Source organism: Nicotiana tomentosiformis, chromosome 4, assembly GCF_000390325.3.
Source record: "Nicotiana tomentosiformis chromosome 4, ASM39032v3, whole genome shotgun sequence".
Lineage (NCBI taxonomy): Eukaryota > Viridiplantae > Streptophyta > Magnoliopsida > Solanales > Solanaceae > Nicotiana > Nicotiana tomentosiformis.
Genome location: NC_090815.1, coordinates 56,546,150 through 56,618,238, shown reverse-complemented (window position 1 = coordinate 56,618,238; position 72,089 = coordinate 56,546,150). Strand labels below are relative to the sequence as shown.

Genomic DNA, 72,089 nt, shown 5'->3' with positions numbered 1-72,089 from the left:
TTCAAACCTAACGATTCTGGTTCGACAATCAATCTTTACAAAGCATGAATAAAGCCAGTCCATCCCCATTATTACATCAAAATCAACCATCCCCAACTCAATGAGATCGGCCATGGTATCCCAATCACGCACCGTGACAACACAATACCTATAAACTCGCACAACCACAATAGACTCACCTACTAGAGTAGATACAGAGAACGACTCATGAAGTTGTTCTGGTTCTATCCCAAATTCCATGGCAACATATGACAGTGGAACCGGTATCAATAAGAGCATATACATCATGAGATTGGACAGTCAGTATACCTGTGACAACATCTGGAGAAGCAATTGAATCCTGACACCTCCTCATAGCATAAAACCTTTTGGGCCCTCCCGAGCTCTGGGTACCACCCCTAGCTGCACCACGCTATGTGGGCACTAAAGTGCCTCAAGCTGCGGGTGGTGTTGTAGATGTAGTAGCTGCAGAACTAACTGGTTATGCCGTATCCCTGGCCACACTCTGGCGGGACAAACGGCAATCCCTCTGAATGTGACCTCTGACACCGCACCCGTAGCATATGGGCTGATCCACGAAGCAAACCCCAAAGTGTATCGTCCCACACCTAGGGCATGAGGTCCTCTGCTGCTGCTAGAATCTCACTCCCTGCCGACCCTGCTGGTGGGGTCCCCTGTTGCCCTGATAGTGGTGCACTGACTAGAGACTTAGCAAAGGACTAGGCTAGCCATGATGACCCTTCCCTAAATGCTGACCTGCCACCACCACCACCACCAGAAGTACCACTAAAGTTTCCCGTTGACCAGGCCTTGTTGCTACCCTCTCGCTCCATTGTATTTTTCAGTTTGTGGTTCTCTGTGGCTTGAGAAAATGGCACCATCTTACCATAGTTCATATCACAATTTAAGGCAATTGTAGCGGCCTCATTAATAACCAAGGGTCTAAGGCCCTGCATAAACCGGTGCACTCTAGCCTCCATAGTGGGCAACATGTAGATGGCATACTTGGACAGGCACGCGAACCTCATATGATACTCCCACACACTCATGCTACCTTGTTTTAGACTCTCAAACTTGGCGGCACAGGATGCCTTGGTCTCAGCATGCAAGAAATGGTCGATGAAGGCGTCAGAAAACTCACTTCACCTCGCCGGAGGGCTCCCCTCCTCACAAGACTCCTCCTATATCTCGAACTAAGAATAGGCCACCTCTTTCAGGCGGTAGGAGCCCAACTCCACTCCCTCCGACTCAGTAGCACACATAACTTGGAGAGTCTTGTGCATCTCATCAATGAAGTCCTAGGGGGTCCTCTTCAGGATCTGTACTTGTGAACACTGGAGGATCTAACTGAAGAAACCTGTTCACCCTGGAACTAGTAGAATCCCCCGGCTGGCTGGAAGAAGCAGGTGCAGCATTCGACCTCTGGGCTTGTGTAGTATCAGCTCTATCGCACGATCTAAAACATCAAAGAAAGATATTATTCCTAAATGCCCAAGTAGCCTCCTAATTATAGATATGGTTGACAACACATCGATAAGAAAGACTTTACTATACACGGCTTCGAGAAATCCTAGGACACTTTAAAACCTTAGGCTCTGATACCAAGCTTGTCATGCCCCGACCTCGGGGAGCGCGACCGGCGCTAAACCGAGATAACCCGACCAAGCAAGCCTAAACAATGCCTTCTATCTGAACACACCCATGAATAAAGAGAAGATACATTTAATTAGTTAGACAATGAGGAGGATCATGTAAACAACATCAATTCATTTTCATCACTCACATCATTTTTAAGTCTCAAAATACAAACATTTTCATGGTTTGAAGTGGAACATTTGGTACAAATACAACATCACTAGTTTGACCTTCCCAATACCAACATACTACCCATACTATATCTACAGAGCCTCTAATACATACAAAGGAGTACAATGATAGTGCCGGTAACAAAGTCCCGGCTATACATCAAAACTAAATGCATAAGGAGCAAAAGATAAAAGACCCTGAAATGAAGTGGGGCTCACCAAATCAGCTAGGAAGATGATGCACCGCTATCACTAATCAAAGCCACCTACTGTGGAACTACCTGCATCTATTAAAGACGCAGCGCCCCCGGAAAAAGGGGATTTAATACATGTCAAATAGTTCTAGTATGAAAACCAAACACCCCCTTCAAGAATTAGAAGTGCAACGTGAATGTGACGAATTATGGAAACAATAAAAGAGCTTAAACAGCCATTAAAATCCATAGAAAATTAATTTAAATCTTTCAATAACATTTATAAATTTCAAGTTGGGAATCCTCTATATGACCTCTACCACAATGCCATAATCTCTATACAAAGCGGCCCTTCCGCCTCACCCCAATACGTACGGGTGGAGGTGTAATCACATTACCACAATCTCAACACAAAGCGACCCTGCCGCCTCACCCCAATGTGTGCGGGTGGAAGTGTATTCACAATCATAATCTCTACACAAAGCGGTACCGCCGCCTCACACCAATGTATGCGGGTGGAGGTGTATTCACAATGCCACACTTCGGATTAAAATGATAATAGTTTGCACAAAAGATTTCTTTTCAAATCAACCATTTGGCACCTTTGGCCTTAACAATTATAAGTTCATAAGATTTCATCATATGAGAAATAAGAATTTGATCACATTGATTTTGTACAAACTTTTTTTCCCAAAAGGGGTATAACATAATTAAGTCAAAATAGAAAATCATTAACACACGAGGGTTTGGACACATTATTCAATTTGAGAACCAATTTACTAGCTTGAATATCGCATCTCAATAGTGTTTCAAGTTCGAACTACACACGATGGAGTCTTGTAAGAATACGGGAATCCCGATACTAGAAGAAGAGTTTAGCCTTCATACCTCGAAAGAGCCTTCTGTGATGTAACAATAACGTCCCGATACTCCTATCGATGCCAATCTATAGAAGAGGGGAGAATTACAAGAACGATTAGAGGTATTCGTATGGCAAGAGTTGCTACAATGACAACCCAACCTTTTCTCAACCAATTCAACAACAAAACTACCCAAGATTGTCCAACAACTTCCCCACAATCCCTATTAGCTCATGCTTGTGATATGTCTACTCTCATCACCCATAATCAACGAAAAATTCGAAATTAGAGAATTGGGGGAAGAAATTCTTACCTTTTAAAACCCCTAGCAAGTTCCTTTTGATGAAATTCCAAGGCTTAATCCAAGTTGAGTAGTGAAATCCTTGAGTCCTCCCTTTTCTCTCTCTAAAATAACTCTCTCCTCTCTCTAAAATACTAGATAACCCCTCAAAAATGACCCATATGGCTAAATAAAAGGAAATGGGGTCGGTTATAAAATTAAAAAAATGAAGCCTCGATGCAGATCTACGGTCGCATATGCAACCGCATAACACTTCTGCGGTCAGCAAAATGGACCGCATAATGGTCCTCCGGAATTGGACACTTCTGTGCAAGTATGCGACAGGTCTGCATTCCGCAGATCAATTTTGCAGTCACATAATGGACCGCAGAATCTCCTTCCGAAATTTCTCATGCTGGTTCTGTGACAGATGTGCGGCCCGCGAAACAATTATACGGTCGCATAATTGACCGCAAAATAACTTCCAAAATTTTGCCCATTTCTCTGCTTCGCTCTGTGGCAGATATGCGGTCCGCAGATCAGTTCTACGGTCGCATAATAGACCGCAGAAATGCCCTGTTCTGAAATAATTTTTCTTCAACCCAAAAGTCCATACAGCGGCGAGCAAGCTCGCCGTGAAGAATTTCTACAACTCTCAAATACATTAGCCTACCTCGGCACCACGAAATCCCGAATTTTAGGTGAAATTCTTACGGGGCCTTACATCCTCCCCCGCTTACGATCATTCGTCCTCGAATGAGGGTCAAAATCCACCATTAGCATCTAATGTGAGTCAATTGTTATTTCACACACCGGCAGTTCCAAATTTTTGACTAACTTCCTGAATTTCCAATAATTTTGCCAGAGTCTCTCCTGTAATTAGGCTTATCCACCTGCCAGAGAATCCCAAAACCAGTCCTACAGCATAACCATAGCGTAATGATGTAACACAATCATGGAAACAACAATGACCACAACGTCATAATCATTATATTACCAAAAGAAACATCCTTAATAGTAACTGTACAAGTGAAACATAATTCATAGATGGTAAACTCTTAACATTTTCATAGAACACCTCTACCTAAATACATAATTATTCAAACAAATAAGGGTGCTTCTTCTTCATCTCTTCCTCAGCCTCACAGGTGGCCACCTAAACCTGTTGGTTTTGCCATAGCACTTTCACGAAGGCAATCTCTTTGTTTCTCAGCTTTCAGACTTGCCTGTCAATAATTGCAACTGGATTCTCTTCATAAGTCAATTCCTCATTAACCTCAATAGTCTCAACCGGAATAATAAGCGATAGATCTCCAACCACCTTTTTCAACATGGATACATGAAAAACCGGGTGCACTAAAGACATCTCTGGAAGTAGTTTTAGCCTGTAAGCCACCCGACCAATCCTCTGAATTTAAACAACTCTCAAATACATTAACTTACCTTGGCACCATGAAATCTTGGGTTTTAGGTGAAATTCTTACAGGGCTTTACACAATCAATCATGCCAAGATATCCCTTCACAAATATTGGACACTCAAGAAAATACTGTTAATCTAATGGATAGTGGGAAGGATGTGTCAAAGGGAATTGCTGGTAGTGTGACTAATAAACAAGGAGGAGCATATGTGTAACAAATTAATAGGGCCAATCAATTGAACAAAGAAAAGAATATTACTAGTAGAAGTCCACTTATGGGAAGATTATGGAGTCAGTAGGTAGAAGATGAATCTGAAAAGGATGGAGAATTACAGTTAGATGATGAGCTACAGAAGGAAGTTGAGGATAGTCAGTTTGATGGCCATGAATCTGAGGACGGAGTTCACTTTATAGAGCAAGAAGATGAAGATCAAGAAATGGTGCAATCAAATGCTAATGGAAATAAGCATGATGAAGTTACAAAGATAAAAGAGCTGACCTGAACTTATGCCTAAACCCCCTGATATCCAAAACATATGTCATAAACCAGTTGCTACTGATGTAAACCTTAAGCCTAATGATCAAACCCTAACTCTAATCCTAACCCTAATCCTATATCTAGCACACAATGCATAAAATTAGAGGGAAGTAAGCAGTCAGCTTCCAAGACTCAGAATGTGGCTAAGGATTCTACTAGTAGGGTTGTAGTACCTAATCCAGTGAAAACTCAACTGGCCAAACAGTCACCTGCAGCAGATGATGTAGAGAATGCAGAAGGAAAGGGAAGGGACATGGATGAGGAGTCTACTCATAACTTTAGGAATGTTGCTCGACAGGGTGACTTATCTCCTAGGCATATGGATAAAGCAAAATCTATAGGTAGAAGTAGAAAGAAGCAGCAGAAAGAAACATCTATTGTTCCTGGTACAGGAGTACAAACAAGAAGGACACTCTCTAAATCTAACAATTAGAGATGAATGCTTTGATTGGAACATTAGATCAGTGAACACAAAGAAAGCCTTTGAAAGGCTAATTACAATGCATAGACAACACCACTTTAGATTTGTGGGATTAATAGAGCCGATGCAGCAATCTAGAAAGCTGGAGAGATACAGAAGAAGGATAGGATTTTCTCAGGCTTTTGTAAATATTTCTAACAAGGTTTGGGCTTTTGTGGATGAAGATTATGAAGTCACAGTACTACTTGATATGGAGCATCAAATGACCTTAAGGTTGGTGGATTCTAATACTCAGCATGAGTTAATTCTTACTCTAGTTTATGCCAAATGTGATGCTATTGAAAGGATAGAATTGTGGGACACTTTATATACTTTGGCTTCTGATATGTCAACTCCATGGATAGTTGGGGGTGATTTCAATGTAATATGGGATGAGGAGGAAAAATTTGGAGGCTTACCAGTACCTCTGAATGAATTGATGATTTTAGGTACTATGTAACTACTTGTAAGTTGCATGATCTTGGCTTTAAGGGTAGTATCTTCACTTGGTGGAATGGAAGGGCTAAAGAAGATTGCATTTTTAAGAGACTTGATAGAGTTTTGGCAAACATGGAATTTCAACAATTGTTTCCAGGTGTGGAGATCACTCACTTGTCAAAAATTGGATCAGATCATAGTCCTTCTTTAATCACTTTTGATCCAAATTTTGTTCTTGGTAAGAAGCAGTTCAGATTCCTCAACTTTTGGACAGACCATGCTACATTTTAAGAGGTTGTAAAGGAAAACCGGAAGGTGGATTTCAGTGCTAATCCAATTATTCTCTTCAATCACAAATTGAAGAAGTTGAAGAGAGCATTATGATTGTGGAGTAAAGCTACATATGGGGATATTTTTTAAAAGATTTGTAGCTTAGAAGAGGTGGTACTGGTACCTGAAGTTAGTTTTGAAATTAATCCAACAAAGCTCAATAGGGAGAGGCTTCACAAGGTACAGGCTGAGCTGATCAGGTACAAATCTCTCAAGGAGGAATTCTAGAAACAAAAGTCTAGCATGCTGTGGTTTAAGGATGGTGATCGCAATACAAAACTTTTTCATGCTCAAGTAAATGGAAGGAGGAGAAGATTGCAACTGAAGAGAATTTAGAACAGTGAAGGTAGCTGGATCAAGGGTAATGAACAACTGGCAGCAGAAGCAGTAAACTTTTACCAAGCTCAATTCCACGAGGATGCTATCCCTACTGCTTTTGGAATCATTGACCATGTACCTAACATGGTAACTGTTGAGCAGAATCAAGATTTTATGAAGCAACCTACACAATATGAAGTCAAGAAGGCTATGTTTAGATTAAATGGTGTTAGTGCTAGAGGGACAGATGGATTTACAGGGAAATGTTTCCATTGCTGCTGGGATATAATAGGGTATGATGTTTATAATATGGTGAGACAGTACTTCAATGGTGATGACTTACCAAATTTGTTACTCACATAAATCTTGTGTTATTGCCTAAGAAGAAGGAAGTTGCTACATTCTCAGATATGAGGCCTATAAGCCTTTGTAATTTTATCAACAAGGTATTCTCAAGGGTGATTGATGAAAGACTTGCTCCTCTTCTACTTAATCTAATCTCGGATGAACAAGCAGGTTTTATTAAGGGAAGGAGTATAGTCAAAAATATATTGTTGACTCAAGAAACATTACAGACATTAGGTTGAGAACAAGGGCATGATCTAATGTAGTGATGAAATTGGACATGACAAAAGCTTATAATAGGCTTTCATGGTGATTTATGACTAAAGTGTTGAGAAAGATGGGTTTTTGTGAGAGGTTTATTGGTGTAGCGTTTGGCATTATGTCAAACAATTGGTACTCTATGTTGATTAATGGCCAGCCTTATGGATTTTTTAAATCCATTAGAGGAGTCAAGCAAGGGGATCCATTGTCACCTACATTATTCATATTAGATGCTGAAGCTTTGTCCAGAGGTTTGAATGCTCTACATCTAAACTTATACTTTTGTGGATTTGGTTTGCCAAAATGGAGTCCAAAGATTAATCATCTAGCTTATACTGATGATACTATTATTTTCTCATCATCCGATGCCACTTCATTACAACTAATTATGGAGGTTTTGAGTGCGAATGAGGTGGCCTCACGGCAGTTAATTAGTAAGGAAAAATCAGCAATCTACATGCATCACTCTACAAGCTTTGAAGTAGTGAACAAGGTGCAAAGGATTACTGGAATAGGCAAGCAGGAGTTTCCTTTCACTTATCTAGGATGTCCAATATTCTATGCAAGGAGGAGGATGGATTTCTATCAGGGGCTTATTAATAAGATACTGGACAAACTTCAATCATGGAAAGGTAACCTTCTATCCATTGGTGGCCGGGTAGTTTTGATCTCTCATGTGCTTCAAAGTATGCCAATTCATCTACTGTCAGATGTGAATCCCCCCTATTTTGTTATTGAGAAACTTCATAAAAATTTTGGTCGATTTTTCTAGAGTAATTCTGTGGGAGGAAAAGCTAAGCATTGGGCATCTTGGGACATATTATGTCTACCACAAGAGGAAGGAGGATTAGGATTTAGATCCCTACATGATGTCTCAAAGGCTTTATTTTGTAAACTATGGTAGAACTTTAGGACAAAGCCTACTTTGTGGAGTTCATTCATGAGTCAAAAATATTGTTAAAAGTTGAATGCAATGGTGGTTCCTTGGAGATATGGATGTCATGTTTGGAGGAAAATGCTTGAATGTAGAGATGAGATTGAACATAAGGTAGTTTGGCAACCAAGAATGGGTTCTTCACTATTTTGGTTAGATAACTGGACATGATTGGGAGCTTTGTACTTTGTTACTCCCCCAGATTTGTATTGTGATGAATTTGTGCACAATGTATATGATGTTATCTTAGATGGCTCGTGGGATGAGGAAAGGCTATTGGAGATTCTTCCAGAAGAACTGTCACAATATGTTATTGAAAACATCAATCCTCCTTTGTTACATCATGACCTTGATAGACCATACTGGACCTTGGAGCCTAAGGGCAGCTTCTCTCTTAAGTCTGCCTGCGAGTATACTCGAAGAAGAAAGGATCCTAGTGTTGTATATAAACATATATGGGTGAGAGGACTACCTTTCAAGATTGCATTCTTCATGTGGAAGGTTTGGAAAGGCAAGCTGCCTTTTAATGATTATTTTAGAAGGCGGGGTTACTTTATGCCATCTAAATGTTGGTGTTGTGTTAATCCATTAGAGGAAACAATGTCACACGTACTATTCAAACCATACGCAGCTCAGAAAGTGTGGCATTATTTTCTTTCAAATGTAGGCATCAACATGGAGGGGTTGTCTTTGCATCAGGCGGTGCTAAAATGTTGGTCATTCCAAGTGGTTCCCAAGCTAAAACCTATTTTCCATGCTTTACCTTTCATCATTGTATGGGAATTCTGGAAACGAGGGAACAGTTATAAGCATGGGGATGCAGTAATTGTTAGTAGGGTGATATACCAAATTTCATCTACACTTCAAGAGCTGGTGAGGCTAAGGAAACAAAACTTGTTGAATGTCCCTCATAAGTGGCCAGACTTAGTAAACTTAAAGGAGAATTACACACCAATGTTGAAGGTGACCAAGGTCCTTTGGGAATTACCTGACCATGGCTGGGTGAAAATCAACGCAGATGGGGCATCTAGGGAAAATCTAGGTAGGAGCTTGATTGGTTTTGTATTGCGAGATGAGGAAGGTGATGTCAAGTATGCAAGGGGAAAGGAAATACAGGAGACTACTAATTCTGAAGCTGAAGCAGCTGCTATACTTGAGGCTTTGAGATACTGTGTGTATCATTGATACACAAATATACTAGTGCAAAACAGATTCGATGTTGATGAAGAATATGATAGAGGTATCGTGGGATGCACCTTGGGCAGTGAATACATATTTGGAGGAAATAAAGGAGCTTATAGTAAGAAGCAATAATAGATTTTCACACATAATGAGAGAGGGCAATAAACTAGCTGATTATCTAGCTAACTATGCTCTTGATAATGGATACTTTGAAGCACAATCCTTTGATCAACTGGAACCACAAGGAAGAACGATAGTTAATAATGACAAGTGGTTATGTCTATATTTGCGAGTAAGGGTCAGGAGTTAGATGCGATGGAAGTAACCACTGGGCAATTTTCTGCACTGCCCAATGTTGTTATGCACTTGATCAATGGTAAGGGTAGCAGTTGCTGGATACAAATAGGGTGTAACCAATACATCCTTGGTTTGTTTTGTAAATCTGAAGCATGTATGGATAACACCAGGCAGCTCACATGAAGAGGAATCACCCGCATGAAGCACATAATGAACATTTGTGTCAAACTTTGACACTGCCTATTGTTGCTAAATGCGAGCAATTTGAACTTACAAGAAAAGAAATTCCAGCTACTTTTGCACTCATAGACATTGAATTATAGTGTATTTGCTGGGATATTGTTTACCCAAAAAACGGATAGAATTGAATTTATGCGTAGTTATAAGAATACGTGGTATAACTTGATACGAATTGAAAAGATAAGTAAAAATATATCGAATATTAACTGTAAAAAGGAATAAATACCAAACTAATTTGAGTAAAGAATGGTTGATAAATGAACAATATGAATCAATGTCCAGAGCCCAAAAAGGGATAATATTTGCTATATGTATGTAAATCTCAATAATCTCTGGATGTGAGGGTGTCTCCATGTGTCCCCTCTTACAAATGATAAACACTCTTAATATAGTGGAAGAATCCCATTTTCGGTATAATTAAAAACATATAGTGGGAATCCCATGATGGGCTTAATTAATTAACTTTTTTTGATTTCTGCCGAGATTTTCTCCCCAAATATAACGACTTTTTTGTCCCTTGGCTCGATCTCGGTATGGCTCGGTCTTTAGGTCTCGAGCACGATATTAATCGGTTTCTGGGTCTGTGGCTCAATATTGACTCGAGCTCAGTATTGATCGGTGTGTGGGTCTCGAGCTCGATATTATGATGACAAACCTCGGTCCATCATGCTTTAATTTTGATTAATCACACGAAGGAAAAACTCGGTTTTGACCGTATACAGATAGTCCCCTCGTTTCTCGGAAAGAAGGTGGCGAGAAACGATATGATTTTTCAACCTCCGACTAGACGAATGCTGATGTCTGCGACAAGCCCAATTGTGACGTATGTGACAGATGTCCCATCGGTCCAGTTACCAAGGTATTAAATGTGCCTCAGTCGATGGTCGACCACTGCATCAGAGACCGTCATTGTGAAATCTATAAATAGCCCCTTTCTTCACTATTTTAATTTTTTACCTTTAAACGTTCTTCATTCCAATCTTCATAGTCCATCGCCTTCTCCAAAGTTTCCTATTTCCAGGATTTGGAATTTTTTTGCTTGTTCTTCTCAAAACACCAATTACTTCAATCTCCCTTTTTCCTTGTTCACGAAAATTTAGATGACCAAAACATCTAAAATTGTTCCGCAAAAAGAGGTCGCTTCTTCATCACGACCTGCCGGCGGTGAGGATGCGGTGGAGCCTCGCCCTAAGGAATTCGTTCCAGTAAGGTGTTCAACTGTCAGTGATTTTAAGGTTGAAAAACCTTCATCGGTACCGGGCTGATGTGAGCAGATGTCGAGGTACCAGTGTACAATCACCGATAAAATTCTCGAGAAAGTCAAACAAGAATGCAATTGGGTTGATAAGCACATGGTAGTCTCATCGCCTGATGATTCAATTACTACCCACATGGAAGGGTTCTTAAGTGTTTATACTTATCCTTTCACATTGGGTCAGTTAGACCCCTTCATCGTCACCCTTTTGCAAGAGATACGACGTGACCCTCGGCCAAATCCATCCTTCTTTTTGGAGAATAGTTATTCTTCTACGATTTTTCTCGAGCAAAATTGAGGGGTGTCTTTTCACCCTCGACCACCTTATGCGCCTTTATAGCCCCCAACTTTATCGAGGAGGGTTAATCAAGCTTGCTTGCCGAGCCACCAAAGCACCGTTCTTGAGTATAAACGAGACCCGTGACCGAGGTTGGATGGACCGATTTGTTCGTGTCAACAACTCGAATTTGATCCTTGTCAATGACATGCCATTTCCTGAGAAATGGAATATGAACTATGAGCACTTATTTCCCTTGGTTCGTTTCAATTTTGGAACTGCCTTCCATTTTCTTGATCCATTTATTCTTTCTTGTCACAGCTATGGCTCGGATGCCTTAGCTGATTTCGGACCTTAAACAATGGGTTGGAGGTCTAGTGATGCAGAGACCGCACCCCGAGCGTGCTTGGGTGGAATTATCAAAGGTTCGATGGGAGGCCCGTAGTCATAGTAAGTCTCTTTCTTAATTTGTTCGTCATTTGCTCTTCTTTACTTGCTTAACCCCCCTTTTTCCCTTTGTAGGACTTGGGAAGGATGTTGCCATGAGGCACTCACCTGGTGATGATGAGGTTCCTATCCCAAAGCAGGTTAAAGAAAAGAAGAGAAAAGATGTACTGAGTTCCTCGGTCTCGGAAAAGAAAAAAATGGCGAAGAAATCTCGCAAGCAAAAGGGGGGCCCCGGTGTTATGCTTTCGGAATCGATCTGCCGATTAAGGGACGAGCCCAAATAAGGAGAAGAGGAATTAGCCAGTGTACGGGCTAATGTTGTGATACAACAATATTCTAAATAGTGAAAGTGAATAAGGGAACCCTGGCAATAATCCCGGAACAAGAAAAAGCCGAGACTATTCCATCTCGAGCTGAGATGGTTGAAGGGAAGACTGAGGCTAGGACATCTCACGCAGCAGAAGATATCTCGAGGGACGAGCTCGGGATAGTTGAAATTAGCGGATCCCCTCAGATTTCGGATGCTATGATCCGTGAGGCCAGCATGATGGAAGGTCGATCCTTCGAGGGCATTCAGGAGCCAACTGATATCCACGGTTTTTTGGATGGGCTCAAGTCAGCTACCTCAGAGGAGGTTATCGGGTTCGGTGGATTACCGATACCAAAGAAAACATCATGGTCGGGCTCTACCGGGTTTTCATCGGCTCCAAAACTGGTTGACCGATTCCCGGCCCCGAGTATTGATCCTGATCGTAGGTGGAAGGTGGTGCTCTCCATCCCGGAGGATACCGAATTTTCTCTCCCCCCGTGGGGATTGCTAGTTACTTCAGTCCCTAGTTACCAAAGAGGATCAAGCTGTGATGAATGCGGTAGAACCTGCCTGCCTTTTCAACGAGGCCCAGCATGCTCTGAATCGGGTAACTTTGACGGCATCTATGCTATTTCTTTTATACTTGTTATAGATAATTCTAACATTTTTTTCCATGTTTGTAGGCTTCGGTGTTGCATCACAAGGCTTTCCTCCGAATCCGAGAGGAGCATGAGGCCGAGGTTTGGCACCTTATTGAGAAGAGTGACTTCTATAAACTTCATAGCGAGAAACTTCGAGCAGATTTGGTCGCGGCTCGGGATGAGCACGAGGAGATGGCCGAGCAGGTATTCCGAATTCTTCACGACAGTGAAGATGAATTGGAGATAACCACTAACAACTCGATTCTGTAGGTTTGGCAGAGGCTTGAACAGATCAGACGGCTCAATTCATAGGTAGATGAGCTAATGGCCGAAGGGGAAAAATTCAAACAACATATGGATATCCTTCCCTCCAGAAAGGAGTCCGTTCAAGTGCAATTAGAGTCGGCTGAGGCCGAGCTTCGGGCTTCAATAGAAAATGCCTCGATGCTGATCGAGAGGTTAAAGAGCTTCAGAGTCAATTAGATTTGACCACTTCCGATAAGGCAAGCTTGGCTAATGAACTCGAAGTTGTCAGATCTGAGGTAACCGAAGCTAATAAAAGAGTTGATGCTAAAGTGGCCTAGTTAAGGATCTATGTTGAAGTTAATCAGGACAAGGCCAAGAGAATGTTCGAACATGCTAGATGGCAAGCTCGGAGAGAATCTCTCGAGGAGGTCAGTGCTCAGGGCTTTGATGTTGAGGCATGATTGAAAATGCTAAGGCGGAGGAAAATAGGGCTAGAAGGCTGGCCTTTCCTGAGGAAGACTCTGATAGCTCGAATGAATCTGAAGGTGAGGAAGGTCCCGAGGATGCGGACTCCAATGAAGACCAAGCCATTTAGGATCTTAACTAGTTTTTTTTATTTCTATCGACGCTGCTTTGGCCTTTGTAAAGAACTTCCTTCGGGTTGTGTTTCCTTCGCAAAATATTTTGATGTATATAATTGTTTTTTTCCTTCCATGGATTCTGAATCTGTTGTCTTTTTTGTTGATTTATACGAAGGTCAAAGCGCTTTAGACGACTCCAACGCCACCAAGTCGACGATCGAAGAACTGGAGCAGGTTATATTAAACGAACGTCTGCCCGAGAGAAAGGTATACCTGGGAACGGGGTTGACCCATGAACTCAGGAAAAAACTTATTCAATTTCTTATTGGTAACATAGATTGTTTTGCTTGGTCCCATTTAGACATGACAGGGATCCCACTGCCGAAAACAACGCACCAGTTGAGCTTGGACCCTAGGTTCAAACCGGTGAAGTAAAAAAGAAGACCTCAATCCGAGGTAAAACACACATTTGTAAGAGATGAGGTAACTAAACTTCTCAAAATAGGGTCAATTCGAGAAGTAAAATATCTCGAATGGTTAGCCAATATGGTTGTAGTCCCCAAAAAAGGGAACAAACTTAGAATGTATGTAGATTATAAAGATCTAAACAAAGCATGCCCCAAAGATTCTTTTCCACTGCCTAGCATCGATCGCTTGATCGATACCACAGCCGGCCACGAGATCCTCACTTTTCTCGACGCCTATTCCGGGTACAATCAAATTAGCATGAACCTGGAGGACCAAGAAAAAACTTCATTTGTCAATAAGTATGGAACCTATTGCTATAATGTAATGCCATTCGGGCTAAAAAACGCAAGGGCTACGTACCAACGCCTAGTGAATAAAATGTTCGAAGAATAAATAGGTAAATCAATGGAAGTTTACATTGATGACATGCTAGTTAAGTCCCTGTGCGCAGAGGACCATTTGACTCATTTGCAGGAAACGTTCAAGGTTTTAAGGAAATACAACATGAAGCTCAACCCCGAGAAATGTGCTTTCGGGGTTGGATCGGGCAAGTTCCTCGAGTTCATGATGTCGGATCGGGGGATCGAGATCAACCCCAACAAAATCAAAGCCATCGAAGATATCATCGTCGTGGATAGTGTGAAAGTAGTACAAAGGCTAATCGTACGGATAGCTGCCTTAGGCCGATTCATTTCAAGGTCATCAGATCAAAGCCACAAATTCTTCTCTCTACTCAAAAAGAAAAATGATTTCATCTGGACCCCAGAATGCCAACAGGCACTTGAACAACTGAAGTGGTACCTATCGAGCCCACCATTACTTCACACTCTGAAGACAGATGAGAAGTTTTACTTGTACTTAGCGGTATCGGAAATCGCGGTAAGTGGTGTCCTAGTTCGAGAAGAGAATGGCACGCAGTTTCCTGTCTATTATGTAAGTCGGACCTTAGGAGAGGCAGAGACTAGATACCCACACTTAGAAAAATTGGCGCTTGCATTGATAAGAGCCTCTAGAAAGTTAATACCATACTTTCAATGTCACCCCGTATGCGTTTTAACAACTTGCCCAATTCGAAACATTTTGCACAAACCCGAACTATCGGGCCGACTGGCCAAATGGGCCGTCGAACTCAGTGGGTATGATATTGAATATCTGCCTCGAACGGCCATCAAGTCCCAAATTTTAGCAGACTTCGTGGCCGATTTCACACCAACCTTCGCACCCGAAGTTGAAAAGAAACTCTTGTTAAAATCAGGTACGTTGTTGGGGGTTTGGACCCTCTACGCAGATGGTGCTTCAAATGTGAAGGGATCCGGGCTTGGCATCGTGTTAACACCTCCCACAAGTGGAATTATTAGGCAATCCATCAAAACTACTAGATTAACTAACAATGAGGTTGAGTACGAGGCCATGATTGCAGGTCTCGAGCTAGCTAAGAGCTTGGGAGCAGAAGTCATTGAAGCCAAATATGACACTTTGCTAGTGGTGAACCAAGTGAACAAAACCTTCGAAGTTCGAGAAGATAGGATGCAGAGGTATTTGGACAAACTACAGGTAACTCTACACCGTTTCAAAGAATGGACCCTACAACATGTGCCTCAAGAACAAAACAGTGAGGCCGACGCACTCGCAAATCTGGGGTCATCGGTCGAAGAAGATAAGATCGACTCGGGGACTATCGTTCAACTTTTGAGATCTGTAATCGAGGGAGGGAATGCCGAGATAAATTCCACAAGCTTAACGTGGGATTGGAGGTATAAGTATATTGAATACTTAAAAAATGGAAAACTCCCATCGAACTCTAAAGAATCGAGGATTCTACGAACCAAGGCCGCTCGATTCACGTTGGTTGAAGATGGAACATTATACATAAGGACGTTCGACGGACCACTGGCAGTATGTTTGGGGCCAAGGGACACCGATTATATTTTACGGGAGGTCCATGAAGGCACCTGTGGAAACCACTCCGGTGCCAAACCACTAATTCGCAAAATCATCAGAGCAGGATACTACTGGGATAGCATGGAAAAGGACACTAAGGAGTTCGTTCGAAAATGCGATAAATGTCAAAGGTTTGCACCAATGATCCGCCAACCCGGAGAGCAGCTTCATTCAGTCATTTCTCCATGGCCATTCATGAAATGAGGAATGGATATCGTCGGCCCTCTACCATCGGCCCCAGGTAAAGCTAAATTCATTTTGTTTATGACTGACTATTTCTCTAAATGGGTTGAAGAACAGGCGTTCGAAAAAGTAAGAGAGAAAGAGGTTATAGATTTCATCTGGGATCACATCGTGTGTAGATTTGGTATACCAGCAGAAATAACATGTGATAATGGTAAGCAATTTATCGGCAGTAAAGTGACAAAATTTCTTGAATATCATAAAATAAAAAGGATACTGTCAACACCATATCATCCTAGCGGGAACGGACAAGCCGAATCAACGAACAAGATTATCATCCAAAACATAAAGAAAAGATTGAATAAAGCTAAAGGAAAGTTGAGAGAAATTTTGCCCAAAGTCCTTTGGGCATATCGGACAACATCTAAATCCAGTACAGGAGCGACTCCATTTTCCTTAGTGTATGGCTCCGAAGCTTTAATTCCGGTCGAAGTCGGGGAACCGAGCGCCAGGTTCCAACAAACATCGGAAGAATCGAACTACAAGGCAATGAATACTAGCCTCGAATTATTAGATGAAAAATGAGAATCGGCACTGGTTCGAATGGCTGCACAAAAACAACGAATCGAAAGGTACTACAACAGAAGAACCAACCTCCGCCATTTTAAGACCGGGGACTTGGTCCTAAGGAAGGTCACCGTCAACACTCGAGATCCTAATGAAGGGAAGCTCGGCCTAAATTGGGAAGGACCCTATCAAGTCCTCGATATAGTCGGGAAATGGTCTTATAAACTTGGAGCAATGGATGGAAAACCATTACCAAACAATTGGAACATATCGCTTCTGAAACGATATTACTGTTAAGGTATGATTTTCTCTTCTCTATCATCTATGTACGTATATTCGACACTAACTCATTGCAGGAATTCGACAAAAAATACCAAGACCTCTGGTTTCAAAGCACGCTTTGTACTCTTTTTCCCTTAAGTTCGGCTTTATCCCAAATGGGTTTTTTCGGCAAGGTTTTTAATTAGACAACAACTATGTGCTACTCGGGGACAAATCAATAGTATCCGAGCCTCCTTCGTAATCAACCTTGAATACTGGGGGCCTACCAATCGAATAAATCAAGTTTGGCACGAGAAAGTTATTTCATATCAAACTCATGTCGAACTGGGTCTCGATAGAGAAAAGTGTAAGGGCCAAATGGTCAAAATGAACCATGCCCACGTAGTTTTGCTCGAACTCTGGCACAATATACAAACACATGTATAATGACTTATAAAGGAGAACTTCTTTTTTCAGATATCTCACACTTTGAAAAGATCTTCCTGCTTCATGATTCAAACAGGCTTAAAGGCCAACCACCATCAAAAGGATTTTTGATACAAGCGATCATAAAAAGCCTACGGGCTAAGATATTTTGAGTTCAAGTTTGAAACAATCACTCACTCAATTATTAAAGCCTATGGGCTATCTTACTTCGAGTTCGAGCAATCACTCACTCGATCATAAAAGGCCTACGGGCTTAGATATTTTGAGTTCGAGTTCGAAACAATCACTCACTCAATTATTAAAGGCTAACGGCTATCTTACTTCGAGTTCGAGAAATCACTCACTCGATCATAAAAGGCCAACGGGCTTAGATACTCTGAGTTCGAGTTCAAAACAATCACTCACTCAATTATTAAAGCCTATGGGCTATCTTACTTCGAGTTCGAGAAATCACTCACTCGATCATAAAAGCCTACGGGCTAAGATATTTTGAGTTCGAGTTCGAAACAATCACTCACTTAATTATTAAAGCCTAAGGGCTATCTTACTTCAAGTTCGAGCAATCACTCACTCGATCATAAAAGGCCTACAGGCTTAGATATTTTGAGTTCGAGTTCGAAAAAATCACTCAATCAATTATTAAATCCTAAGGGCTATCTTACTTCGAGTTCGAGCAATCACTCACTCGATCATAAACGCCTACGGGCTAAGATATTTTGAGTTCGAGTTCGAAACAATCACTCACTCAATTATTAAATCCTAAGGGATATCTTATTTCGAGTTCGAGCAATCACTCACCCGATCATAAAAGGGCCTATGGGCTAAGATATTTTGAGTTCGAGTTCAAAACAATCACTCACTCAATTATTAAAGCCTAAGGGCTATCTTACTTCGAGTTCGAGCAATCACTCACTCGATCATAAAAGGTCTACGGGCTATGATACGTCGCGTTCAAGTTCAAAGCAATCACTCACTCAATTATTAAAGCCTAAGGGCTATCTTACTTCGAGTTCGAGCAATCACTCACTCGATCATAAAAGGCCTACGGGCTACGATACATCGAGTTCGAGTTCAAAGCAATCACTCACTCAATTATTAAAGCCTAAGGGCTATCTTATTTTGAGTTCGAGCAATCACTCACTCGATCATAAAAAGCCTACGGGTTACGATACTTTAAGTTTGAGTTCAAATCATTCACTCGACTGCTAAGCCTACGGGCCACTTTTATTTCGAGTTCGAGCAAGCACCCACTCGACCATTATGCCTACGGGCTACTTTACTTCGAGTTCGAAATATTCACTCGACTACTAAGCCTGTGGGCTACTTTTATTTTGAGCTCGAGCAAATACTCACTCGGCTATAAAGGCTACAAAGGCTGAATTCAATGAAATCGCCTAAATCCTTATGAAAACATTCGCAAGGCATGAATAAAATCTTCACAAGGCAAGAAAGCAGAAGCAAGTCAGTAAAAGAAAAAGATATTAGTATAAATATACAAAGATTGTTTACATGAATAAATGCAACATATAAGCTAAGGGCTAAGCTTCTGGGTTATCATTGAGAGCGGTCTCTTCTCCACCGGGCTCCCCCCGTTATCGGACCCGCTCTTGCTACCATTATCATCATCATCATCATCACCATCAGAAGCTAAGGCTTCAGCATCAGCTTCGAGTTCTTTGGCCCTTTTTATCTCTTCAGCAAGATCGAAACCTCGAGCATGTATCTCCTCAAGGGTCTCCCTCCGAGATCGACACTTAGCAAGTTTGGCAACCCAATGTGCTCGAGTGTCAGCAGTATCCGCTGCCTCTCTTGCCTCCATTTGAGCAGCCTCGGCATCGGCTCGATACACAGCAATAGACTTGTCCGCCATGACTTTCGATGACTCAATCTCCGCCTTGGCCTCAGCAAGCCTTGTTTCAAGCTCCTCGATCCTCTTGGCATGAGTCGAACCTTTTTTCTTAACGCTTCGAAGCTGAACATCGGCCGATGATAATTTGGCCAAGATTATTTCGTTTTCTGCAGCTAGGCGGTCGATAGTCTCCTTCCACCGATCACATTCGGCCTTGATTTGATCGACTTCTTCCCGAAGCAACCCAAACTTTTCAACCTTTTGCTGCAGCTGAGATAACAAAGGGTTAGCTTCCTGCTTATCTAACAGAATGAGGCTCACCTGCTTATCTAGTTCGGCCTCTTCTTCACGAGCCTTAACCAAATCTGCTTGGAGGTCCCTTATAACCTCGTCCTTTTAGCCGTAAAGAAGCCGCAGAGCATCTCTCTCCCCCGAGACCTTCTGAAGTTCGACCTCACACTGGCTGAGGTCCGCTCGAAACTTGCTAATGGCCTACACATAAGGGAAAAAACACAAATCAGGTTTAGAAAAGAACGAAGAAACTAAGCGCAGTAAAATCATTACCCGAGAAATGAAACATTGGGCCTCTTCTAGGAGAAGAGAAGCATCACTAATATCGTAGGCATCACTAACTCCAGTAAAGCAATCCCGAAAAGGATCCCCTACACTAGAGCCTATGCCCATATCGGGGGTCTTCAATTCTCGAGCTTCCTCTAACGCCTCCTCAAAAAAGGTCGGAAGAGAAGGCGAATGACCCACTATCATGGTCCCGAGAGAATCGCTCGGGACGCTCTGATTGACACTCGGGGTATCAGAACCGACCCCGACCGGTGTAGCCGTCATCGGCTTAGAAGGTCTGACGACCTTGATAGCTTTCACGGATCGGACCACCAAAGCCAAAGCATCTTCTTCTTCTTCTTCTTCTCTCAGTCATTGGACCGAGTCCATCGGAAGAGCGATTGCCTTCCTCCTCACTGTTCAAGTTTTGGGCTTGAGGTCCTCTGACCGAGAGACAGCTTTTCACTTTTTATCTTTCCCCAGTTTCAGGACCGGAGACTTGGTTCCTTCCTCACCACTCGAAGGCCTCAAAACAGCATCATTGGTTACGCCTGCATGAAAGGAAGTCAGTAACGAATGGAGCATAAAAATGTTTCAAAAAACATGAGAAGTGACCCTTACCATGATTCTTGGCCTCCCACCTACCTTTCGCCAAATCACGCCAAGCGCGTTCGGCATAAGAGGAAGTCGAGGCTAACTTCCGAACCCAATCCTCGAGGTTGGGTACCGCTTGTGGCATCCAAGGGGCAGCTTTATATCGGAGGGAGATATTAGATAGAATCAGAGAAAGATACGAAAAGCAACGCCTTATGAAAATCACTTACTGTCGAAATTCCATTCATCGGGGAACGACATCTTCTCTTCTGGGATAAGGTCACGGGTCCTCACCCGAATATAACGGCCCATCCAACCTCGATCCATGTCTTCGTCGATGCTCGACATTAAAGCTTTCGATGCCCGACGATGGAGCCTGATTCGTCTTCAAAAGATTTGAGGCCGATACAATCGTATGAGGTGATTTAGGGTAAAATCCAGCCCCCCGGCCTTGTTGGAGAAGAAGCGAAGTAAGGTTACTATGCACCATAGAGAAGGATGAATTTGATCGAGGGTGACCTGATATCTTTTGCAAAAATCAATGATCACTGGGTCGACGGGACCCAACGTGAAGGGGTAAGTGTAAACACTTAAAAACCCCTCCACATGAGTGATGACGCTCTCTTCGGGAGAGGGAATTTGCAACACAACCTCGGGACCCCAGTTGTAGTCTTTCCTCATACCCTCGAGATGGCCCTCTGTTATTGATCACATGTACATCGACACATGCTCACATCGACCCGGAACCGACGAAGGATTTTCAACCTTAAAATTGATCTTTAGAGTACACGGGCCAGGAACATACTCGTGGGGAGGCGGGTCCACCGGCGCCTTGTTGCTGGACGGCCGTGAAGAGGAAGCTTTCTCCTTCTGAGGTACGGTTTTTGAAGTTTTTGCCATTGATGTAAGAGAAAGAAAAGCAAAGAAAGATGAAAGGTTGATGGTGCCAAACACTAATGAAGGGGGCTCTACAAGCGGCGAAATAGAGGCAGAAAGAGTAAGAAAATTTGGGAGATTGAAGATGTAAAAGAGGTAAATGATAAATGGAAGGGTTATTTATAGGTTTATACCATGGCGGTTCAGTATCAGCGGTGGTCGACCACTGTCTAACGTGCATTAAATACCTTGAAAGACTAAATTGACGGGACAGTTATCACGTACGTCATGATTGAGCCCAGTGAAAATGTCAGCTTATAATCCGATCGAGCCGTTGAAAATCATATCGCTTCTCACCATATTCTTCCTGATAAACAAGGGGACTATCTGTATAGGGTCGAAATAGATTTCGGCCTTCGTACGTTTGATCAAGTTCGAATGGTAAGCGATCGAAGTGAGACTTTGAGATGAGTTCCGAAGATAGTACAAACAAGCTTTGAGCTCCAAGACCGATCGAGGAATCGGCTCGGTATCATTACTGAGCCCATGATCAAATCAAACAGCAAGGCAACGTGAAGGTTGTCGGAGATGCACAGACCGATTGACACTCACCCCGAATGTTGAACTCGAACCAAGGCCGAGGGCTCGACCCTATACCGAGCTCGAGCCAGTATCGAGCTCGCAGACAAGAGCCGTTACAACAGCACTAGGGGAGAGAATCTTGGCAGGAATCAAGGAGGAGACAATTCATCATGGGTTCTCCACTATATATTTTTTATTATAAATAAAGTAAGATCCCTCTACTATAAAGGGGGGAATCCTTGTAAGCACAGGGCAGTGGACACATTGTAAGAAAAGACTACTTCTCTTATTGAAGAATAAATCTCTGGAGCTTGTTTTACTCAGCATACTCACTTTTCTTGTTCAATAATTTATATCCCGTTTCTATAGCCAAGAATCTAAACATTTCCACTTCTATGTACGATTTATGTCAAGCTATATCACATATCCTTAGAGCTACTTATAAATTTAACTATATCCTACTTTCCGGGTAAACAATATGCCCCCCGCAAGTTGGAGGAGTGGTCAGCGAAGCCAATCTTGGAACACATTAAGGAAAAAGCTTTGCGAGACAAAGGTTTTGTGAGCAAGTCAGCCAACTGGTCCTTTGAGTTAAGAAATGCGTAGTTGCCACTGCTGAATAAGAAATCGGACAAAGTGGTAATCAATTTCAATTTGCTTCATGTGTGAGTGAAAGACTGGGTTAGCGCCAAGTTAAGTGGCACCAAGCTCGTCATAGTAAAAAAACTGGAACTTCAGAAAGTGTAATGTACACTTCCTGTAAAAGATTCTTGATCCAAGAGAGTTCAGCTTCAAAGGAGGCGACAGAGCGGTATTCCGCTTCAGTTGAGGAGCGAGCAATTGCATGCTGCTTCTTAGAAATCCAAGATACAGGGGTGCGGCAAAGATAAATAATGTGAGCACCAGTAGATGTGCGACTTCCCTTGTTGCTTGCCCAATCGGCATTAGAGAAAGCATGAAGTGTAAGTGGATCGATAAATGAAAACACCAAGATCATATAACAATCCGGTTGGTGTTCAAAGTTTGGTTGAATGGAACTTGTGTTCAAACTTTGGTTGCAATCGAAATGTCTAAGTGTGATTCGCATTCGGCAAAGCTAGAATGTTTCAAAGTTAAGAGATAGATTTGATCTTTGATTCATAGTTTTGTTGTTGTTTTTGATGTTTTGAGCATTGGAATAAGTTGGATAAGGTATTCGGATTTCTTGGTATGATTGGACGGGGTCCTAAGGGCTCGGGTGAGTTTCAGACCACCTGGAGCATGTTTGAGATGGTTGATTGTTGCTGGTATGCATCGCGAACTCGGGGGTGGGATCGCGATCGCAAAGAAGGAATTTGGCCTAGAGGTTTTGGCCTTCGCGTTAGCGAAGGAGGAGCCGCGCTTTGTGAAGGGTGCTAGATTACTTGCCTTCGTGTTCGCGAAGGAGCTGGTCACGTATGCGAAGAGGCGATGTGGATGGCCTTCGTGTTTGAGATGCTCCTGTCGCATTTGCGAAGAAGGTTTGAGGCAGAGGCAGATTAATGCTTTACGAACGTGGGGCTTGGGCTGCATTCACAAAGGGTAGTGTTGGACGAACTATTTAAGCTGTAAATTTCGGGATTTTGCTCATTCTTTCATATTTTGAACCCTAGACTTGGAGAGGGACAATCTTTCAAGGAGGTTTTCATACAAGGCAAAAGGGTAAGGTGATTTTTACTCATTTGTGATTATATTTCAAGAATCTATATGGATTTATAACCCCTAGAATAAGGATTTAAAGGGTAAAATTTGGGATTTTGGTTTGAATTTAAGAGAGTGATTTTGGGATTTTTGAATATGAAATTGGAACCCCATTTTTAATCTACTTATATATTTGGACTCGTGGGGTTTTGAAAATTCGAGATCTACCCCTAGATTCGATTTTTACTGTGTGCGCCCGTATTGAATTTCGTTGACTTTTTGGGAATTGATTAAAGATTAAAGATTTATTGTTTGGGATTGATTTCTATAGCATTATGACTAGATTCGAGTTGTTTGGAGGAAGATTTGAAAGGAAAAGTCATTTTGGAAGGTTGAAGGCATTACCATGTGGAGTTAAGTCTTTTGTCTATCCTTGTAAGATGAAATTCTCCCCATAGGTGATCTATTTGCTACTTGATACTTGATTTAGGAGCCAAGTTAATGCGAGGTGATGGGCATATATTCATAGCTAGGTTATGACCATATCCGATAGAGTTTGGATTATGATTATGCCTACTTTAGATTATGTGAATTTTTTTTTTTTTTGGGTATATGGTATTTTTTTTTTTTTTGTGGCTAATATATAAATAAAATCCCAAAATGGGTCCAATGCTTACAAGATGTCCAAACCAAAATAGAAGTTGCATGAAGCTACTAGCTATTAAAAAAGATAGAAAAGCTAAAATCTAATGAACTAACTATTACAACATGATAAGTTGAATGCTTCCTTCTCCGATTAGTGTATGTGAATCCAAGTGTCATTGGCAAATACCAAGCAGCACCTATCAAGCTCTCACCAGACGCCAGGATATATTGTCCATAGGCTAAAATGAATTCCAAACATCTCCACCGCAGAGTTGAAGTCCGCATCGTCCTCCAAGTGTCGCTACTATATGATCTCCATATGCAGTGGACTGATTTTGTTCAAGTAGTAATCATGTGCTCACTCATCAAGATTAATGTGTAGAAGAGGAGCCTGGCTTTAGGCAGGCTTTGCAAGACAAAAGCCAGGCATGAGCTGGCTTTAGGCAGGCTTTACAAGGAAAAGGCCAGGCATACGCTGGCTTTAGGCAGGCTTTGCAGGCCAAAAGCCAGGCGTGAGCTGGCTTTAGGCAGGCTTTACAAGGCAAAAGCCAGGCGTGAGCTGGCTTTAGCCAGGCTTTACAAGGCAAAAGCCAGGTATGAGCTGGCTTTAGCAAGGCTTTACAAGGCAAAAGCCATGCATGAGCTGGCTTTAGGCTGGCTTTACAAGGCAAAAGCCATGAATGATCTGGCTTTAAGCAGACTTTGCAAGGCAAAGGCCAGCCTTTGAGCCTTTGAGAATGTGCCTTTTTGTGATCTTGTAAGCTCAGATCCTTCCCTGCTAGAACCTTTAATGTAGACATCATTCAAAACATTGCTAAACCATCCTCATATTGAGCTTGAAAGCATGCTAATACCACTGAGAAATGATTCAACAATCTCCAAAAATTTCATATGATGGGTTTAGCATTTTCCTTAGCATTTGGACATATCAGTTTGTGCAGAGTCCAATCTTGTGAAGCAGTATGGGGTTCTTCTCTTTGCTATCCTAATCCTAAGGTTAGGTGATTGAGATTTGCCTAGATTGATCAACCTCCTCCCTGCACTAGGCAGTTTAGAGAATGAATGAAACTCAGATGTACCTGCAAAATAGAACACAATGTTAGCTATAAAATCCGCCACTGAGTTGCCTTCTCTGAACACATGTTGAAAGATCACATTGAAGTTTTCCTTCATCTCTATATTTTTTTTCACATCCTATGCAATTACCCAAGGAGGATCCCATTCCCCTTCTATCGCCTTCTTCATCACCAATGAATCAGTCTCGAGTATGAGAGGGTGAAAATCATGCTCCACACAATATTCCAACCCTTGAAGAATAGCCTTAGCTTCAGCCACCACATTAGTTGTCACTCCCAGGTCTACTGCCCTAGCATACACCACATCACCTTCATCATCCCTCACACAAAAGCCTAGGGAGCTAGGCCCAGGATTGCCCTTTGAAGCTCCATCAGTATTATATTTGTACCAACCATGACAAGGAAGCTGCCATGTTACTCTTGTAGTGATCAATATAGGTTTATATCCTTCAAAGTATTGAATCATGTCTCGCCATAACAATGGAATATTAGGGATCCAAGCATACCTCACCCTTGCCAGTTGATGCAATGTCCTATTTATCTCATGAATCACCCTATTTGTGGACATTGAACCACCATGATTACCTACATTTCTTCTCTTCCACAGCTCCCAAGTGAAGATAGCTGGTACTGCTTGAAATAGTGGCTTTAATTTCGGACAACACTGAGCATACCACTAATGCCTTATAATCTGCTTCAATTGAATCAATTGCACAGAAATTCCAGCAGCCCCCATGAACAAGTTCCATACCTTAGAGGCAGTAGGACTTGTGACAAATATATGCTCAATGGATTCCTCTTGGGGATGCTGACAACACCAATACCTAGACATCACCATTTACTCTTGCCTCCTCCACATGTCATCGGTGGCTATTTTCTGCCTCCACAATCTCCACAAGAAGAAGGATATCTTGAATGGCAAACCTTTAATCCATATTAACTTGAATTCCTTATTAGGATCTGCCCTATGCCTTAATATTTGCCAAGCACTACTAACACTGAACTTGCCTGAAGGAGTTGGCATCCAGTATGGCTTATCCCAATAACCCTCACTGCCTTCATAGTGCACATTTAGCCTTATATGTTCTGCAATTTCCTCATTGAAAGTTTGATCTAGCAGCTGATCATCCCATGTTTCCCCTTGCCGCAGTTCTTCCACCTCCTGAAGACCTTCATTGATTGGAAAGTCTTCAAGTAATACATGATAAAGTGCACCCAATCCAGTCCAATTATCATGCCAAATATTAGTTGTTTCACTCTTCAATTCCCATACGATCTCATGTTCTACTTCTTCCCTAGCATCCAGCATTTGTCTCCAAACATGAGACCCTCCCCTAAAATGCACCACAGTTGGTGGCTCCTTCTTGCAATACTTATTCCACATGAAATTAGACCACAAAGATTTTGTGGTCCTAAACCTCCACCATAGTTTAGCAAACAGTGCCCTTGAGACATCATTTAAGGACCTAAAACCAAGCCCCCCTTCCTCTTTAGGAAGGCAAAGATTTTGCCATGAAGCCCAGTGTCTGCTTCTCCCTTCTTCCTTTGTGCTCCAAAAGAACCTAGCAAAAGTCTTATGTAGATGCCCTAGGATGCTTTTTGGTGGATCAAGGACTGATAACATGTAAATTGGCATACTTTGCAACACACTAGAGATGAGTGTTGCCTTTCCTCCAAATAATAGCAGTTTTCCTTTCCATGAAAGCAATTTAGCCTTCACCTTCTTGATAAGATCCTCATAATAGTCCTTCCTCCTTCTAGTGTAAAAAATAGGACACCCTAGATATGTGAAGGGGAATTTACCTCTTGCAAATCCTGTAATAGCTCCAACTGCCTGAAACAATCCATTAGCAACCTTTTAATACATGTAGTATGAACTCTTATCTTTGTTGATCATCTGACCTGATATCTTCTCATAGTTCCCCAACACTACCATAATCTTGCTCAAAGAGGGAGGATGAGTAGACACAAAGATTATCGTATCATCAGCATACGCCAAGTGGTTTAAAGAATCAGACCACTTAGGCATTCCAAATCCCACAAATGACTTGTCTTCAAAAAGCTTATTCAAAGACCTGGAAAGTACCTCAGCTGACAGAATGAACAATGCTGGAGATAGGGGATCTCCTTGTTTCACACCCCTTGTCGACTTAAAGAACCCTGAGGACTACCCATTCACCAATACTGAATACCAGTTATTTGACATCAAGTTCCACACCATGTTGATGAAGTGTTCAGAAAATCCCATCTTCCTTAGCACATGCAATAAGTACTTCCATGAGACCCTATCATAGGCCTTAGCCATATCAAGCTTGATTACCACATTAGCTGGCTTTCCCCTTAACCTTATGTCAATGACAATTTCTTGAGTCAATAAGATGTTCTCAAATGTACTCCTACCCTTTACAAATCCGGATTGATTAGGAGCTATTAGAGATGGCAAAAAAATCTCCAATCTGTCATGTAACACCCTAGACAAAACGTTGTTAATGAAGTTGCTCAAACTAATAGGTCTTAAGTCAGAGAAGGTCTCAACTCTAGGTTTCTTGGGCAGTAACACTAGATTGGTATGAGTGATGGATTTAGGCAATGCAGCTCCTCCATAGAAGTGTAGCACCATGTTGTGTATATCAGAACCAATAACATCCCAGCATGTTTGATAAAACAAGCCAGTGAATCCATCAGGGCCACTAGCACTCTCCCCACTAAGCTCAAAAACTACTGCCCTTACTTCTTCAATTGTTGGCAATCTGCTAAGTTCCAAACTCTGATCCATAGTGACCATTGAAGGTACATTATTGAGCAAGGTAAATTCAGAAGCATCACCTTCATTTGTGAACTGTTTTTGATAGAAGTCCACTGCAGCTGTAGCCAGTTGCTCCTGGTCTTCAATCCATACCCCACTACCACTTTTGATCCTCTTCAGATGCTATTTCTTTCTTTTGCCATTGACATGGTTGTGAAAGAAACTTGTATTCCTATCTCCTTCAGCAAACCAAGTCATCCCAGCGTTTTGCTTCCAATACTGCTCCTCAATATTCAAGTATTTCTTCAATTCAAATTGAGCCTTTTGAAGTACAATCCTATTCTCAGTTGTAGGCTCTTCTTCAAACAACATCTCCTTCACCCTAACAATGTCCTCCAAAATAGCCAATTGCTTGAAGATATCACCAAATGTTTCCTTATTCCATTTTGAGAGTGCTGCCTTCACCCTCTTGATATTCTGCTTGAACATCAAAAACTGATCCCCTATGAAATCAGTTTCCCAATTATGCCTCACCACATCCATAAATGTAGCATGCTTTGTCCAAAAGTTCAAGAATCTGAAAGGCTTGACAAAATTGGTTGTCTGCACCCCACATGTCATTAGCAATGGTGCATGATCTGATCCAGTTCTGATTAGATGCTCAACTTCAATAGTTGGCAACATGTTCTGAAATGGAAAATTCACAAAAATCCTATCCAATCTCTTGAATATACACTCATCATTGGATCTCCCATTCCACCATGTGAATGGACTTCCTTTATACCCTTGCTCAAATAAACCGCAAGAGTTTACACAAAATGCAAAATCCTCATATTCAGGAGGGTGTACTGGAAGTCCCCCTATTTTCTCATATTCATGCAATATCACATTGAAATCCCCTCCTACCAACCATGGTAATTCCATATCACTTGCTAAATAATACAAGTGATCCCACAAACCCAACCTCTCCATTGCTGAACATTTTGCATAAACAAATGTCATCATCATGTGATGCCCCAGGTCATGGTGAAACACTCTCACAGTCACCTGTTGCTCAGTATCCTCCACTAATTCCCATTCCACCACTGCATCGAAGAACAACCATATTTGCCCATTAATATTTGTATAAGCAGTCTCCATATTCAACCTCTTTTTATATCTATCAATGAGTCCCTTCTTTTGAAAAGGCTTCATCAATGAAACTACACAAAAATTATGCTCCCTATTCATATTGATCACCCTAGGAAAGGCCTGTTGTGTATTCACGGACCTTATGTTCCATATTAATATTTTGATCATCATCTAGATAGAGAAGCTGCCCTCCTAAGCATTATTCTTGAAGGTTGTGGTGGATCTTTACTCTGATTCTTCTTAGTTTTTTTACCTCCTTAGCATTAGTTGTGGGTGATAAATCCCCTTCCCTAGCCACTTGTTTGAAGTTTTTGGCAGTTGATTCATCATCTCCTTCATCCTCCATTGGATTTTGTCTCAGTAAGTCTTCATCAATTGGTGTCACATGGTGTGTAACTAAATCATGTAAATATTGTAGAGGAGTCTTAGTTAGAACATTAAGATGTAGTTGCATGGTTTGATCAGTGCCAGATTCCATAGGCACTTCCTCTATTTCCCCGAATGCTCTTGGAACAATTGCCCGCTCATCAGCCTATTCATACTCCTTGAATTGTAGCTCATGGACATACGCCGGAACACCATCTACATAGGCCAAAATCTCTCCAGTGGCTCTAAGATTGGGGTTTACTGTAGCTGCCTCATCAGGTGAACCTGGTTTTAGGCTTGGCATCGCCCGCCTAACGTCTGGGGAGCCTGGCTTTAGGCCTGGCGTCGCCAGCCTATCGCCAGGTGAGCCTGGCTTTAGGCCTAGCATCGCCAGCCTATCGCCCGGTGAGCCTGGCTTTAGGTCTGGCATCGCCAGCCTATCGCCAGGTGAACTTGGATTGTTGTCCTTCTTCACCTTGTCTACTATTATCTTTGTTTTGCCCAGATGATTATTCTTAACCTCAACTGCATCGCTCCATAAGACCTTTGTAGAGTTTACCTCATCAAGATCCACCATCTGCCCAGAATCTTTAAAGGTTTGAGATGGAATCGCATGACAAGATTGGTTTGTGGTCACATTGAGTTATTTTAGCTCCTCTTTGCTAGTCCCAAACCTTCTATGAACCCAGTCAATTGTGGACTGAATCCTAGAAGGAGTAGGACCATCTTTAGAACTGAATACTGGTTTTTTCCCCCCACCAAAACCAGGTGGTTGTTCTCGTTTATATCACTTTGTTCCTCCTCTAATACTGTAAATTTATTCCTTGTTTGAACCTTGTTTGTCTGATCTTCTTCGACCTCCATCAGTGCAAAGTTATTGTGCACCTGTTGTACACCTGCATTCACTGGCACGATTGCATTGCCAGTTTTCCCTTGTACCTAGGTTTTGTTATTTTTGTTGGTTCCCCGATTATCCCGAACTTCCTTCCACTGTGCACCTACGTTCCCGACTACTTTTCCACTCGTGAGAATCATCAAAGGGGTAATGTGATTTTTGGTTTTTCCTTGTTCATCAGCAGCAGAATTTCAGTTGTTCAACTCAGCAAGATCATTCATTTTCTTGCTGCTTCGATTCTCAATAAGCTCGGGGTGCAAATGCCAACATTCAATTTCATCATGTCCTTGTAGTTTACACTCCTTACAATATTTTGGTAGCATGTCATACTGAATTTTCACCCATTCTGTTCGAACACCACCAGAAGCTTCATCATCAATATCCAATCGCACCCTTTTAGGTAGTTCGGCCAACAAATCGACAAGAACTTTTACTCTTGCGCAACTCGGCCTAGTTTTGTTTGTAGTTGCCGCGTCAAGACACACTGGCCTTCCCACAGCTGTAGCCAAAGAAAACAGAGTTTCCTTTACAAAAAAGGTAGGCAGCAGTCCAGGAAAAGAAATCCACGCCATCGCCATCGGAGTTTCTTCACCCGCCTTAAATTTTGCATCGTAGATAAGAGTACGCAAATCTTTGGCTTTGATGTAGTATGTACTCTTCGATCTGAAATCGAGAAAATCTTTCCATGGAGTTAATCTAATTAACACATGACGATCTCTAAGGAATCCGATATTACACTCACCTTTGATACCACATTGAGTTAGAATTATTCGGCGAAACTCGTGAATCTCCGGAGAACCATATGAAAGCTTGCCAATGACAGCATATTGGAGGCCTTCAGTCACATTCATTCTATCTACTCCTGCCTCTGTGAATTTAACTACTGGTTGGCCATTCAAATACACTACTCATCGTAGTGGAATGGATTGAATTGAAGCTGCAGCAGTAGCCATCGCTGGAGGATTTAAAGAATTTGGTTTCAAAATCTTAGAGTAATCTAGAGGGGCTGGGTTGGCGTTAGTTGTTTTATGTTATTGTGCAACGCTGGGGATTGAAGCCTAAAGCTCCAGCTTGTCCGCGATGAACAGTGACGAAGTCACTGTTCACGGTACTGTTTGGCACTGTTCACACTGCTACAGTGACGGCGGAAATTTTAGAGAGAGAATTTTTCAGAAAAGGGATAGATTATGTGAATTTATTATCCATGTTTCATTGATTTTATGACTGCGTGATGACTCATTATGATTTAGAAGCATGCTTATGGTTATGACTTGCTAAATTAGTAATAAAGGATTATTTTACCATGTTGAGCTTTCTTATTAAGCCATAATCATACACTTTTCTTATTTGACTCATGATTTGGTGATTAAATAGCTTAATTTACTCATGTTAAATGTTATGACTAGACTTGAATGTTGAAATAGCTTGTTGAACTGTTGTGATAAATTAAATTACATGAATAGCCATAGCCATGTATGCTATTATCCGCACTTTTATTATGTATTTTGGTGTCTCTTAATTATATTACTTAATATATACATGCATGAGTTGGAGAGTTGGATATTGAGTAAAGTGGAGGATTTTGGCACTAAGGACACTATGAACATATATTAATTATTAGTAATTGATCATTAATTATGAATTAATAAATGAGCGGAGGCAATCAAATTTTCTGCTTGGTATTGAGAAGGGATCCTGAGCATGCATATTTATGTAATTTTTTTACTCATGCAGTATTTTATAGGTAAATGTTGATCGATATACACCATGTCTTTATGCAAGGATTGAGGTATTTGATATTTGATTCAATCTCTTCCATCTGCAAAGCATGCCTGAATTCCATAGATTATGTGTCACTAGACTATGTATCTATTTAATGATACCATGTTTTGCTTCGTATCTTATTTATGTTTTTTACCTGATTATTGGGATGTTAGTAAGTGTCGATGTCTACTCCTCGTTACTGCTTCTTCGAGGCTAGACTTGATACTTACTTAGTATCGTGGCTTTATACTCATACTACACTTTTGCACATTTTGTGCAGGTTCTGAGGCAGGCATTAGTGGTACCTATCCAGCTGAGTAAGTATTCGTTAGAGACTTCGTAGTGAGCTGCTTTACTTGATCCTATCCACAGTACATGGAGTCTCCCTTCCCTACTTAGCCATCTCTGTCTATTTATTTTCTTTTCCGAGAGATGTTATTGTCAGTTGAGAATATATACTTCAATTAGATGCTTGTGACATTGTGACACAGGATTTTGGGTATTTATTGACAGCTGTGGTCGTGTTTAGACCCTGTATGAGATTTATGTATATCATGATGCTATTTTGAGATTTACTCTGCTTTTATATCAATATCATAACTATGTCAATGACTTAATAATTGGATTATGTTATTGTTGTTAAGTGTTGACTTGCCTAGTAAGCGAGTTAGGCGTCATCACGACTTTCGTGAAATTTTGGGCTGTAAATGATTAATAGTGCCACGAAGATAACGCATGACTTGTTTGAGAGAAACTATATGGTTTGCAGTAGGATGACTTGAAAACTGGGAGAGCTTTATTGTTTGCAAGGGCAATATCTGGTCGATTGAGGGAAAGATAATGAAAACTTCCAACAGTTTGCTGGTAGAACTTAACATTATCTAGATGGGAAGTCTTCTGAGTGAATGGATGTTCTAGTAAACATGGGGGTGTCAAAATAGAATAAGATTCTGCCATACCAGCACGATCAAGAACTCTAGAATTTATTGGCATTGTGAGAGAAATAAACCATCCTATATGTTCACCCCATTTGAACTTTAAGGAAAAACCCAACATCACCTAGATCCTTGATGGAAAAGAGTGACCCAAGACGATGCACCAGCTGCTCAATAAATGCTGAATCACTATCTGTGAGAACGAGGTCATCAACATAGACCACAAGGTAAGCACGAACACCATTGCTAGAGTATGTCAATAATCAATGATCAGATTGAGCAGCTTTAAATCCAAGTGAAAGAAGACCGCTGTGAACTCTTGGTACCAAGCTCGCGGGGCTTTCTTGAGCTCGTAGAGTGCTTTATTGAGTTTACACACATGGGAAGGATACGGGGTGCTTAAAAATCCAGGCGGTTGTTCAGTGAAAACTTCCCCAGAGAGTCTGTCGTGGATAAAGGCTTTATTAACGACCATTTGGCGAAGTGGCCAACCATGAGAGACTGCAATAGTTAGTATTACCCTTACAGTTGTGTGTTTGGCCACTGGGAGAATGTCCCTGGGAAGTCAAGTCCAGGATGCTGCTCATAGCGTTTAGCTACCAATCGAGCTTTGTGCTAACTAACATTGCCATCAGAATCATATTTGAGATGATACACCCACTTCGTGCCAATGATATTTTAGTGAGGCTCTCTAGGAACTAGCTGCCAAGTATTTTGCTTGGCATGGGCATTAATCATATCTTCCATGGTAGCTCTCCGTTTAGGATGTCTGAGTGCCTGCTTGGTGATGCAAGGTTCACGATGACATAGAGTCGACTTGTTGGTGGTTGGAGCAGAAGCAATGGCAGTAAGACTGAGCTTATTAATGGGTTTAAAAGCATTATTCTTGGATGTTGTAACCATGTGATGAGTTTTTTATGGTTGCTTTGGGTGATTGGTAGATGATTGGGGAAGAGATGAGAGAGTCAACCAGCCGAGTTAAGGGGATATGACTAGTGAGTTTTGTGTGAAAGTTGAGGATGAAGATCCATAAGTGGACTTAGTTATTGGAGGCATCAACTAAGGAGATTTCTGCACGTGTTTCAGTTGGAGGAGGTGGAGAAGGAGTTGGTGAGATATATGGATCAATATGCTGCTTGGTTGAGGGCACTGTTTGTTGAGTTGTGGGAACCGTCGAGGAGTTGGATAGAGAGTTATATAGGACTAAGTAATGGGTTGGAGCCCATTCTTCCGAGGAAAGTAAGGTGAGACGTTGGGCTTGAGATTCTAAGTGTGAAAATGGGAACATAGTCTCCACAAACTCAACATGACGGGACAAAAGTATTTTATTCGAGAGAGGATCATAACATTTATAAATACTTTGATTGATAGAGTAGCCAAGAAAGACACATGGACGAGATTTTGGATCTATTTTATGATGGGCATAGAGACAAAGCCATGAATAACACAAGCACCCAAATGTGCGAAGTTTAAGATAGTTGGGATTGTAGCCAAAGAGACAAAAGAAAGGAGTGTCTTTGCCAAGTATTGGGGTACGCAGGCGGTTGATGAGATAAGTGGATGTAACAAAAGCATGTGACCAAAATTTAAGAGGGAGATTGGCAAAGTAGAGGAGAGTAAGACCAGTTTGGACAACATGACGGTGGCGTCTTTCAGATGTAGCATTATGTTGAGGGGTATGTAGCGGAGTTAAAAGATGAGAGATTCCACTACTCTCAAAGAAATATTTGAGTGCGACAAACTCATCGCCATTATCTGAGTCAAAGGGTATATAGAGCACTTAAAGAATTTCTCAACTAATTTAAATTTAAGAAGTATCACTGAGGGCTGGATTTTGACTTCATGTAAAAGATCTATATATACTTGGTATAACGGTCCACAGAAATTAAATAATATCGAAAATCATCAATAGAGGTTATGGGACAGGACCCCATACATATGAGCAAACATATTCAAGGGGATTGAAACTTTTTATTGATGATAAATAAAAAGGTAATTTGTGCATCTTGTTGCACTTACAAGAGTTGCAAACAACCTGATCTTTGGATAAAGATAAAGGTAAATTTTGTGAGGTAACTAAATGACAAGGATGTGGGAGGGATGCCCTAAATGATTGTGCTACGTAGACTTGGAATTGAGCCGAGTAGAGCAGGCATGTTTGGAAGAGAGCTTGAGAGAGGATGATTGAGTGCGTCACACATAGACGTCGTCCTTAGATTTCCCTGCTAGCAGATATGCCCCCGTGGTGAAGCCCTTGACATAAAAAAGAGGAAGGAATAAATTCAACATATACGTTATTAGTTGAACAAATCTTATGGACAGATGTTGAATATTGCTCCACAGTTGGAACATAAAGAACATTAGACAAGTGGAAGGGGCGAGAAGAGGAGGGGAGATTGGTAGATCCCATGTGGGTAATTTGCAAACCTTTACCATCACCAAGAACAACATCGTCAGATCCATCATATTCACGGTGAATGGATAAGTTCTGGAGATCCGTTGTGACACGATGGGACACACCAAAGTCAACGAGCCAGTTGGAAGGAGAATGTTCAGACTGTGTTGCAAAGTTGGCCCGTGGTAGGCGATTTGGAAGTGGGAACCTGATGGTTTGCCTGCGGCACAAGAGAAAGAAAGGCCACAAGGAATTTCTGGCATTTCTTAACATGTCCAGGCTTGTCATAATATTGACATGCCACACTTGGCCGATTGTTATTTGAGCCACCTGCGGTTAAATGATTCGGACCAGTGTTGTTGAATCGGTTATTGGGCTAGCGCTGCTGTTGGTTTTTGTTTACCCTTAAAACGGATAACAATTGAATTTATACGCAGTTTTAAGGATATGTGGATTGATTCAATACAAGTAATCAAAAATGTGAGATAAACTAATTAAGGATGAGATAAATAATCAAACCAGTTGTGATGTTGAGTCCGGACAATAGTTTTTCCCTCGACCGGACCCTCGAAAATAGGCCAAATACTTATGAAGAACTATGATTAAAATAAGAACCTTTCAATAGCTAAAAAGCAGAAAAATAATTTTGTATTGTCTTGATATGCATGTTACAATGTGTATTGAATGAAAAAGCTTCCTCTTTATATAGTAGGAGAGTTTCATCCCTAGTACAACTCTAAAAAAAGTAAAAAATCCTCTTTTTTCGTCAATTACTGATATGCTACCGACGTCAGGCGAGATTCATGCTGTGATATCCGGTTGAGTGTAGATATCACGGCTTTCTGTTAGTCGTGTGCAACCGTTTGTAGTGCTTTCCGAGGTTTAGGAGCTCGCTCTGGGTTTGGGGAGTGTTGTCTTGCCAGGCCCGATGGCGAACACTCCATTCGGCCCCTGGTACGAGAAGTCCCTAGCTTCGATTGTGATCCCATGCAGTCATGTCTTCGCTTCGCTTGACCCACCATAAAATCGGGGTATATGTTACCCCCGGTTTTACCCATATACATATAGTTCCCTCATTTCCCAAAGAGTAGGTTTGCCGAAACGATGGGAGACGATAGATGAACCCTGGTTTCTTACTTCGCACGTTTCATCCGAGATGGAGGATAAGCCGAAACGTCCTATGAGTCGCATCACTCTGACTTAGGACATGTATCGCTCAACGGCCAGTCACCTTCGAATGTGAAAAGTCGCGAATTTCCCTTTAAAAGCTTCGCCCCCCTTTACTTTCTTCACTTTCTGATCCTAGTCTTTATATTTGAACTCTACAAAGGCTTTCATCTTTCTCAAATCTTCATACCTTGTCTCTTGAACCTTCATATCTTCATCTTCAACCTCTAACCTTCATACATTTTCTTGGATTTTCAACCGAGAACCTCATATCTTCACTTTCAAACTTCAAATCTTCATATATTTTCCAGATCATGGCCAAGACTTCTAAACCAGTTCCTCAGATGGCTGCCTTCTTATCCGGCCATAGGTACCGAGGCAGTCGTCCCCGATGTGGTTGTTCTCGAGACGGCTGTTGTAACACCCCGAAAATTTTGAAGTACTTAAGTGTAAAGCCCGGTAAAATTTGCAAAAAAAGAAAATAATATTTTGTGGTGCCGAAGTGGGATTACGTCTGCCGTAGCTCGGACTTATTGGGTTGAACAATGCACCGGATAGTAAAGGAAAACTTTTGACAAAATTTATGTGTTTTTGCGGTCCATTATGCGACCGCAGAATCACTCTGCGGGCCGCATAATGGCTGCAGAAGTGAGGCAGGAGAGGGTCAGTCTAGAAGCAATTATGTGGTCGACTATGAGACCGCATAACTCTTCTGCGGTGCATTATGCGACCGCATAACAGTTATGCGGACCGCATAGGGACCGCAGACACAGGCAGATTTTTGGTCATTTTGGTCAGCAATTATGCGACCGATATATGGTCCGCATATTGATTATGTGATCGCAGAACCAATTTCGGAGCTTCATTTTTAGGTTTTTAAAACCCGACCCTACTTCGTTAAATACACGCAGAGGATCATTTTTTAGTAGAAACTCTGATGTTTTAGAGAGAATGGAGAGTGTTTTAGAGAGAGAGGAAACCCTAGGCTAATTGTTCATCAAGTCTTGCACAAATCTTGGAAGATTAACAATAAAAACCCACAAGTTATTCATCTAAGAGGTAAGCTTCCATACCTTAGTTTTCAATTTTGAATTTGGGTAGAAGATGGTTGATTAGGAGTATGATTCATGAGTATGAGAGTATTATCTATACATGCATGTACCAATAAGAATTGTGGGAAGATTGTTGAGCTTAAATAAGTAAGTATTGGGTTATGGAATGAAGAAAATCTTGTAGAAGAACCTTGTAGTTAAATTTGCACACCTATTGTTTGATAAAATGCTCAAATGAGCTGAGACCATGAATATCTTCCTAATTATGGTTCAATTTTGTTATGTCTCAAAATAGATTGGGATTTCTAGAATTTCCGGAACGTTGTAGTAATTTAAGGAAAGCTCAATTGAGGTATGTTGGCTAAACTTTCTCTCTTAGAATCGAACTCCATAATGTTCCCGTGAGTTTCAAAGTATGGGTTGCATATTAAAATGTTGTGGCTTTGAATCGTATTTCAAATGAAACCTAGTATGCCAAACTGTGTGAGAAAATCTCAATATTCTTAAGACTCTTAATTGCTCGTATGTGTACCTAAAGTTTTGATTGGAAATGTCTTATTGTTGATAACCTATAAAGATGGTTGGAAGTGAAATCAGTTAATTGGGGATATAAAGTGAGACCAACGTGCCAATAGTGAAAGTTATACTTGTGGCCAATGATGCCAATGAAATGAAATAATGTGAGAAAGATTATGAAGTGAGCTTTGACTCAACTATTCCAAAACTGACTTGGATAATATAATTGGCTAAAAGTTTATGAACTCAAGTGATGCCCATATGTGGCTGTTTTAACTAATGTTATGCTTTGTAAGTAATTTTCAATGTGTTTTGAGTTCTTACATATTCGTGAATGGAAATTGTGTATGATTTTAACTTGTGCTTCGATTGCCAATCATTTTACTCCATTTATTGGAAAGAAATCTATTGTGTTTAAAGTCTTCATTATTAATGAACTTAAAGTTGTGATTCCCGGAATATTCCACTTGTTGATAATTAAGATGATGATCTATAAAAGGGAAGAAATGAAAGTGTGGAATATGAAATACGGCCATTGCGCCATGAATAAAGAATCATATGTATGGCCAAAAGAGCCAATGAAATAATAATGTTGTAAGTGGTTGTAAGTACGGATTAAGTGATATGTGGTATGAAAGGTTTTGAGATGTACGTATTTGTACTTTTGTTTCCAATATGATATGAAATCCTATGGACTGTCTATGAAACGCATAGATATATTGTGTTATGAAATCCTGTGGACGGTCTATGAAATACATAGGTATATTGTGATATAAAATCCTGTGGACAGTCTATGAAACGCATAGATATATTATGTTATGAAATCCTGTGGACGGTCTATGAAACGTATAGGTATATTGTGATATGAAATCCCATGGACAGTCTATGAAACGCATAGGTATATTATGTTATGAAATCCTGTGGACGGTTTATGAAATGCATAGGTATATTGTGTTATGAAATCCTGTGGACGTTCTATGAAATGCATAGGTACATTTGATATGAAATCCTGTGGACAGTCTATGAAACGCATAGGTATATTTTGTTATGAAATCCTGTGGACGGTCTATGAAACGCATAGGTATATTGTGTTATGAAATCCTGTGGATGGTCTATGAAATGCATAGGTATATTATGATTTGAAATCTTGTGGACGATCTATGAAACGCATAGGTACATTGTGTATAAGAAGTATAGGTGTACGGTAAGAATAAACACTATGGATGGTCTATAAAATGCATACGTGTATAATATGATATGTGAACACTAAGGACGGTCTAATGAGACACATTATTAATGCAGACAATAGGTGCCCCTTTTGTTGTCCTTGTTTGTACATGTTGTTTCAATTACATTATATTATGTGTTCCACGTATAGATTATATGGGCATTCTATTTTGAAAGAGGATTTCTAGCTATACATACTAGTGTTATTCGACAGTACTAACGTCCCCTTTGCCGGGGGCGCTGCATCTTTAATGGATGCAGGTGGTTCTACAGCAGGTGGCATTGATCAGTGATAGCAGTATACTCTTTTCAGCTGATTTGGTGACCCCCACTTCATTTGGGTATCATGTATCTTTTGTTTCTCATGTACTTTGTGGTTGAGGTATAGCCGGGGCCTTGTTGCCGGTATTTCTATATTACTCTTCAGGTGTACTTAGAGGCTCCGTAGACAGGTTGTGGGTGGTATTTGATGTTGGGAATTGGACTAGAACTGTTGGTATTTGACAACATATTTTTCATTAAATCTATAAACTCATACTATTTTGGAAATATTGAATGATGTTGTTAATGGGAATGAAATGGAAGCGGTTAATGAAATCTCTTCAGTATTTGATTAACGGAGTACATCTCCTCTTTATTCATGGATGAATCTGGGTAGAATGAAATCTAACAGGCTTGCTCAGTCGGGTTTACTCGGTTGAGCACCGGTCGCGCTCCCCGGGTTTGGGGCGTAATAAACTTGGTATCAGAGCCTAAGGTTTTAAAGTGTCCTAGGATGTCTCAGAGCCGTGTCTAGTAGAGTCCTTCTTATCGGTGTGTTGTCGACTACATCTATAATTAGGGTGCTACTTGGGCATTTACGAATAAATACCCTTCTTTCATGTTCTTGATCGTGCGATAAAACTGGTTGTAAGATTATTCCTCCTTGAACTCCTGAGTTGCTCTAATTTTCAGTACATGGCACCTAAGAAGAATGCAAGAACTGGCCAAAGGGCCAATGTCAGCCCAGGAGTGGCAGCTATTTCTATATTTAATGATGTGGGTGAGCACCCGAGGCATGAGAATATTCCTATAGTTACTACACTGCCTGACTCTACTACAACTGATCAGACCGCACTTGTCCTTACACCTACTGAGGGTGCAACGGTTCCTCTAACTGATATACTAGTTTCACCTCTAGTTCCAGCTTCCGATTCTGGTGTTTCTGATGTTGATATTAGGGGAGCCATACAGATGTTGGCACTGATAGTGGCTTCTCAAGCCTAGAGATCGAGTGTTGGGCCTACTCCTTCCAGTCAGCCAGGGAAATCTGCTAGTTCCAGAGTGAACAAGTTTCTTCAGTTAGATCCTCTAGTGTTTACGGGTACTAATCCTGAGGAGGACCCCCAGGACTTCATTGATGAGATGCACAAAACACTCCGGGTTATGCATACTACAGAGACGGAGGGAGTGGAGTTGGCCTCCTACCGTCTTAAAGAGGTGGAATATTCTTCGTTTGAGCTATGGGAGGAGTCCCGTGAGGAGGGAAGTCCTCCGGCAAGGTGGAGTTTACCGATGCTTTCATTGACCACTTCTTGCCTGCCAAAACTATGGCGGCCCGTGCCGCTGAGTTTGAGAGCCTGAGGCAAGGTAGCCTGAGTGTGTGGGAGTACCATATGAAATTTGCGCACCTGTCCAAGTATGCTATTTACATGTTGCCCACTATGGAGGCTAGAGTGCGCCGGTTTGTGCAAGGACTTAGTCCCTTGGTAATTAATGAGGCTGCTACGGCTGCTTTGAATTCTAATATGAATTATGGAAAAATGGTGGCGTTTGCTCAAGCTACGGAGGATCGAAAGTTAAAAATAAAGAGAGAGCTAGATAATAACAAAAAGACCCGATCCTCGAGAAATCTTAGTGGCTCATACAGTGGGGGTAATGATGGAAAGGCATTACATAGGAGAGTGTCATCCGGACCCACACAGTCAGTTGCTCAGTCTTCAGCTAGAGCACTACCATCAGGGCCTGATCAGCAGCGGTGGGGCCATAGTAACCAAGGCAACAAGGGATCTAATCAGTAGGTCCAGTCAAATGGGGATTCTCAGCTGCAGCAGAGGCCCCCATATCCCAAGTGTAGGAGGCATCATTTGGGGGTGTGCCGACGTGGCACGGATGAATGTTTCGGGTGAGGAGTCAAGGGCCACCAGCTAAGGCAATGCCCCAACAGTCAAGGGACAGCAAGTAAGTCCCTCAATCCCAATATTAGGATATCCTAGCTATGTGGTTTCACTCGTGAATGTTTCAGATTCTAACACATATCATGAGCATATTAAATTGAAAGACAGATTCGTCCTATCTCTAGTCCTCTCATATAGGATCAACTATTGTGAAGGGTTAAGCTGTTAGAATGATAATAATATCACAAGTGCTCAACTTTTTTTCATCCTCGTAGGCTTGTGGCATAGATTCCTTTTGCTAGTTACTGTTAAGAGCATAATGCAACTTCATGTATTTTGAAACCCATATCACATTCAGGGTGCTAGAATATTCTCATTTTGAGTTAAACTAATTTTTCCCAACACTCCAGGAGGCGACTGGTATCACATAAGTGTTATCTCTCTTTGAGGCCTACTATTGCCAAACAAGGCACGTATGGAATGAAACAACTATTGTTGTATTCTTCATGACTCATAGTTCTCCAAGAATAACTGACGCTAATGTCTTTATCCTTCCGATTATGCCTCCCTTATGTCACAAGTCTAAAGTGACTCACTTCTATTACATCTCAGAATCATGAACATGGTCCCTACATTATCAATGCCTACTAGGCAACTCTATGCCTCATGTGTCGAATCAATGATGTCATCACAATGATTAACAATGTCAGCATTATTGGTAGTAACCTTCATGTCTCTTAGGATATAACCTCCTGAAATGTCGTGCTCAGTACCTTGATGTATTTTTGAATAATTTTAGCCAATTTCGAACCTCGTTGTTCATATTTATAGAAACCAGTGGGGGCTGAAGGCTCAAACATATCAAAGAAGAAGCATTATCTCGTGATCAAATATATTGGATAGGAAGTTTTATGGTAATATTCAAGCTAGCACATCTTAAAGTAATTGTTGGAGGTTGCCAAAGGTTTAGTTTGGGTGTTTGGAATAGAAATTTAGATTTGAAGAAAGTGAACGGGTTATTCTCAATATTTTCTCCATGCAGATGTTATGTGAATTGTTAATAGAGGTAAAGTATGTGTAGTCACACTAGGCCTTATGAAATCTTGAAGGAAATAGGCCAAACTATGAGTATGACGTTTTCCTATTATTGTCCTCCGGATACCCGGTGTTTCATATGTCTATGTGTAAGAAGGTGGAGTTAATGGATAATTGGATTATGAGGAGCAACTATTTGCTATCCTTGTTAGATAAGCCCGGAAGTTAAGATTGCCTCCGTCAAGTGCTATGGCGAAACCAACAAGTTGAAGAGGCTACTTGGGAGGTCGAGGAAGAAATAAAGAAAAGTATCCTTACTTGTTTGAATAGCTATATATTTACAAAGTTGTGAACTATGGAAATTCTAAAAGTTTCTTTCTATGAGTTATGTATCATTTGTACAATTGGCGTAAAGGGTGTTCCCTTCTGGTAATACCATATATTGCTTGTGAGGCCACAGTTGGTGTTGTTTTGTGTTGTGTTATGTCGTTGGATTATGTATATGTTGTTAGGATGTGTTTCTGGGATTCTTTGAAAGGAGGATAGGCCTAGTTACATGGGAAACTTTGGCAAAATGTTAGGAGATTTTGAGAGTTAGCCAAGTTTTGAAGCTACTAGTGTGTGTGAATTAACAATTGGGCCACATATGATGCTAATGATGGATTTTTACCCTCATTCAGGGACGAATGATCTTAAGCGGGGGAGAATGTAACACCCCGGAAATTTCGAAGTAATTAAGTGTAAAGCCCGGTAAAATTTACAAAAAAAGAAAATAATATTTCATGGTGCTGAATTGGGCTTACGTGTGCCGCGGCTCGGACTTATTGGGTTGAAATATGCACCGGATAGTAAAGGAAAATTTTTGGCAAAAATTATGCGTTTTTGCGATCCATTATGCGACTGCAGAATCACTCTGCTGGCCGCATAATGGCCGCAGAAGTGAGGCAGGAAAGGGTCAGTCTGGAAGCAATTATGCGATCGACTATGCGACCGCATAACTGTTTTACGGTGCATTATGCGACCGCATAATAGTTATGTGAACCGCATAGTGACCGCAGACACAGGCAGATTTTTGGTCGTTTTGGTCAATAATTATGCGACCGATATGCGGTCCGCATATTGATTATGCAATCGCAGAACCTATTTCGGAACTTCATTTTTGGGTTTTTAAAACCCGACCCTACTTCGTTAAATACATGTAAAGGGTCATTTTTTAGCAAATATTCTGATGTTTTAGAGAGAAGGGAGAGTGTTTTAGAGAGAGAGGAAACCCTAGGCTAATTATTCATCAAGTCTTGCTCAAATCTTGGAAGATTAATAAGGAAAACCCACAAGTTTTTCATCTAAGAGGTAAGGTTCCATACCCTAGTTTTCAATTTCGAATTTGGGTAGAAGATGGTTGATTAGGAGTATGATTCATGAGTATGAGAGTATTATCTATACATGCATGTACCAATAAGAATTGTGGGAAGATTGTTGAGCTTAAATAAGTAAGGATTGGGTTATGGAATGAAGGAAATCTTGTAGATAAACCTTGTAGTTAAATTTGCACACTTAGTGTTTGATAAAATGCTCAAATGAGTTGAGACCACGAATATCTTCCTAATTATGGTTCAATTTTCTTATGTCTCAAAATAGATTGGGATTGCTAGAATTTCCGGAACGTTGTAGTAATTTAAGGAAAGCTCAATTGAGATATGTTAGCTAAACTTTGTCTCTTAGAATCGAACTCCATAATATTTCCGTGAGTTTCAAAGTATGGGTTGCGTATTAAAATGTTGTGGCTTTGAATCGTATTTCAAATGAAAGCTAGTATGCCAAACTGTGTCAGAAAATCTCAATATTCTTAAGACTCTTAATTGCTCATATGTGTACCTAAAATCTTGATTGGAAATGTTTTATTGTTGATAACCTATAAAGATGGTTGGAAGTGAAATCAGTGAATTGGGGATATAAAGTGCGACCAACGTGCCAATAGTAAAAGTTACACTTGTGGCCAATCTTGCCAATGAAATAAAATAATGTGAGAAAGATTATGAAATGAGCTTTGACTCAACTATTCCAAACTGACTTCGATAATATAATTGGCTAAAAGCTTATGAACTCAAGTGATGCCCATATGTGGCTATTTTAACTAATGCTATGCTTTGTAAGTAATTTTCCATGTGTTTTGCGTTCTTACATATTCGTGAATGGAAATAGTGTATGATTTTAACTTGTGCTTCGATTGCCAATTATTTTACTCCATTTATTGGAAAGAAATCTACTGTGTTTAACGCCTTCATTACTAATGAACTTAAAGTTGTGATTTCCGGAATATTCTACTTGATGATAATTATGATGATGATCTATAAAAGTGAAGAAATGAAAGTGTGGAATATGAAATACGGCCATTGCGCCATGAGTAAAGAATCATATGTATGACAAAGAGAGCCAATGAAATAATAATGTTGTAAGTGGTTGAAAGTATGGATTAAGTGATATGTTGTATGAAAGGTTATGAGATGTACGTATTTGTACTTTTGTTTCCAATGTGATATGGAATCCTGTGGACGGTCTATGAAATGTATAGGTATTTTGTGTTATGAAGTCCTGTGGACGGTCTATGAAATGCATAGGTATATTACGATATGAAATCTTGTGGACAGTCTATGAAACGCATAGGCATATTGTGTTATAAAATCTTGTGGACGGTCTATGCAACGCATAGGTATATTGTGATATGAAATCCTGTGGACAATCTATGAAACGCATAGGTATATTGTGTTATGAAATCCTGTGGACGGTCTATGAAACGCATAGGTATATTGTGTTATGAAGTCCTGTGGACGGTCTATGAAATGCATAGGTACATTGTGATATGAAATCATGTGGACGGTCTATGAAATGCATAGGTATATTGTGTTATGAAATCTTGTGGACAGTTTATGAAACACATAGGTATATTATGTTATGAAATCCTGTGGACGGTCTATGAAATGCAAAGGTATATAGTGATATGAAATCTTGTGGACGGTCTATGAAATGCATAGGTACATTGTGTATAAGAAGTATAGGACGGTATGAATAAACACTATGGACGGTCTATGAAACGCATACGTGTATAATATGATATGTAAACACTAAGGACGGTCTAATGAGACACATTATTAATGCAGACAATAGGTGCCCCTTTCGTTATCCTTGTTTGTATAGGTTGTTTCAATTACATTATATTATGTGTTCCACATATAGATTATATGGGTATTCTATTTTGAAAGAGGATTTCTAGCTATACATACTAGTGCTATTCGACAGTACTAACGCCCCTTTTGCCGGGGGTGCTGCATCTTTAATGGATGCAGGTGGTTCTACAGCAAGTGGCATTGATCAGTGATAGCAGTACACTCTTTTCAGCTGATTTGGTGAGCCTCACTTCATTTGGGTGTCATGTATCTTTTATTTCTCATGTACTTTATGGTTGAGGTATAGCAGGGGCCTTGTTGCCGGTATTTCTATATTACTCTTCAGTTGTACTTAGAGGCTCCGTAGACAGTTTGTGGGTGGTATTTGATGTTGGGAATTGGATTAGAATTGTTGGTATTTGACAACATATTTTTCATTAAATCTATAAACTCGTACTATTTTGGAAATATTGAATGATGCTGTTAATGGGAATGAAATGGAAGCGGTTAATGAAATCTCTTCAGTATTTGATTAACGGAGTACATCTCCTCTTTATGCATGGATGAATCTGAGTAGAATGAAATCTAATAGGCTTGCACAGTCAGATTTACTCGGTTGAGCACCGGTTGCGCTCCCCGAGTTTGGGGCGTAATAGCACCTCCCGAGGAAGTTGCTCTCGAAGTGGATGCCACCGAAGCGGCCCTAAAGCCCCCCATGAAAAGTTTTATTCCCGCGGGCTGTTCAATCTTAGATGACTTCAAAGTCGAGAAGGCCTCATCCAAACAAGACCGAGGTGAAGGGGTATCGAGATATATATGCTCTGTCACCGATGATACCATTCCCATTGTCGAGAGGACTATAACTGGGGAGGTAAGGACGTGGTAGTCCTCGGGCCTAAGGACAATATCTCCACTCATGTGGAGGGGTATTTAAGTGTTTACACTTATCCCTTGACACTAGGCCAGGTAGACCCCATTGTTTTGGTCTTTCACAAGAGATATGAGGTGTGCCTTGGGCAAATCCACCCATCTCAATGACACCGAGTCTCCTAGGTTCACCCTCGACCACCTGCTCCGTCTATACAACCCCCAAATTTTCTGAGGGGGACTAATCAAGCTCACTCTCCGGACCAGCAAGGCCCCCTTTTCGAGCATCGACGAGGATCGAGACCGAGGCTGGCAGGGGCGCTTCATTCGGGTAAAGACTGAGGATTTGATCCCTTCTGAGTTTCTGCCATTCCCCTAGAAGTGGAATGCTTCTCATAAGTGTAATCTTTTCTTAAGTGTCGAGTCTTCTTTGTTCCCTTTCTCACCATTAGTATTTGTGATCGTGCAGTTGTTGCTCGGGTTTCCAATGCGGTCCCCCAGCTCAAGGAGTGAATTGAAGGTATCTGCAAGCAAATGTCATATTTTGAGCGCTCGTGGTGCAAGCTTTCGAAGGGCTGATAGGACGCCCGTTCACATGGTAAGGATGTTCTTTAGAATAGTTACTATTATGCCCCAAACCTACATAACACTGACCCCTTTTACTTTCCTTCACAGGTCTTCCTAAGACCACCGAACTTAGGCCGCTGAAAGGGGGCGAGGATGCATCCCTGTCCGTTGATCCTTCCGCTCTGGGATAGCTCGGGGATTCTACGGAGGAGAAGAAGAAGAGGGAAAAAAAGTCTTCGGAATCCCCAGGTCCCGAGGTATGTCCAAAGAAGAGGGCGGCTTCCCGGGCTCGTAAGCCCAAGAAGAGCACCAACTCCCGGGGCGCCGGATTCTGACTCACTTCTTCGACTCAGGGATGAGTCAGAAGAATATGACATTTTTATTGCTCACGGATCGACCCTTGCCGGGGAGCAGGCGGTAGCCGAGGAAAAAAGCCATGAGGCCGACCTCCTTCCGACTCGAGAGGCCGAGATGGAGACGGGGGCTGAAACCTCCCGAGAAGTTGCTTCTGGTCTGAAGGAGGTGACCAGTGTAATAGACTTCATGGAGATGCCCTACTACACCGAGTCCATGCTTGAGGAGGCCCAAGCAGGAAAAGAGAAGTCAAGTGAAGGAGTTCATGGCACGGACGACCCTCTTCACTCCTTCTTCGATGGCATGGACTCGTCTACTTTGGAAGACTTTTCGGGGCTGAGCCACCTGGAGGTCCCAAAGAAGGACGTGTCTTCGGAAGCTGACGGGCCGAGTTCGAGCCCAAAATTGGTGAAGTAGTTTCCTGCTCTGAGTGTGGACTTCTGCAAGAGAACAGTCATTCTTACGGACCCATAGGATGCTCGAGTTCTGTCTGCTCCAGTGGGCATAGCCAGCTACCTCTGAATGAGGTGGGCACGTCGTGTCTCTTCAACGAAGCGCAGCACGCGCTGAACCAGGTAAGGCATCAATACTCCCTCTTGAACTCTACTTAGGTTCCGCTATCTCTTACTATTTTTGTTATTTTGTAGGCCTCAGTACTTCACCATGAGAGCTTCCTCCGGTACCGCTTCGAAATAAGCCAGCTCGAGTTCGAGCTTAAGGAGCAAGCCCAGAAAAAAGACATGTTCAAGCTCCTTAGTGAGCAACAGGATGGGGCCTTCAAGGACCTTCTGGCCGAGCTGGGCAGGACTTAGAAGGAAGCTTCGACCCTTAGGTGGGAACATGTCGATCTGGTTGAAAAGGTAAAGGTCTTTGAAGCTAAAAACGAGGAGCTAGTCATGATGACTAACAACACAACCTCATAGGTTCAACAGAAGATCGACCTGATCGACCAACTCCGAGCCGAGATGGACAAGGTCCAAGCCATGGCCGATGCATGGAAACGCAAAATAGACATGCTGTCTTCAGAGAAGAAAACCTCCAAAGCGAAGTTGGCATTGGCAAAGGTCCAACTCTGGGTGGCGAAGGAGAAAGTTGACAAGCGATCTCAACTGAATGATGATCTCCGGGCACAGTTGAGCTTGGTTGTCGTAGAGTGGGATGCCCTCAGTAGAGAATACGAGGCAGTGAAGTCCAAGTTGGATACAACCTCAGCCGATGCCGACGAAATGGTGGCCAAATACAAGGCCGATGTGGAGGCAATCGAAGTCCGCCTGAAGGCAAAGACCGAATATATGAAATGGCTATCCCGAAGAGAGACCCTCGAGAAGATCCACGCTCGAGGTTTTTACCTGTCGACTGAGATCGAGGAAGCCAAAAAATTTGAGGCCGAGGCGCAGAAGCTTTACGAGCCTGGAGGTGCCGAAGGCTCTAAAGGTTTCGAGGGCTCAGAAGGATCCGAAGGCTCTGACGGCTCCGGCGACGAGTTGGGCCCTGGTGAAGATTAGGCGTATATGCCTTAATACTTTTTTAGTTTTTGTCTTATGTGTATTATTTGTTTATTTTGAGGCCGTTTTAATTGGGACTTTATAAGTATACTCCATAATATATATAATTTTTCCCTTTCTGGCAATTTCGAGTCTTTATATTTTCAGCATCTTTTCATAATTTCTATTCTTGCAATGCTTCTATTGCCTTAGCATAGAATCAAATGTAGTTATAGGGAGTTCGATTTCAGAGGACCGAACGGAGCCTGACTTCGATACAACTTTATTTTTTCAAGGCTTTGAAAACTCGGCATGATCGGAAGTGTTTTCAAGATGCTTAAGTGTTTTTGACGATGCTTTTTCCAAGGGTAACCTTTTAGCAGGTTTCAATTTTTTTTTATAAAGGCCTTACTTTACGATCATTGGACGTCTCCGAGCAATTTTTAGAGCGGCCGTAGCGTTATGTATTTAGGCACCGCCTAATAGGTTTGGTGCCTCCGGAATTTATTAGCCCAAATTGTCCGTACTTTTTTCAGATGACAGTCCCCGAGTGGGGGTAGCCCTTGGGCTCGATAGTCCCCGAATAGGGGTAGCCCGTGGGCTTTTAGGACCCGGAATTTAAAAGGCAAGAAAATGTGTAATAGCAAGGCAGAACTTTTTTTTATTTCTGTGTGTAAAGTACATGATCGAAAATGCGTAAAAGCTTGTGTCATGGCTAATGTGGATTATGTGGGCACGGTTCACACGACTGTTTGGCCCTTACAATGAATCCTAACCACCGAGCCTTAGCTTCTAGCACACGAGGTTTTCTTTTTTCCTTGCTAAATTTTCCCTTGCTGAAAACCATAGCACACGAGGTTTTCTTTTTTCCTTGCTAAAATTTCCCTTGCTGAAAACCTTAATCTGAGGGTAATGGCCCCCAGTATTCGAGGTTGAGCTTGAGAGGACTCAGATACGGTTGATGGGAAATGAACGCCCATTGACTCCGGTTTGATACCGGCCTTCGAATTTAAGTTAGCACATTTTACTGTTGCATTGTTAAAACCCTTGCTGAAAACCCCATTTTGGGACAAAACCGGTTCAAGGGAAAAAGAGTGCAATGCGTGCTTTCTTAACTAATAGCCACATCCATTTTTGAGCGTTGCCTGCAAGTGTTAGTCCGATTCATAACATGATTAAAGAGTAGTTGATACCATACCTAAGCAGTAGTACTGTTTTAAGTGTGTCACGTTCTAATTGTTCAGTAGTTGCACATCGCTTCCCGCTTCGAGTTTGAATGAGCCTTTGCCGATAATTCTGATGACTCGATACGGTCCTTCCCAGTTTGATCCCAGCTTTCCCTCGTTCGAGTTCCGGGTGTGTAATTTTACTTTCCTTAGCACCAAGTCCCCGATCTTGAATTTTCGAAAGTTGGCTCTTCGGTTGTAGTATCTTTCTATCCGTTGTTTCTGGGCGGCCAACCGGACTAAAGCTGCCTCATGCCTTTCATCCAATAGTTCTAGGCTCGTGACCATGGCCTTGCCATTTGACTCTTCGGTTGCATATTTGAATTTGAGGGTCGGCTCTCCCACCACGATTGGTATCAAGTCTTTGGCCCCATAGACCAACGAAAATAGAGTGGCCCCGGTACTAGACTTCGAGGTTGTATGATATGCCCATAGGACTTCGGGCAAGATTTCTTACCATTTCCCTTTGTCATCGGTCAACCTCTTTTTTAGGTTTTGAAGTATGGTCTTGTTTGTTGACTCGGCTTGTCCGTTGCCACTAGGGTAGTAAGGTGTTAATAGTATTTTTTTAATTTTGTGATCTTCAAAAAATTTGTTTAACTTGCTGCCGATGAATTGATTCCCATTATCACACAAGACTTTGGCCGGTATCCCAAATCGACATATTATGTGGTCCCAGACGTTGTCAATGACTTCTTTCTCTCGGACATTTTCGAATGCTTGGGCTTCGACCCATTTGGAAATATAGTCAGTCATGAATAGAATGAATTGAGCTTTATCGGGTGCCCATAGTAGGGGACCGACGATGTCCATCCCCCATTTCACAAACGGCCATTGGGATAGGTGTAAGGACCCGTGAAATTTTTCCCAAAAATCGGGGTTCCGTGATGCCGGGATAGGCGTAGAGGTTAATAGTAGTAGAAATTCTTCGTGGCGAGCTTGCTCGCGGCAGTTCGAACTTTTTGGATTGAACAGTGCGCTAGAGAGTTAAAGGAAAATGTTGTGCAGAAGTAGGCATTTCTATGGCCCATTGTGCGGACCGTAGAATGGTCACAGAGTGAGTCAGTTTTCTGGGTTATTTTGATGTCAATTTCGCGGCCATTATGCGATCGCATAACCACTTCGCGGGCCGCACTCTTGTCGCATATCCCGCCTTGGGATTTTTTGGAGGGAGGTTCTGCGGTGCACTATGCGACAGCAGAACCATTCAGCGGTGCATTATGCGACCACAGAACAGGTCTGCGGGCCGCATAGTGACCGCAGACCTAGTCAGTTCCTCTTCGGTTTTGGCACCCCAATTTCGCGGTCATTTCGCGGACCGCATAATCATTATGCGGTCGCATATGCGACCGCAGAACCGGTTCCGGAGCTTCATTTTTTGGGGTTTTTAAACTCGACCCTATTCCGTTAAAACACCTACCTTGGACCATTTTGAGCTTATTTTCTGATATTTTTAGAGTGAGAGAGAGGGTCCTAGAGGGAGAAAGTGATCTTCACCAGATTGCTCTTCAATTCTCACTTAAAACCGTGAAGATTATCAAGAGAGGCACCTAGGTTTTCTTCCTAAGAGGTAAGATTCTATCACCCAAACTCTTAATTTCGAAATGTAACTAGAATGGGCCATTAGTAAGGTAATTCATGGGGATGGGAGTGCTTACCTTGCATGCATTTGTTCCTAAGGTATGTGGGGAGGTTGTGAGTTAAAGATAGAAAGGAATGGGTTCTGGGTTGGTGGAGTCTTTCATAAAAAGGGCCATGAAACCTTCATACACACATAGTGTTTGATAGAATGATCAAGTGAGCTAGAATTATGATCATTTTCCTAATTTTTGATTCAACTTGTTATATTTCTAAAATAGATTGAAGTTGCTAAGAATTCCGGATCATTTTAGAGTTTGAGAAGCTCAATTGAGGTATGTTGGCTAAATTCCCTTCTTCTTAGAATCGAATCCCACGGTGTTCATGTAATTAGAGTAAGTCCTTGATTATTGTTGAATTGGCTATTCCTAAATGTGAGTGTGTTGAAGGATGTATGTTTAATATTTATTCTAAATGCTTCATCATGTCATCTTGCCATTTGAGGATGTGTTCAAAATGTGGAATATGTGTTAGAAATGTTAAGACTTCATGTCAAGATCGAAATAAAGGTTGTTATGCCAAATTGTATGAAAAGCCTCTATGTGCCTAAGATTTACCAAATTGCTCATATGTGAATTTAATGTCTTGAATAGGAAGCCTTATTGTTAATGATATTTGAATGTGGAAAGGGGAATTAGAACTATGAAATACGGCCAAGTGCCAAGAATGATTTTGTAATCGTGATCACTAGTGCCAATGAATCGAAAAGATATGAAAGAAGTATGATGTGAGATGATTGACTGAAAAAGGTAACGTCTTGGTGAGACGGCCTAGCCGATCGGGCCGTGATCGGACGCCATGCCGCACATATGGTGGTGACTGTGCTGAAAATGATAATTGAAATTGTGGTTATGGTTGATGTCTCAAGTGAGATGACCTAACCTATCAGGTCATGATCGGACTCCGTGTAAGAATACGGAGACATTGTGAATTGTGGAATATCGGCACTAAAGATCACCCAACCTAATAACATGGAAATTGACTTGAAAACTTATGTGATCCTTAACTTGATGTTTTAGATTATCTGAAGCTCATATTGAATCCTTGATTGTTCCCCATTGTATTATTATTATTATTATTCATTCTATTGAGATGGTGTTTAGCTATACATATTAGTGTTATTAGACGGTACTAACGCCTCTTTTGCTAGGGGCGCTGCATCTTTAAATGTATGCATGTGGTTACATAGCAGACAGTGTTGATCACAGATAGTGTTGCATCCTCTTCTCAGTGGACTCGGCGAGCCCTATTCCATTTTGGGGTCATGTATTGTAACTTTTGTTTATATTGTGGTCAGTGTTTTGAGGTAAAGTCGGGGCCTGGTTACCAGCACCATCTTTACTCTCTTTTGTATCTTTAGAGGCTCCGTAGACACTATGTGGGTTGTATATGGGTGTTGGGAATGTTAAACAAGTCATGTTGTGTTTGATCACTTGTTCCACTCAAACCATAAGAGTATGTGTATTTTGAGACGTAAAGGCGAAATAGCTAATGAAGTTGCATGTATGAACTTCCTACTGTCTAATTAATGAAATCATATCTTTTTTTATTGATCATGGGTGAGTTGGGTAGAAAGTGTCTAACAGGTTTCCTCGACCGGGTTCACTAGGTTGAGCACCGGTCGTGCTTCCCGAGTTTGGAGCATGACAAACTTGGTATCAGAGCCTAAGGTTTTAAAATATCCTAAGATGTCTCGGAGCCGTGTCTGGTAGAGTCCTTCTTTTCGATGTGTTGTTGACCACATTTATAAGTTGGAGTCTACTTGGACATTTAGGAACAATACCCTTCTTTGATATTCTGTATTGTGCGATGAAACAAATTGTGCAACTGTTCCTCCTCTAACTTGTGCATTCAATTAACTTTCAGCATATGGCACCTAAAAAGAGAGCAAGAACTGGACAAGGAGCCATTGCCGCCTTAGGAGTGGAAGTTTACCATTTATTTGGTGAGGCGGGTGAACACCTGAGAGGTGAGAATAATCCCCCGACTGCTTCACTGCTTGATTCCACTACACCTGACCAGGCCACACCAGTTCCTGCACCTACTAAGGGTGCAGCGGTTCCTCCAACTGATATTTCGGTTCCACCACCAGCTCCAGCTTCCGATTCTGGTGTTTTTGATGTTGATCTTAGGGGAGCTATCCAGATGCTGACACAGATAGTGGCTTATCAAGCCCAGAGATCAAATGTTGCACGCCCTTCTTATAGCCAACAAGGGGATTCTAGTGGTTCCAGGGTGAACAGATTTCTTCAGTTGGATCCTTCGGTGTTCACGGGTGCCAATCCCAAGGAGGACCCACAAGACTTCATTGATGAGATGCATAAGACTCTCCGGGTTATGCGCGCTACTGAGATAGAGGGAGTGTAGTTGGCCGCCTACCGCCTGAAAGGGGTGGCCTATTCTTGGTTTGAGCTGTGGGAGGACTCTCGGGAGAAGGGGATCCCTCCAGCGAGGTGGAGCGAGTTTGCTAATGCTTTCCTAGACCATTTCTTGTCGGCCGAGACTAGGGCAGCCCGTGCCGCAGACTTTGAGAATCTTAAGCAAGGGAGTAAGAGTGTGTGGGAGTATCACATGGAGTTCGCGCGTCTGTCTAAATATGCCATTCTTATGTTGCCTACTATAGAGGCTAGAGTGTGCTGATTTGTGCAAGGCCTTAGCCCCTTGGTTATCATTGAGGTCGCTACAGCTACCTTGAATTCAGATATGAACTATGGAAAGATGGTAGCATTTGCTCAAGCTACAGAAAACTGTAAGTTGAAGAACAGAATGGAGCAAGAGGGTACCAGCAAGGCCCGGTCCGCGGGCAACTTTGGGGAGTCATTTGGTGGGGGAAGGTCAGCTTTTATGGGAAGCTCATTAGGGCCATCCCAGTCTGTTGCTCAGTCTTCAGCCAGTGCCCCGCCAGCAGGGCCCAGTCAGCAGCAGGGGAGTCGTGTCAGGCCCAATCAGGGTAGTAGGGGACCCCACCAGCAGGGCCGATCAGGAGGGAGATTCCAGCAGCAGCAGAGTCCCCCATGCCCCGGGTGTGGGAAGATGCACTTGGGGATCTGCTACATGTAACACTCCAGCTCGAGGTACTCTGGCACCAGCAGGGCATGGTGTAGCTAGGGGTGGTGCGCAGAGTTCAGGAGGACCCAACCGTTTCTATGCTATGAGTGGTCGCCAGAGTGCAAAGGCTTCTCTAGATGTTGTCACATGTATATTGACTGTCCAATCTCATGATGTGTATGCTCTTATTGATCCCGGTTCCACTTTGTCCTATGTTACCCCTTATGTTCCTATAGAATTTGGGATAGAACCGGAACAGCTTCCTGAGTCATTCTCTATATCTACTCCGGTTGGCGAGTCTATTATGGCCGCACGGGTTTATAGGGGTTATATTGTCACGATGCATGGTCGGGACACCGTAGCCAATCTCATTAAATTGGGGATGGTCAATTTTGATGTAATTATGGGAATGGATTGGCTTTATTCATGTTTTGCCAAGCTCGATTGCCTAACTAAGACGGTGAGGTTTGAATTTCCAAATGAGCCAGTGGTTGAGTGGAAGGGGGATAATGTGATGCCGAAGGGTAGGTTTATTTCTTACCTTAAGGCCACGAAGATGATTAATAAGGGGTGTATCTATCATTTGGTCCGGGTTACGTACACTAATGTTGAGGCGCCTACACTTAAGTCTGTGCCTGTTGTGAATGAATTTCCGGAGGTCATTCCTGATGAACTCCCTGGAATCCCACCAGACAGGGAGATTGATTTTGGGATTGATGTGATGCTAGGCACATATCCTATATCTATTCCACCCTACAGTTAGAGAAGGGTTAGAGAAGGGTTGCATCCGACTGAGTGTGTCACCATGGGGAGCACCGGTTCTCTTTGTGAGGAAGAAAGATGGATCACTGAGGATGTGTATTGACTATCAGCAGCTCAACAAAGTCACAATCAAAAACAAATACCCATTACCAAGAATAGATTATTTGTTTGATCAGTTACAGGGTGGCAGGTACTTCTCCAAAATTGATTTACGGTCCGGGTACCACCAATTGAAGATCAGGGAGCAAGATATTCCGAAAATAGCTTTTCAGACCCGGTATGGGCACTTTGAATTTTTGGTAATGTCTTTTGGGCTAACAAATGCCCCAGCGGCTTTCATGGATCTTATGAATCGGGTTTTCAAGCCTTTTCTCAATTTCTTTATGATAGTATTCATTGATGATATTCTTGTGTATTCACTAGGTCGAGAGGACCATGTCGATCATCTCAGGGCAGTTTTGCAGACTCTTCATCAGCACCAATTGTATGCAAAATTTTCAAAATATGAATTTTGGCTCGAATCTATCACATTCTTGGGTCATGTTGTCTCCAGAGAAGGAATTAAAGTGGATCCTCAAAAGATTTCAGCAGTGAAGAATTGGCCTAGACCTACAACGCCAATCGAGAATTGCAGTGTTTTGGGTTTAGCATGGTATTACAGGAAGTTTGTGGAGGGGTTCTCTACTCTTGCCACTCCGTTGACTAAATTGACTCAGAAAGCAGTTAAGTTCTAATGGTCCGATGCTTGTGAAAGGAGCTTCCAGGAGTTGAAATCAAGATTGACTACAGCGCCGGTGTTGGCCCTGCCAGAGGGTATAGATGGATTTGTGGTATATTGTGATGCTTCAAGAATTGGGCATGGGTGTGTGTTAATGCAACATGGAAAGGTTATAGCATATGCTTCTAGGCAACTTAAGAATCATGAAAAGAATTATCCAACTCATGACTTAGAGCTTGCGGCAGTGGTTTTTGCATTGAAAATTTGGCGTCATTATTTGTATGGGTCCATGTGGATGTATTCACAGACCACAAGAGTCTCCAATATATTTTCAAGCAAAAGGAGCTGAATCTGAGGCAGAGAAGATGGCTTGAGTTACTCAAGGATTACGACATCGATATTTTGTATCACCCGGGGAAAGCCAATATTGTGGCGGATGCTCTTAGCCGGAAATCTATGGGTAGTTTGGCCCACTTGGAGGCATATCAAAGGCCGTTGGCCAAGGAGGTTCAACAGCTAGCTAGTTTGGGAGTTCGTCTTGCGGACTCTAGTGAAGGAAGGGTAATAGTGAAAAATAGGGTTGAATCATCGTTTGTTGTGGAAGTTAAAGATAAGCAATACAATGATCCATTTTTGGTGCAATTGATGGAGGAAATTCAAAAACATAAAACTATGGCTTTTACCCTTGGCATGGATGATGGTACACTAAGGTACAAAAGGCAGCTATGTATTACAAATGTAGATGATCTCAGGGAAAGAATCATGACCGAGACTCACACTTCTAGGTATTCTGTGCACCCAAGTTCTATGAAGATGTATCATGATCTCAAGGAAGTCTATTGGTGGAATGACATGAAAAGGAATGTGGCGAACTTAGTGACAAGGTGTCCAAATTGTCAGCAAGTGAAGGTCGAACATCATCGGCCTGATGGGTTGGCACAGAACATAGAAATTCCAATGTGGAAGTGGGAAATGATTAATATGGACTTCGTGGTAGGGTTATCGCGCACTCCGTGCAAGTTTGACTCAATTTGGGTAATCGTGGATCGACTCACGAAATCAGCACACTTCTTGCCAGTTAAATCTACCGACACAGCGGAACAGTATGCTCAGTTATATATCAAGGAAATAGTCAGGCTACATGGCACTCCAGTTTCTATCATCTCTGATCAAAGGGCTCAGTTCACGGCCAACTTTTGGAAGAAATTTCAGCAAGGTTTGGGTACTCAGGTAAATCTTAGTACAGCCTTCCATCCAAAGACCGACGGGCAAGCAGAGCAGACTATTCAGACGCTTGAGGATATATTGCGTGCTTGTATTATTGATTTCAAGGGTAGCTGAGATGATCATTTGCCACTTATAGAGTTTGCTTATAACAACAACTTTCATATGAGTATTCAGATGGCACCATTTGAGGCATTGTATGGTAGGAGATGTTGATCTCCCATTGGGTGGTTCGATATTGGGGAAGCTGAGTTGATAGGGCCAAACCTCGTGTATCAAGCTACGGACAAGGTTAAGATCATAAAGGAGCGGTTGAAAACTGCCCAGAGTCATCAAAACTCCTATTCGGATGTCCGTCGCAGAGAGTTAAAGTTCAAAGAAGATGATTGGATATTATTGAAGGTTCCCCCATGAACGGTATTATGCAGTTTGGGAAGAAAGGAAAATTTAGTCCAAGGTATATCGGCCGTACAAAATCATTCAGAGAATTGGCCAGGTGGCGTACAAGCTTGAGCTACCACCCGAGATGTCATTAGTGCATCTGGTATTCCATGTGTCTATGTTGAAGAAGGTAGTTGGAGATCCGTCAGTTATTGTGCTTCTTGAGAACCTTGAGGTTAATGAAGAATTATCATATGAAGAAATTCCAGTTTCCATTCTTGATAGACAAGTCCGAAGGTTGAGGAATAAAAAAATTGCCTACGTGAAAGTATTATGGTGAAACCAGTAGGTTAAAGAGGCCACGTGGGAGGCCGAGGAAGAAATGAAGAAGAAGTATCCTTACATATTTGAATAGCTGTGTAATCCCTTCTTTTTATGAACTTGTCGCCTATGAATTTTGTATCACTTGTTCAGTTAATGTAAAGGTGTTCCTTTTGATTATATGTTGCTTATGAGGCTATGGTTGGTATTGTTATGAGTTGTTTTACGTCATTGGGTTGTGCATATGTTTGTAAGATGTGTTTTTGGGGCTCTCTGGCAGGTGGATAGGCCTAGTTACAAAGGAAACTCAGGCGAAATATTTTGGAAAGTTGGGGAGTTAGTTAAATTTGAGGGTTGCTGGTGTGGGTTATGAAAAACTGAGTTATATAAGGTGTTAATAATAGACCCTGATCCTCATTCGAGGATGAATGATCTTAAGTGGGGGAGGATGTAAGGCCCCGTGAAAGTTTTTCTAAAAACCGGGGTTCCGTGATGCCGGGGCAGGTGTAGAGGTTAATAGTAGTAGAAATTCTTTGCGGAGAGCTTGCTCGCCGCGGTTAGGACTTTTTGGATTGAACAGTGTGCTGGGGAGTTGAAGGAAATGTTGGGCAGAAGTAGGCATTTCTGCGGCCCATTGTGCGGACCGCAGAATGGTTGCAGAATGAGTCAGTTTTCTAGGTTATTTTGATGTCAATTTCACGGCCATTATGCGACCACATAACCACTTCGCGGGCCGCATTCTTGTCGCATATCCCGCCTTGGGATTTTTCGGAGGGAGGTTCTACGATGCACTATGCGATCGCAGAACCATTCAGCGGTGCATTATTTGACCGCAGAATAGGTCTGCGGGCTGCATAGTGACCGCAGACCTGCGACCGCAGAACCTATTTTGGAGTTTCATTTTTGGGGTTTTTAAACCCGACCCTATTCTGTTAAAACACCTACCTTGGACCATTTTAAACTTATTTTTTGATATTTTTAGAGTGAGAGAGAGGGTCCTAGAGGGAGAAAGTGATCTTCACCAAATTGCTCTTCAATTCTCACTTAAAATTAAAGATTATCAAGAGAGGCACCTAGGTCTTCTTCCTAAGAGGTAGGACTCTACCACCCAAACTCTTAATTTCAAAATGTAACTAGAATGGGCCATTAGTAAGGTAATTCATGGGTATGGGAGTGCTTACCTTGCATGCATGTGTTTCTAAGGTATGTGGGGAGGTTGTGAGTTAAAGATAGAAAGGAATGGGGTGTGGGTTGGTGGAGTCTTTCATAGAAAAAGGGCCATGAAACCTTAATACACACATAGTGTTTGATAGAATGCTCAAGTGAGCTAGAATTATGATCATTTTTCTAATTTTTGGTTCAGCTTTTTATATTTCTAGAATAGATTGAAGTTGCTAAGAATTTCGGATCATTTTAGAGTTTGAGAAGCTCAATTGAGGTATGTTGTCTAAACCCCATTCTTCTTAGAATCGAATCCCATGGTGTTCATGTAATTGGAGTAAGTCCTTGATCATTATTGAATTGGCTATTCCTAAATGTGGGTGTGCTGAAGGATGTATGTTCAATATTTATTCTAAATGCTTCATCATGTCATCTTGCCATTTGAGGATGTGTTCAAAATGTGGAATATATTTAGAAATGTTAAGACTTCATGTCAAGATCGAAATAAAGGTTGTTATTCCAAATTGTATGAAAAGCCTCTATGTGCCTAAGATTTCCCAAATTGCTCATATGTGAATTTAATGTCTTGAATGGGAAGCCCTATTGTTGTTGGTAATGATAATGATATTCGAATGTGGAAAAGGGAACTGGAACTCTGAAATACGGCCAAGTGCCAAGAATGGCTTTGTAATCGTTATCACTAGTGCTAATGAATCGAAAAGATATGAAAGAAGTATGATGTGAGATGACTGACTGAAAAAGGTAACGTCTTGGAGAGACGGCCTAGCCGATCGGGCCGTGATCGGATGCCATGCCGCACATATGGTGGTGACTGTGCTGAAAATGATAATTGAAATTGTGGTTATGGTTGATGTCTCAAGTGAGATGACCTAGCTGATCGGGTCGTGATCGGACTCCGTGTAAGAATACGGAGGCATTGTGAATTGTGGAATATCGGCACTAAAGATCACCCAACCTAATAACATGGAAATTGACTTGAAAACTTATGTGATCCTTAAGTTGATGTTTTAGATTATCTGAAGCTCTTATTAAATCCTTGATTGTTCCCCCTTATATTATTATTATTCATTCTATTGAGATGGTGTTTAGCTATACATACTAGTGCTATTCGACGGTACTAACATCCCTTTTGCCGGGGATGATGCATCTTTAAATGGATGCAGGTGGTTACATAGCAGATAGTGTTGATCACATATAGTGTTGCATCCTCTTCTCAGCGGACTCAGTGAGCCCCATTCCATTCTGGAGTCGTGTATTGTACCTTTTGTTTACATTGTGGTCATTTTTTTGAGGTATAGCCAGGGCCTTGTTGCCAACACCATCTTTACTCTCTTTTGTATCTTTAGAGGCTTCGTAGACACTATGTGGGTTGTATATGGGTGTTGGGAATGTTAAACAAGTCATGTTGTGTTTGATCACTTGTTCCACTCAAACCATAAGAGTATGTGTATTTTGAGACTTAAAGGCGAAATAGCTAATGAAATGATTTGGTATTGCATGTGTGAACTTCCTACTGTCTAATTAATGAAATCATATCTTTTTTTTCTTAATCATGGGTGAGTTGAGTAGAAAGTGTCTAACAGGTTTCCTCAACAGGGTTCACTCGGTTGAGCACCGGTCGCGCTTCCCGAGGTTGGGGCGTGACAATAGGAGCGAGTGTAGTAGCTCCCCCGCTTGATGGATCATTGGTGTGTGTCTCTGGTAGCCATCGCATTTTCATACGAAGTCCTTCGCATCGTACTCCATTTCGGTCCAATAATAGCTGGCCCTGATTAATTTCTAAACCAAAGATTCTTCCCCCAGATGGTTTCTGCAAGTGCCTTCATGAACTTCTCTCAAGGCGTACTCGGTATCTCCCAGCCCCAAGCATATGGATAACGAGCCGTCAAACATTCTTTTGAACAATGCCCCTTCGACCAAGCTAAATCTGGCAGCCTTGGTACACAGGGCTCTCGATTCTTTGGGATCCGAGGGAAATTTCCCAGTTTTCAAGTAGTCTATGTACTTGTTCCTCCAATCCCAGGTTAAACTCGTTGAGTTTACTTCGGCATGGCCTTCTTCTGCCACCGACTTCATGAGTTGTACGACTGCTCCCGAACTAAATTCATCATCGGCCTCACTATTTTGATCTCGAGGGACGTGCTGTAGGGTCCACTCCTTGAATTGATGTAGCGTTACCTGTAACTTGTCTAAATACCTTCGCATTCGTTCCTCTTTTACTTTGAACGTCCCATTGACTTGATTTACCACAAGTAGGGAATCGCACTTAGCTTCGACCACCTCGGCCCCAAGGCTTTTAGCCAATTCAAGACCTGCAATCATGGCCTCATACTTGTCCTCATTGTTAGTCAATTTTACAGTTCTAATAGACTACCTAACTACATTTCCCGTAGGGGCTTCAACACAATACCGAGCCCGGACCTTTTTGCATTTGAGACACCATCTGTATAAAGGGTCCAAATTCCCAAGGTAATCCCCGAGGCTAACATTAATTCTCTTTCAACTTCGGGCACTAAGGCCGGCGTAAAGTCGGCCACGAAGTCGGCCAAAATTTGAGATTTTATGGTAGTTCGGGGTCGATACTCGATATCGTACTCGCTAATTTTGACGGCCCATTTGGCCAACCGGCCCGATAGCTCGGGCTTATGCATGATGTTCCTCAGTGGGTAAGAGGTTACGACACATATGGGGTGACATTGAAAGTACGGTTTCAACTTTCTGGAGGCGCTTAACAAAGCGAGCGCCAATTATTTTAGGTGAGGATACCTTGTTTTGGCCTCGTCTAGAGTCCTACTGACATAGTAAATAGGGAATTGAGTACCTTCCTCTTCCCGGACTAAGACTCCGCTTACTGCCACCTCTGAAACTGCCAAGTAAAGGTACAGCTTCTCATCCGCCTTCGGAGTATGGAGCAGGGGGAACTCGAGAGGTACCACTTGACTTCTTCCAAAGCTTGTTGGCATTCCGGTGTCCAAGAAAAGTTATTCTTCTTTTTCAACAGCGAGAAGAATCGATGGCTTTTGTCCGAGGACCTCGATATGAACCGGCCCAAGGCGGCTATATGCCCAGTGAGTCTCTGGATGACCTTGATGTTGTCCACCTCAGTGATGTCTTCTATGGCTTTGATTTTGTCGGGATTGATCTCGATCCCTCGATTCGATACCATGAACACGAGGAATTTTCCAGATCCGACCCCGAATGCGCACTTTTCCAGGTTCAGCTTCATATTGTATTCCTTTAATATTTTGAAGGTTTCCTGTAAATGTTTCAAATGGTCCTCTGCTCGCAAGGACTTGACTAACATGTGGTCAATATAAACTTCCATCGATTTTCCTATATGTTCTTCGAACATCCGGTTTACTAGGCGTTGATAGGTGGCACCGGTGTTCTTTAATCCGAATGGCATTACATTATAACAATTGGTGCCAAATTTAGTGATAAAAGAAGTTTTTTCTTGATCGCCCGGGTCCATCCGAATTTCGTTGTACCCAGAATAGGCATCGAGAAAACTGAGTATCTCGTGCCCGGCAGTCGCGTCGGTCATCCGATCGATGTTAGGCAAAGGAAAAGAATCTTTAGGGCATGCCTTGTTCAGATCCTTATAATCTACACACATTCTTAGCTTATTTCCTTTCTTAGGTACTACCACTACGTTGGCTAACAAGTCTGGGTACTTAACTTCCCGAATGGATCCTATTTTAAGGAGTTTAGATACCTCGTCCTTGATGAAAGCGTGCTTGACTTCGTATTGCGGTCTCCTTTTTTGCTTAACAAGATGGAACTTCGGGTCCAAACTCAGCTTATGAGTGGTTACCTCCGACGGGATCCCTGTCATGTCAAGATGGGACCAAGCGAAATAATCTATGTTAGCGATAAGAAGTTCAATGAGTTTTTTCCTGAGCTCGGGAGTTAACCCCATGCCCAGGTATACCTTCCGGTCAGGCAAATGTTTGATCAATATGACTTGTTCCAGCTCCTCGACCGTTGATATGGTGGCATTGGAATCATCGGGAGCAATGAACGACCTGGGAACTCCATAATCATCCTCCTCACCTATTCCTCGGTCTTCTGGTTTGGTCGGGGCCGGTATCGATGATTTCTATTTAATTTCTTCCTTCCTGGTCAGTTTCGTGTTCTTTGATGTCGGGATCGCGGGCACTGGTATCACCTCGTCGACTGTGAACATTTCTTTTGCGGCCGGCTATTCTCTGTAGACCGTTTTGATTCCTCCTGGCGTAGGGAACTTTAGTGCCTGGTGCAATGTTGAGGGTACTGCCCTTATGTTGTGAACCCATGGCCTTCCAAATAAGGCGTTATACCTCATGTCCCCTTCTATCACATAGAGTTTCGTATCTTGAATTTTCCCGGCGGTATTCACTGGCAAGGTTATTTCTCCCTTAGTAGTTCTGCATGCCATATTAAATCCCTTCAACACCCGGACCGCCGGTACTATTTGATCTTGTAACCCCAACTACTCGACGACCCTCGACCTGATGATGTTGGCCGAGCTGCCTGGATCACTCAAAACATGTTTCATTCGAGATTTGTTGATAAGGACGGATATCACCAGCGCATTATTATAAGGTTATATGATGCCTTCAGCATCCTCATCGCTGAACGAAATGGTTCCCTCCGGGATATAATCTCGGGTGCGTTTCTCCCTCGTAATGGATACTTTAGTGCGCTTTATCATCAGCCCCTGGGGGACATTGACCCCTCTAATGATCATGTTGATGACGTGCTGAGATTCTTCTTGCTCGATCTATTTGTTGGAGTCCCTGTTCCTGAAGTGGTTTTTGTCTCGATCACTCAGAAATTCTCGGAGATGCTCGTTATTGAACAACCGGGCGACCTCTTCTCTCAACTGTCGGTATTCCTCGATTCTGTGGCCATGAGTTTCATTATATATACATATCAGGTTAGGATCTCTCTGGTAGGGTCAGAGTGCAATGGTCGAGGCCACTTGGTCTCCTTGATGTGCCCAATGGGTGATATGATGTTGGTTGCATTAACGTTGAAGTTATACTCCGATAATCTTGGTGCTTCCCTTCCCCCGAGCGGCCTGTCGAAACCAGCTCATCAGACCTCAGCTATTGGGCCCTCGATCGCCTCTCTTTTCATTCCTTGTAGTGTTGTGCCCGGACCCATTTCCCCTTCGATCTGCATTATATGGTTGGTACCGATCTCGGACCGACCTTGATTCATGATCGACGACTCTCTTAGGCCTATCGCCGGTTCTGATAGGATAGACGAACCCAGAGGGGGCTCCGAGTTGGTCGTCCTCGACTCTAATTTTTGACTGGTACCTGTTGTGGACATCGGGTCAGGTTACCACCGGGTACTCCACCAAGTTTTGTTTCAGCTGCTGCGAAGCCAAGTATCTTCGGGGGTTACGTCCCTGAGTGAATGCCTTAATGGCCCAATCGTCCGCAACCGAAGGTAAGTCCATCCGTTCATTGAAATCTTGATACAAACTCCCTGAGCATCTCGTTATCCCATAGCTTAACCTTGAAAAGATCTGATTTTCTGGTCTCGACCTTGATGGCCCCGGCATGAGCCTTTATAAAGACATCAGCGAGTATAGCAAACGAATCAATGGAATTTGGGGGCAAGTTGTGGTACCATATCATTTTCCCTTTTGACAGAGTTTTCCCGAACTTCTTTAATAACACTGACTCGATCTCGTCATTTTCCAAGTCGTTACCTTTGATGGCACACGTGTAGGAGGTCACATGCTTATTTGGATCCGTGCTTACGTTATATTTTGGAATAGGGCATACGAAAACTCTTCGGGATTGGATTCGGTGTTGCGCTTGGAGGAAAAGGCTTTTAGACAAATGTTTTGGAATCCGGGCCTTTCAGTATCGGGGGCGCTCCTGGAATTTGATCGACTTGGGAATTATATGTCTCCACCTTCTTGTTGTTAGCCTCAATTTTCCTTTCACCTGACTCAACCCGCTTCGTCAATGCTTCAAGCATTTTCATTACTTCAGGATTGGCACCGGGCTCAGTTTCACCCGACCTTTTGACGATCATCTCATTTCTTCGGGTGATTTCCCGGGATGGTTCGGGCTTAATTCTGCTGGGGGCGTGGCTTTGATTTTGCATTTGCGCTATCGCCGCCTGTTGAGCCTACAACATTTTGAATATCACTCGCAGACTAACTCTGTTGCCTTCGCTTTTGGGCTCTCCTTGTGCCGTTGGTCGGGTTCCTCCGCGAACTCTGTTCTCGGGGTTGGTAGGCAGGTTGGCGTCAATGGCCACATGTGAGTTAGCATCGATTGAGTCTACAACTGGGATGCCTTTGGGATCAGCAAGGGGCACCTCATTGCTAAGCACCGGATTGTTGTTTTCGCCATGATGGCCAAATTCTGCCTCGACGTTCAAGTGAGTAGACTGAGAATTTGACTTTTTTAAACTGACCTAAAATTGAGACCTTAAAGAACAAGCGTAAAATAGAGTGTATTATGGAGATTTGTGTCAAACCACCACTATTATCCTTGGTCCCACGGTGGGCGCCAAACTGTTTACCCTTAAAATGGATAATAATTAAATTTGTACTTGATTTTAAGAATATGTGGATTGATTCAACACAAGTAATCAAGAATGTGAGATAAACTAATTAAGGATGAGATAAATAACCAAACCAGTTGTGATGTTAATTCTGGGAAATAGTTTTTCCCTCGACTGGACCCTCGATTCGAAGCCAAACACGTATGAAGAACTATGATTATAATAAGAACCTTTCAATATCTAAAAGGTAGAGAAATAATTTTGTATTGTCTTGATATGCGTGTTACAATGTGTATTGAATGTAAAAGCTTCCCATCTATATAGTAAGAGAGTTTCATTCCTAGTACAACTCTAAAAAAGGTAAAACAATTCTCTTTTCTCGTCAGTTACTTATATGCTACCGACGTCGGGCGAGATTCATGCCGTGATATCCGATTGAGTGTGGATATCACGGCTTTCTGTTAATCGTGTACAACCGTTCGTAGTACTTTCCGAGGTTTAGGAGCTAGCTCTGGGTTTGGGAGTGTTGTCTTGCCAGGCCCGGTGGCGAACACTCTGTTCGACCCTTGGTACGAGAAGTCCCTAGCTTCGATTCTGATCCCATGTAGTCATGTCTTCGCTTCGTTTGACCCACCGAAAAATCGGGATATATGTTACCTACCCGTATACAGTTTTGTTTTGAGATATCCTCCATGTTTGTGGAAGATGCAATGGGAGAGTCTCGTAAAATAGTGTCCTAATAATCAGTCAACTTAGCATGAATATCTTTAAAGAAAACTAGTACTTTTCTGGATCTTAGAGAGTCAGTGTTGCCTTTAAACTCAGAAGGAAGGCCATTGTAAACATGTAGTGCAATCTCATCATCATCCAAAGGTGTGTCGGTAGCAGCAAGTTGGTTAGCTAGATATGTTGGAGATAGGCTGTAATAGACTGAGTCCCTTTGGTTGAGACTCGCGAAGACTCATTAAACGGGGAGGAAGAGATAGGGGACTTTGTCACCCATTGAAATAGGAAATGAGAGAAGCTACTGTTACATCTTGTTTGAATGGTTGTTATGATATCGTATTATTACTTTAAAGACAATATTTGTTTTGATTGTTATTTAAATTTTATTGTATCGTATCATTAAATCCATCATTACGTAACTACAAAAAGTGTCGCTTTATGGAACGACCGATTTGGTGTGGTCGCGATGTTCCCTTATTTTTTCTCTTATCTTAACTTTTTATATTATTAAATAATCATATTTTATCATTTACCCTACATTTTTATATAATAATTTTACCTCGTACCTTATTTTTTCTTTATATATTGTAAGTTTATTTTCATATGGTTGGTGCATAACATCATGAAATGACGAAAAATAATACAATCTATCCAAATATTGTATACATCAAAACGATATAGTAAAATATAATACAATAATGTACGGAATATTATGAAACGATACATAACAACCATCCAAACACGTTGTTAGGCTAAGATGGCTCTGACACCATAAAAGAGAGACAAATGCCTTTGGGCAAATCTAGCTTTGTTCCCTTATTTGTCCAGATTTACATAGGAATAAATACATAACGTGAATACAATGATTTACAGTGTGAATACAAAGATATATAAAGATTTCTTTGTATGCAAAGGAGTGATTTCAGGAATCATCAAAAATACTGTTGACTTTTCATCAAGGCTAAAATTATGCTATTGTTGATGGTAAACATCTGCTTCCTTTTATTTTTACTTTGCACTCCCCTTAAGAAATAACAAATGAAATATAAATTTTACCATAATATTCGTAATAATAATAATAATAATAATAATAATAATAATAATAATAATAATAATAATAATAATAATAATAATAATAATAATAATAATAATAATAATAATAGCATTTCACTAATTCTTAGAAATAATTTGAGGAATGAGTAATTAATGTTAAGGGTAAAATAAAAAATAAAAAAAATTATCTTTCTCTTGATTTGCTTAAATGAACAAGTAAAACTAAAAATATATTTTTAATATAATGATCAAGTAAAAGTGAATGGAGGGAGTACAACAAACACAGAGTGTTCATTGCTTATCGTCAGTTAGTATATCTAAATCGTAAAAATTGCACTAGCGCCCTATTTAGTCGCCCCCATTTAATCTATACCCACTTTTTAAATAAATTTTAACTTGTACCCACTTTTTAAATAACTTCAGGCATTTTTCTCCTCTTTCTTCTTCTTCTTCTTCTTCTTCTTCTTCTTCTTCTTCTTCTTATTATTATTATTATTATTATTATTATTATTATTATTATTATTCGGGTGACAGTGATTTTATATGGTGTTTGTGAACATATTTTATGGTAGTTTATAATATTTTATAGTGATGAGATATTATGGCGCATGCTTAGAGTTTCTTCTTCTTCTTTTTCTTAATTGCAAAATGGGTTCGCTAGATTTATTGTTGTTTTGACAAATTGATGATTGGGGTTTGTTCTTGATTATATTTGGAGGTTATGTTTCAAATTTGAGCTCATTTGGAGTATATTTAGGTATTAAATTATATATTGGATTGTTAAAATTCGAAGAACAAATTTCTGTTTCTAGGCAATTTACAGTTCAGGCCTATTTGGCCTTAAGTGTATGAAAACGTTGGTTGAACTTAAAACCTTTTGGCCTTAAGTGCATCTGAAGTGTAATTTTTCACTTCAGACTTATTGACCTTAAGTGTAGGAAAATATTTGTTGCACATCAGACCTTTTGGCCTTAAGTGCATCTGAAGTGGTAGAATGATCACTGAAAATGTCCTATTTACTGAAGAAATTATTCATAAAATAAAGAATGCCAAATCTGAAGGCAACATGATTATCAAACTTGATATGAAAAAAGCATATGACAGGGTCTCTTGGGATTTTTGGCCTGAAGTTCTAAGAAAGTTAGGTTTTTCAGAAGCATTTATTGATATTATTCTGAGACTAGTGACTAATGCTTGGTATTCTGTATTGATCAATGGTGTTAGAAAATGATTTTTTCACTCTACAATAGGTCTTAAACAGGGAGACCCCCTATCTCCTACTCTTTTTGTAATTACTGCAGAAATTCTTTCCAAGATGTTGAATAATCTTTTTCTAAAAAAAAAGTTCATTGGCTTTAACATGCCGGCTAATGCTCCTCAAATTAACCATTTAGCATATGTTGATAATGTAGTTAGTTTTACTTCTTGGGACAGGAGTTCGTTGAAGATGATGATGAGGCAATTAAGAAGATATGAAACGGTGTCTGGTCAGAAGATAAATACTGAGAAAAGTTATTTTCTCACAGTCCCTCATACTGACAGAAAGATCAGGAAGAACATAAAAAATATCATTGCTTTCAAACACAAGAACTTTTCCTTCACATACTTAGGAGTGCCTCTTTATGTTGGGAAAAAAAGATTTGTTATTTTGCTAACATAACTACTAAAATTCTGAAGAAAGCAGGTGAATGGCAGGAAAATCTACTGTCTTACGGAGGAAAGGCTGTTATTATTCAACAAATCCTTCAATCACAAACTATGCACCTACTCGCAGCCATTGCACCTCCAAAAGAAGTTTTGAAACAGATTGAAAAATATTTGGCAGATTTCTTTTGGGGATATAGTGGTGGAAAAAAATATATCATTGGGTCTCTTGGAAGAACCTCTATTATCCTAAAGATGAAGGAGGAGCGGGATTTCAAAGCCTAAATGATATCACAACATCCTTTGCCATGAAAAGGTGGTGGAGGCTCAAAACTCATGATAACCTGTGGTCAAAGTTCATGAAGGCAAAATACTGCAAGAGAACTAATATTGTAGCAAGGAAATGGTCTTCTGGTCAATCACAAAGCTGGAAGAAGATGGTGGAGATCAAGAAGTGTACTGAACCTCATATGATCTGGAGAATCAATAATGGGGAATCTATGTATTGGTGGGATAACTGGACTGGCATTGGTTCGCTTGCCCTTTTCAACTATGTTAGATTTAACTTGGGCAACATCCAAGTCAAGGAATTCTTAAACGGGAACAACTGGAACAATTCTAAACTTCAGGAATTGCTTCCTCCTAACCTACACTACTACATCAATCAGATTCAAATTTTTGACCGATAAAAGAACGACCAATGTTATGGGATGCCCAATCAAAATGGAGAATTTAGTTGTGTGTCAGCTAGAGATCCATAAGGCAGAAGAGAAGTGCTAATGATACCTTCAGGAATATTTGGCATAAGAGACTCCCTTTTAAGATCTTTTTCTTAAATTGGAGAATCTTGAAGAACAGACTTCCCCTGGATGACTCTATTAATAGATTTGGACAACAAGTAGTTTCCAAATGCTCCTGTTCTGTTCCTGCTAGCAATGAATCGTCCTTTCATCTATTTGTGCAAAGCCAATTTGCTACAAGTGTGTGGACTTTCTATGCTAACTATTTTGGAGTCAGGTATAATGTTGGTCATCTTAAGAATTTCATGTGGAGTTGGTGGAGTCAGGATACTGGCAATAAAATGCTTAACCTCGCTCTAAAGCTTATCCTCTCTCTAGTTTGCTACGAACTATGGAAAAGAAGGTGTGCTTCAAAGTATGGCCATGTGAATGTATCACTGAGAAAAGTCATCCATGAAATCTTTTTAAACCTGAAGATTGCTATTAGAAAAGATTATCAGCACTTGCCTCTGAACTCGAATTGGAATCAATTCTCTGAGATAGTGGAAAGGTTCAAGCCTAAGCTGACGAGTATCCCAGTCTATTGGTTAAAACCTCCTTCAACTAGATACAAATTGAATACGGATGGAAGTTCTATGATCACTGATAACAAGGGTGGAGCAGGAGGAGTACTTAGAGATCAGAGTGGTTCTATGATTATGGCTTTCTCTGTCTCCATGATCTTTTGCTCTAATAATATGGCTGAGATTCAAGCAGCAAACTTTGGATTGCAATGGTGCATGAATAATTATTTCAACATCATCATATTAGAATTGGACTCTAAGATAGTGGTTGACATGATCAAAGGGTCTAGTAAACCTTCCTCGAAGTTGCAATACTGGATCACTAGAATTCGGGACAAGATGGCGCATCTTAATGCTAAAGTTTCTCACTGCTTCAGGGAAGCTAACATGACTGCTGATGCCTTGGCAAAATTTGGTGCTATTGAAGATTCTTCCAGAATCTTCACAAATACTAGTGAACTTCCTCGAGCTGCTAGAGGAAGTTATATTATGGATATGATTGGTTTACCAAATTTTAGAATCAGATCCCATAAAAAGGGTATAGGTTAAGGTCTTTGAATATATAAGGATTCTCACGGAATAGAGAATTCTTATTTGAGAGCTAATTTGTTTTTTAGGGCAACCCCTGATTGTCCACACCCCCATCCTTGTATTCCTTTTTTGCTTGAATTATTAGAGGTAAGGTTTTTGGCCCCCCTCCTATGTAATCTTGTTCGATAATAAAATACAAGGTAGGGATTTAAATAATAAAAAAAAAAGTATAATTTTTCACTTCAAACTTATTGGTCTTAAGTGCATGTAACCATTGGTTACACTTCAGACCTATTTGGCCTTAAGTGCATCTGAAGTGCAATTTTTCACTTCAGACTTATTGGCCTTAAGTGTAGGAAAATGTTTGTTGCACTTCAGACCTTTGGCCTTTAGTGCATCTGAAGTGCAATTTTTCACTTCAGACTTGTTGGCCTTAAGTGCATGAAACTATTAGTTGCACTTTAGACCTATTTGGTCTTAAGTGCAATTTTTCACTTCAGACTAATTCTTTTTTAACTTCAAACCCGATAAGTCTGAAGTTGATCGTAAAGTGGGTAGGCTTGCAAATGTTTTTGCAAAGTGGGTATAGATTCAATTGTGACCCCAAAATTGGGTATAAAGGCAAAAGCCCGTC

General features: G+C 41.4%; 2 protein-coding genes and 1 long non-coding RNA gene across 3 annotated transcripts; 1 reads left to right on the top strand and 2 right to left on the bottom strand.

Annotated features, from left to right (window-relative positions):
* Positions 1-30,693: 30,693 nt before the first annotated feature.
* On the bottom strand, positions 30,694-31,353 carry LOC138909731 (uncharacterized). Its single transcript, XM_070200944.1, has one exon. It carries the CDS (start codon positions 31,351-31,353, stop codon positions 30,694-30,696), a length of 660 nt encoding a protein of 219 aa, XP_070057045.1.
* A 3,799-nt stretch (positions 31,354-35,152) lies between these two features.
* Positions 35,153-35,975, bottom strand: LOC138908958 (uncharacterized). Its single transcript, XR_011415414.1, has 2 exons — positions 35,629-35,975; positions 35,153-35,454 (listed from the first exon to the last, which is right to left on the bottom strand). It is a non-coding gene; the product is annotated as an uncharacterized lncRNA (long non-coding RNA).
* Positions 35,976-55,500: 19,525 nt separating this feature from the next.
* Positions 55,501-55,860, top strand: LOC138909730 (uncharacterized). The gene has a single exon (XM_070200943.1). The coding sequence runs from the start codon at positions 55,501-55,503 to the stop codon at positions 55,858-55,860; it is 360 nt and encodes a 119-aa protein (XP_070057044.1).
* Positions 55,861-72,089: the final 16,229 nt, after the last annotated feature.

Coding starts and splice junctions, on each gene's coding strand:
- LOC138909731 (XM_070200944.1), bottom strand. CDS start 31,353: ATGAATGTGACTGAAGGCCTCCAATATGCTGTCATTGGCAAGCTTTCA.
- LOC138909730 (XM_070200943.1), top strand. CDS start 55,501: ATGGGAATGGATTGGCTTTATTCATGTTTTGCCAAGCTCGATTGCCTA.